At 46.2% G+C, this 72089-nt stretch overlaps 1 long non-coding RNA gene across 1 annotated transcript; it reads left to right on the top strand.

The window, feature by feature from the left end:
* Window positions 1–21127: 21127 nt before the first annotated feature.
* LOC139259401 (uncharacterized) lies at window positions 21128–58908 on the top strand. The gene is made up of 3 exons (XR_011592563.1): window positions 21128–21187; window positions 21384–21506; window positions 58610–58908. It is a non-coding gene; the product is annotated as an uncharacterized lncRNA (long non-coding RNA).
* The last annotated feature ends 13181 nt before the right edge of the window (window positions 58909–72089 follow it).

The following is a 72089-nucleotide window of genomic DNA, read 5'->3' as shown; positions in this document are numbered from 1 at the left end:
GAAGGTTGTTGGTGTCCTCCTTAGTGAATACCGAACCAAAGTACTTGTTCAATTGGTCTGCCATTTCTTTGTTCCCCGTTATGACTTCCCCTGATTCTGACTGCAGGGGACCTACGTTTGTCTTTACTAACCTTTTTCTCTTTACATACCTATAGAAACTTTTGCAATCCACCTTAATGTACCCTGCAAGCTTCTTCTCGTACTCCATTTTCTCTGCCCCAATCAAACCCTTTGTCCTCCTCTGCTGAGTTCTAAATTTCTCCCAGTCCCCAGGTTCGCTGCTATTTCTGGCCAATTTGTATGCCACTTCCTTGGCTTTAATACTATCCCTGAATTCCCTAGATAGCCACGGTTGAGCCACCTTCCCTTTTTTATTTTTACGCCAGACAGGAATGTACAATTGTTGTAATTCATCCATGCGGTCTCTAAATGTCTGCCATTACCCATCCACAGTCAACCCCCTAAGTATCATTCGCCAATCTATCCTAGCCAATTCACGCCTCACACCTTCAAAGTTACCCTTCTTTAAGTTCTGGACCATGGTCTCTGAATTTATTGTTTCATTCTCCATCCTAATGCAGAATTCCACCATATTATGGTCACTCTTCCCCAAGGGGCCTCGCACAATGAGATTGCTAATTAATCCTCTCTCATTACACAACACCCAGTCTAAGATGGCCTCCCCCCTAGTTGGTTCCTCAACATATTGGTCTAGAAAACCATCCCTTATGCACTCCAGGAAATCCTCCTCCACCGTATTGCTTCCAGTTTGGCTAGCCCAATCTATGTGCATATTAAAGTCACCCATTATAACTGCTACACCTTTATTGCATGCACCCCTAATTTCCTGTTTGATGCCCTCCCCAACACCCCTATTACTGTTTGGAGGTCTGTACACAACTCCTACTAAGTAGTAGTTTTTCTTTTTCTTTTCTTTATCAGTAAGTAAACTTTAGCATTGTTGTTGCCAAATTAAGTTCATCTAAGGATTAATTCATGGCAGGAGAGCTTGGACACATGTTATGCTCCTCCTGTACTATGTGGGAAGTCAGGGATGCTTCTGGTGTCCCTAACGACTATGTGTGCGGGAAGTGCATCAGCCTGCAGCTCCTGATGGACCGCATTGCAGCACTGGAGCTGCGGGTGGATGTACTCTGGAGCATCCACGATGCTGAGAATGACGTAAATAGCACGTTTAGTAAGTTGGCCACACCACAGGTAAAGGGTACACAGCCAGATAGGGGATGGGTGACCGACAGGAAGAGCAGTGCAAGGAAGGTAGTGCAGGGGTCCCCTGCGGTCATCCCCCTGCAAAATAGATACACCGCTTTGGGTACTGTTGAGGGGGATGACTCATCAGGGGAGGGCAGCAGCAGCCAAGTTCATGGCACTGTGACGGGCTCTGTTGCACAGGAGGGCAGGAAAAAGAGTGGGAGAGCGATAGTGATAGGGGATTCAATTGTAACGGGAATAGATGGACGTTTCTGCGGCCGCAACCGAGACTCCAGGATGTTATGTTGCCTCCCTGGTGCAAGGGTCAAGGATGTCTCGGAGCGGGTGCAGGCATTCTGAAAATGGAGGGTGAACAGCCAGTTGTCGTGGTGCATATATGTACCAATGATATAGGTAAAAAATGGGATGAGGTCCTACAAGATGAATTTAGGGAGCTAGGAGCTAAATTAAAAAGTAGGACCTCAAAAGTAGTGTTCTCAGGATTTCTACCAGTGCCACATGCTAGTCAGAGTAGGAATCACAGGATAGCTCAGATGAATAAGTGGCTTGAGGACTTGTGCAGAAGGGAGGGATTCAAATTCCTGGGACATTAGAACCAGTTCTGGGGGAGGTGGGACCAGTACAAACTGGACGAACTGTACCTGGGCAGGACCAGTACCAATGTCCGAGGGGGAGTGTTTGCTAGTGCTGTTGGGGAGGAGCTAAACTAATATGGCAGGGGGATGGAAACCCATGCAGGGAGACAGAGGGAAGTACAATGCGGGCAGAAGCAAAAGCTAGAAAGAAGAAAAGTAAAAGTGGAGGGCAGAGAAACCTAAGGCCAGAAAAAGCAGCAAACCTGAGGACTGGGAGAAATTTAGTCATCAGCAGAGGAGGACAAAGGGTTTAATTAAGAGGGGGAAAATAGAGTCCTTGAAGAAGCTTGCCAGGAGCATAAAAACTGACTGCAAAAGTTTCTATAGATATGTGAAGAGAAAAAGATTAGTGAAGACAAATGTAGGTCCCTTGCAGTCAGATTCAGGTGAATTTATAATGGGGAACAAAGAAATGGCAGACCAATTGAACAAATATTTTGGTTCTGTCTTCATGAAGGAAGACACAAATAACCTTCCGGAAGTACTAGTTCCGAGGGTCTAGTGAGAAGGAGGAACTGAAGGACATTCTTATTAGGCGGGAAATTGTGTCAGGGAAATTGATGGGATTGAAGGCCGATAAATCCCCAGGGCCTGATAGTCTGCATCCCAGAGTACTTAAGGAAGTAGCCCTAGAAATAGTGGATGCATTGGTGATCATTTTTCAACAGCCTATCAACTCTGGATTAGTTCCTATGGACTGGAGGTTAGCTAATGTAACACCATTTTTAAAAAAGGGTGGGAGAGAGAAAACGGGTAATTATAGACTGGTAAGCCTGACATCAGTCGTGGGGAAAATGTTGGAATCAATTATTAAAGATGAAATAGCAGCTCATTTGGAAAGCAGTGACAGGATCGGTCCAAGTCAGCATGGATTTATGAAGGGGAAATCATGCTTGACAAATCTTTTGGAAATTTTTGAGGATGTACCTAATAGAGTGGACAAGGGAGAACCAGTGGATGTGGTGTATTTGGACTTTGAAAAGGCTTTTGACAAGGTCCCACATAAGAGATTGGTGTGCAAAATCAAAGCACATGGTATTGGGGGTAATATACTGACGTGGATAGAGAACTGGTTGGCAGACAGGAAGTAGAGAGTCGGGATAAATGAGTCCTTTTCAGAATGGCAGTGACTAGTGGAGTGCCGCAAGGCTCAGTGCTGGGATCCCAGCTCTTTACAATATACATCAATAATTTGGATGAAGGAATTGAGTGTAATATCTCCAAGTTTGCAGATGACACTAAACTGGGTGGCAGTGTGAGCTGTGAAGGGGAGCTAAGAGGCTGCAGGGTGACTTAGACAGGTTAGGTGAGTGGGCAAATGCATGGCAGATGCAGTATAATGTGGATAAATGTGAGGTTATCTACTTTGGGGGCAAAAACGCAAAGACAGAATATTATCTGAATGGTGCCAGATTAGGAAAAGTGGAGGTACAACGAGACCTGTGTGTCATGGTTCATCAGTCATTGAAAGTTGGCATACAGGTACAGCAGGCGATAAAGAAGGCAAATGGTATGTTGGCCTTCATAGCTCGGGGATTTGAGTATAGGAGCAGGGAGGTCTTACTGCAGTTGTACAGGGCCTTGGTGAGGCCTCACCTGGAATATTGTGTTCAGTTTTGGTCTCCTAATCTGAGGAAGGACATTCTTGCTATTGAGGGAGTGCAGCGAAGGTTCACCAGACTGATTCCCAGGATGGCTGGACTGACATATGAGGAGAGATTGGATCAACTGGGACTTTATACACTAGAGTTTAGAAGAATGAGAGGGGATCTCATAGAAGCATATAAGATTCTGACGGGACGGGACAGGTTAGATGCGGGTAGATTGTTCCCGATGTTGGAGAAGTCCTGAACCAGGGGATAAGGATAAGGGCTAAGCCATTTAGGACTGAGATGGGTAGAAACTTCTTCACTCAGATCGTTGTTAACCTGTGTAATTCCCTACCGTAGAGAGTTGTTGATGCCAGCTCATTGGATATATTCAAGAGGGAGTTAGATATGGCCCTTACCACTAAAGGGATCAAGGGGTATGGAGAAAAAGCAGGAAAGGGGTACTGAGGGAATGATCAGCCATGATCTTATCGAATGGTGGTGCAGGCTCGAAGGGCCGAATGGCCTACTCCTGCACCTATTGTCTATGTTTCTATGTTTCTATGATCATGGACTCAGCTTCACTTCCCTGCCTGCTCCTCATAACCCCTTATCCCCTTATCGTTTAAGAAATTGTCTATTTCTGTCTCAAATGTATTCAATGTCCCGGCTTCCACTGCTCTCTGAGGCAGCGAATTCCACAGATTAACAACCCTCTGAGAGAAGAAATTTCTCCTCATCTCTGTTTTAAATGGGCAGCCCCTTATTCTAAGATCATTCCCTCTAGTTCCAGTCTCCCCCATCAGTGGAAACATCCTCTCTGCGCCCACCTTGTCAAGCCTCCTCATAATCTTCCACGTTTCGATAAGATCTCCTCTCATTCTTCTGAATTCCAATGAGTAGAGGCCCAATCTACTCAACCTTTCCTCATAAGTCAACACCCTCATCCCCAGAATCCTTCTCTGCACACCTTCGAAAGCAAGTATATCCTTTCGTAAATATAGAAACCGAAACTGCACGCAGTATTCCAGGTGTGGCCTTAAATAGCTGTAGCAAGACTTCCCTGCTTTTATACTCCATCCACTTTACAATAAAGGCCAAGATTCCATTGGTGTTCCTGATCACTTGCTGTTCCTGCATACTATCCTTTTGTGTTTCATGCATAAGTACCCCCAGGTCCCACTGTACTGCGGCACTTTGCAATCTTTCTCCATTTAAATAATAACTTGGTCTTTGATTTTTTTTCTGCTCAAGTGCATGACCTCACTCTTTCCAACATTATACTCCATCTGTCAAATTTTTTCCCACTCACTTAGTCTGTCTAAGTCCTTTTGCAGATTTTTTGTGTCCTCCTCACACATTGCTTTTCCTCCCATCTTTGTATCGTCAGCAAACTTGGCTATGTTATATTCAGTTCCTTCTTCCAACTCGTTTATATAGATTGTAATTAGTTGGTGTCCCAGCACTGATCCCTGCTGCACCCAACTAGTTACTGGTTGCCAACCAGAGAATGAACCATTTATCCCGACTCTCTGTTCTCTGTTAGTTAGCCAATCTTCTATCCATGCTAATATATTACCCCAACCCTGTGAATTTTTATCTTGTGCAGTTACCTTTTATGTGGCACCTTGTCAAATGCCTTCTGGAAGTTCAAATACACAACATCCACTGGTTCCCCTTTATCCACCCTGTTCGTTACATCCTCAAAGAACTCCGGCAAATTTGTCAAACATGACTTCCCCTTCATAAATCCATGCTGACTCTGCCTGACCGAATTTTGCTTTTCCAAATGTCCAGCTACTGCTTCTTTAATACTGGACTCCAACATTTTCCGAACCACAGATGTTAGGCTAACTGTCTATAGTTTCCTGCTTTTTGTCTGCCTCCTTTTTTAAATAGGGGCATTACATTTGCAATTTTCCAATCTGCTAGGACCTCCCCAGAATCCAGGGAATTTTGGTAAATTACAGCCAATGCAGCCACAATCCTTGCTGCTACTTCTCTTAAGATCCTAGGATGCTAGCCATCAGGTCCAGGGGATTTACCTGTCTTTAGTCCCATTATCTTATTGAGTACCACCTCCTTAGTGATTGTGATTGTGTTAAGTTCCTCCCCCCTAGCCCCTTGACTACCCACTGTCAGAATATTGTGAGTGTCCTCTGCCATAAAGACTGATACAAAATATTTGTTCAGAGTTTCTGCCATCTCCATGTTCCCCATTACTAATTCCTTGGTCTTGTCCTCTAAGGGACCAACATTTACTTTAGCCACCCTTTTCCTTTTTATATACCTATAGAAGCTCTTACTATCTGTTTTTAGATTTTGTGCTAGTTTACTTTCATAGTTTATCTTCTCTTTCTTAATAATTTTTTTGTCGTTCTTTGCTGGCTTTTAAAAGCTTCCCAGTGTTCTGTCCTCCCACTAGTTTTGCCCACTTTGTATGCCCTTGTTTTTAATTGGATACCGTCTTTTATTTTTTCAGTTAGCCACGGATGGCTATCTTTTCTCTTACACCCTTTCTTCCGCACTGGAATATATCTCACCTCAAAGTGTTTCACAGGCGATCAAAAGCGTGACCCAATGAACTTCTCATGTTCTCACGACATGTCAAAGTCCTTTGCAATTAATTCATTACTTTTGAACTGCAGTCATTGTTATTTTAGGCAAAAGCAGCAGCCAGAACATGAGATATAACCAGCAAACAATAAATGACATGGAATCAGTTTATCTCTTTTGGTGGTGATTGTTGAGGGATGAATGATGGTCAAGACTCCAAGAAAACTGCCTTCTCTGCTTTGTAAAAGGGCCATGGGAAATTTTACATCCACCTGTTCAAGGAGTCAGGGCCTAGGCTTAACATCTCATATGAAATATAGCACATCTGACAATGGAGCACTCTCTCAGTACTGCACTAAACAATCAGCCTAGATTATGTGCTGGAGTGGAACAACTTGTGTGGAGCCTAATCTGCTTGGAATCATTCCATAGAATCTCCTTTTTCTTCTTTAGATCCTAGATAGAGGTATCTCTATTGGGATGTTATATTCTCAATCATGGGGAGGCAATACCTTTTTTAAGAATAATTGGCAGAAAGATCTGAGAGAACCTAAGTACCAGTAGAAACTAAAATAAAATCAATATCAGCCAAGAAATGATCAAAAACCAATTTCCCTCACATTACTGTGCCCATTCGATAAAGTCCCTCATAAGGGGCTGTTAGCTCAAGTTGAAGCTCATGGAAATGAAGAAATATTAAGAAATTAAGTGAATGGGCAAAACTGTGCAAAGTGGATTTCAATATAGGCAAGAATGAGGTAATTCACTTTGAACCTATAAAGGATCTATCAGAGTACTTTCTAAATGGTGAAAAGCTAGAAGCAATGGAGATCCAAAGAGCCTTAGGGGTCCATGTATATAGATCATTAAAATGCCATTGACAGGTACAAAAAAATAATCAAAAAGTTAATGGAACGCTGGTCTTCATATCTAGATGACTAGAATACAAATGCTACAGCCACACAAAGCCCTGGTAAGACCACACCTGGTCTGGGCTCCACACCTTAGGAAGAATATATTGTTTTTTGAGGGAGTGTAGCGTAGATTTACTAGAATGATACCCGGACTCCAAGGGTTACATTACGAAGAGAGATTACACAAATCAGGGTTGCATTACTTGGAATGTAGATGATTAAGGAGTGATTTGATCAAAGTTTTCAAGATAATCAGGGGAACTGATAGGGTAGATAGAGAGAAAATATATCCGCTGGTTTGGTAATCTAGGACTAGGGGACATAGCCTAAAAAATTAGAGCCAGGCCTTACAGGAGTGAAGTTAGGAAGCACTTTTAGATGCAAAGGGCACAAAATGTCATTTTTGAGAATAGGTGCCAGAAAGGTCTGAGCGAAACTAATTGCCGGTAAGAAAAAAATGGATTGCAAGATGTTCTCCCCTTTTCAGCTCAATATTCCTGCTTGCTCTTGATTGAAGCTTCCACCACCTGCTCTGAGCCTCATCGCGAGCACGAATGGCATGTAAAATGGCCAGAGATCAGACATTTCCAGGGCCATAATGGAGACTATGTTAAGCCCTATTGACTCTAAGAGACAGAGTGCCAAAATCATGTCTGTTATGTATGCATGCTTGTATTGTTATATGATGTCTGTAACACTGAATGTGCCTTCACCCTGTATACACCTTATCTGTACACCAGAGGGTGCTGCTGCTGGAGATCTAAGGGTTACCTGCACACTGCAGGTAACCCAGTATAAAAGGGAGCTCACAGCTTGGTGTCCTCACTCGAGGAGCTGCAAATAAAGGACTACAGTCCTCACAGTTTAAGTACCATACCCTGCCTCTTGGTGTCATTAACAAGGTGCCTACATACACAATAACTGGTGACGAGGTTACGAACTACATGCACAACATGTCGAATCTCAGCAACTTTCAACAATTTACTGATGGGGAAGATTGGGATGCTTTCGTGGAAAGATTGGAATATTTCTTTACAGCCAACGACCTGGATGGGGACACATCGGCTACACTACTGAACAAGCACAGGGCCATCCTGCTTAGCAGTTGTGGGCCCACTATCCATTGTCTTGTCAGGGACTTGCTAGCCCCAGAGAAGACAACAACTAAAAGCTATGAGGAACTCGTAACACTAATACAGGAGCAACTAAAACCAAAAGAAAGCATCCTCACAGCCAGGCACCGGTTCTACACTCACCGGCAACCCGAAGGCCAAGAAATTGCTAAGTATGCTGCACATTTAAGAAGATTGGCTGCACTGTGTGATTTTGGCGACCACCTTAATGAAGCACTAAGGGACATATTTGGTATTGGAATCGGCCACGAGGGCCTCCTCCACAAATTGCTCTCTGCGAACATCACAGTCACTCTGTAGAAGGCAATTAAAGTGAGTCAGGCCTACATGATTTTGGTCGGCGACTCCAAGTGAATATTGACCCAGGACTCGAAACCGATGAATGCAGTGCACCGAATGGTTACTTCTAAAGGCAGAAATGCTGCCCCGAGTCCTGCAACCCTGAGTCGCCACATGGGGCAAACCGGCTGGCCCCGTGCTGGCGCTGTGGAGGAAACCACAGGGCCCACCAGTGCCACTAAAAAAACTATATCTGCAAAGGCTGCAAAGAGAAAGGGCACCTTCAGAGAATGTGCAGAAAAAGCTTTACTCACCGCGTCTCTGAAGAGTTGGCTGATCACCGGGGCTCCGACACAGATGAAGATGAAGCTGCTCAACCCCTGGAAGGAGAGTATGGAATTTATATCTGCTCCACCGAAAGTTCTCCATGGAAGATGGAAGTAGACATTGACGGAGTTTCAGTTTTGATGGAGATCGACACAGGGGCGAGCCAGTCTTTGATGAGCCAGACGACCTTTGAAAAACTTTGGATAAATCCCGCCAATCGACCAAAACTGTCTCCTGTCCAAGTGAAGCTGCTCACCTACACCAAAGGTAAAATCTCAGTCGTTGGCGGCGTGATGAACAAACTCCCCCTGTGGATTGTTGCCGGTGATGGTCCAACGCTGCTGGGAAGAAGTTGGATGAAGCCGGTCCAAGTCGGTTGAAGTGACGACAGCCTCCAGGCTCCAGCAATCGACAGCCAATGCAGCCCCAAACATGGATCCATCGCGGCACCTAGAGATCCCTATTGTGTTCCTAACACAGATGAGACTGCACACAGGGAGTTGAAAGTAACAGTGACCTCAGTCTTTATTAAGACACTCCAGAGTAAGGAACAGGCTTATATACAGTGCTCCCAAGGGATGCTGGGATCCCTTGGGACTTCAGGGGATGCGCTCCCTGGTGGGTGGCGGAACATGGGAGTGCATGCTTTGCAGATACACAACATCACTCCCCTCACCAAAGTCAAAGTGAAAATTATTTACAAGGTGAAGCGGTCGGGAGCCTTTCTTTCCCTGGTGGACCACCTCAGTACAAATATCTGTTCTGGTGTGTTGGCTGTGCCCTCGCTGGGCTGGCGTGTTGTTGGCCCTGCAGGGCTGCTGGGTGAGCCTGGTCTTGCTGGGCTGTTGGGCGTGATGGGTTCGATTTCCTGGTCCGGGATGGTGTTGTTGATCCTTTGGGTGTGTGTTGTGGGCTCGAAAAAGGTGGTGTCTGCTGTGGGTTGTTCAGGACAGTCTGTGAACCGCAGCCTCGTTTGGTCCAGGTGCTTTCTGCAAATTTGTCCATTATCTAGTTTGACTACAAACACCTTACTCCCTTCTTTAGCTATCACCGTGCCCGCGATCCACTTGGGACCATGTCCATAGTTTAACACATACACAGGGTCATTCAGATCAATTTCCCGTGACACAGTGGCGCGACCATCGTTTACATTTTGTTGCTGCCGCCTGCTCTTGACCTGATCATGCAAATTGGGGTGAACCAGCAAGAGTCTGGTTTTAAATGTCCTTTTCATGAGTAGCTCAGCCGGGGGCACCCCTGTGAGCGAGTGGGGTCTCGTGCGGTAGCTGAGCAGTACTCGGGACAGGCGGGTTTGGAGTGAGCCTTCTGTGACTCGTTTAAGGCTCTGTTTGATGGTTTGTACTGCCCCCTCTGCCTGCCCATTGGAGGCTGGTTTAACCGGGGCTGAGGTGACATGTTTGATCCCATTGCGGGTCATGAATTCTTTAAATTTAGCACTGGTGAAACATGGCCCGTTGTCACTGACCAGTATGTCAGGCAGGCCGTGGGTGGCAAACACAGCCCTCAGGCTTTCAATGGTGGCGATGCTGGTGCTTCCTGACATTATTTCACATTCAATCCATTTAGAAAAAGCATCCACCACCACCAGGAACATTTTACCGAGAAACGGGCCCGCATAGTTGACATGGATCCTCGACCATGGTCTGGAGGGCCAGAACCACAAACTTAGTCGTGCCTCTCTGGCGCATTGCTCAACTGAGCACATACGCGGCATTGCCGTACACAGGACTCGAAGTCAGAGTCGATACCGGGCCACCACACGTGGGATCTGGCTATCGCTTTCAGCATTACTATACCCGGGTGTGTGCTGTAGAGATCCGAGATGAATGTCTCCCTGCCCTTTTTGGGTAGCACTACGCGGTTACCCCACAACAGGCAGTCTGCCTGATTGGACAGCTCATCCTTTCGCCGCTGGAACGGCTTGATTGGCTCCTGCATTTCAACGGGGATGCTGGCCCAGCTCCCATGCAGTACACAGTTTTTTAGTAGGGACAGCAGAGGACCTTGGCTGGTCCAAGTCCTAATCTGGCGAGCCGTGACAGGTGATTTATCATTTTCAAACTCTTCCATGACCATCAACAAGTCTACGGGCTGTGCCACCATCAACAAGTTTGCAGCCTGCGCCATTTCCACCCCCGTGGTGGACAATGGTAGCCGACTGAGAGCATCCGCACAGTTCTCGGTGCCTGACCTGTGGTGGATGGTATAGTTATACACTGATAGTGTGAGTGCCCACCTTTGTATGCGGGCTGAAGAATTAGTATTTATCCCCTTGTTTTCAGTGAACAGGGATATGAGGGGCTTGTGATCGGTTTCCAGATCAAATTTGAGGCTAAACAGATATTGATGCATTTTCTTTACCCCGAACACACACGCTAATGCCTCTTTCTCAATCATGCTGTCGGCCCTCTCGGCCTTAGACAAGCTCCTGGAAGCATAGGTGACAGGTTGCAACTTCCCCGCAACGTTAGCTTGTTATAATACACACCCGACTCCGTACGACGACGCATCATGTGCTAGCACAAGTCTTTTACACGGGTTATACAATACAGCAGCTTGTTGGAGCATAAAATGTTTCTGGCTTTCTCAAAAGCTAATTACTTGTTTTTTTTCCCATACCCAGTTCTCACCTTTTCGCAATAACACAAGTAGGGGCTCTAAGAGGGTGCTTAACCCCGGGAGGAAATTACAAAAATAGTTGAAGAGTCCCAGAAATGACCGCAGCTCTGTGACATTCTATGGCCTGGGCACGTTCCTAATAGCTTCTGTCTTGGCGTCTGTGGGCCGAATGCCATCCGCCGCGATCTTTCCCCCCAAAAACTCCGCTTCTGTTGCCATGAAGACGCATTTCGACCCCTTCAGCTGCAGCCCTACGCAATCCAGTCTCTGGAGGACATCCTCCAGGTTTTGTAGGTGCTCAACGGTGTCCCGACCTATGACCAATATGTCATCCTGAAAAACCACCGTGCATGGTACCGACTTGAGTAGGCTCTCCATGTTTCTCTGGAAGATCGCTGCAGCTGACCGATTTCCAAACGGGCATCTGTTGTAGATGAACAGTCCCTTGTGTGTGTTGATGCAGGTGAGGCCCTTCGAAGACTCCTCCAGCTCCTGCGTCATGTAGGCCGAAGTCAGGTCAAGCTTGGCGAACATCTTACCTCCTGCCAGGGTCGCAAATAGGTCATCTGCCTTAGGTAGCGGGTATTGGTTCTGTAGCGAGAAACGATTAATAGTTACTTTATAATCGCCGCAAATCCTGACCGCGCCATCACTTTTGAGTACTGGAACAATCGGGCTGGCCTACTCGCTTAATTCCACTGGGGAGATGATGCCCTCGCGTTGCAGCCTGTCCAGCTCAATTTCCACTCTCTCCCTCATCATGTGAGGTACCGCTCGCGCCTTGTGGTGAATGGGTCGTGCCTCTGGGGCCAAGTGGATCTGCACCTTCGCCCCGGAAAAGTTTCCAATGCCTGGCACAAAAAGGAAGGAAATTTGTTAAGAATCTGGGTACATGAGGACTCATCGACATGTGATAGTGCTCGAATGTCATCCCAGTTCCAGCGGATTTTGCCCAGCCCCTTCCAAGCAGTGTGGGGCCATCGCCTGGGACAATCCAGAGTGGCAGTTCGAGCACCATGCCCTCATAGGTGACCTTGACCATGATGCTGCCCAGGACAGTGATGAGTTCTTTGGTGTACGTTCTCGGTTTTGTGTGGATGGGGCTCAGGGCTGGTCTGAGTGCCTTATTGCACTACAGTCTCTCAAACATCTTTTTACTCATGGTGGATTGGCTAGCACCAGTATCCAATTCCATGGCTATGGGTAAGCCATTCAAATTTATATTTAGCAATATAGGTGGACATTTCGTCGAAACTGTGTGCACCCTGTGTACTTCAGCATCTGCCTCCTCCCTCTGAGGCTCAAAATTGCTTTGATCCACCATGGACCGATCTTCCTCTGTCACGTGGTGGTTAGCAGGTTTTGCAGAGCTTGCAGCTCATTTTCAAGCTCGTTGGTGGTGCCCCATTGTTCCACAGCTCTTGCAAACATACCCTTTGAAGCGGCATGAATAGGCTGAATGGAAGCCTCCACAACGCCAACAAGGTGTGAATTGCCTTGCATTCATCCTTAGTTGCGGATTCTGAGTCATCTGGGTCATCTGAGGCCTGCTGGCAGTTGCAGACTCGTGGTTTCTGCCCTGTACATTTCTACTCGTAAACACAGTTCCAGTTTATTTATGAACATTGCGAGCACTTGTGTGCTGAGAGATTTGTTTGGTGTTATCACTGGTGGACATAAACGCATGTGCTATCGCAATGGCCTTACTGAGGGTCGGTGCAGTCAAAAGTTTTCATAGGTTGGTCTCGTAGCCAATGCCCAGTACAAAAAAGTCTCTGAGCAACTGCTCCAAGTAGCCATCAAACTCACATTGTCCTACAAGTCGCCTTAGCTCAGCGACGTAGCTCGCCACTTCCTGACCTTCAGATCGTTGGCACGTGTAGAACCGATACCTCGCCATCAGCATGCTCTCTCTCGGGTTAAGATGCTCCCGAACCAGTATACACAGCTCCTCATAAAACTTATCTCCGGAGCCAGAAGATTCTTCATGAGGCTGTAGGTCGGTGCCCCGCAGACTGTGAGGAGGACTGCTCTCCTTTTTGTAGCACTTCCTTCTCCGTCCAGCTCGTTGGCTACAAAGTGCTGGTCTAGCCGTTCAACATAGGCTTCCCAGTCCTCACCCTCCGAGAACTTCTCCAGGATGCCCACAGTTTGCTGTATCTTTGCGTTGGATTCGTCTACTCATCGCCAGTTATTGTGTTCCTAACACAAATGAGACTGCATACAGGAAGGTTAAAGTATCAGTGACCTCAGTCTTTATTAAGACACTCCAGAGTGAGCAAAAGGCCTTAGGGGCTGGCTTATATACAGTGCTCCCAAAGGCTGCTGGGATCCCTTGGGACTTCAGGGGATGTGCACCCTGGTGGCGGAATATGGGAGTGCATGCTTTACAGATACACAACAATCCCACCATCCAGCTCGACTGCGTGGCGACGACTTCACTACACCGTGGCGAGATCTCCGGGACTGAAAATCCAAACTTCACCCTCCGGGCCATGGCAGGACTCCAAGAGACGAATACCATTGAGAAAAGTGGATCCCCGACGTCCATGGCCGAACCTGAGGTGGAAAAGATCACCACAGCCTACCAGAAGGAGAGTGAGAAGATGGTGACTGCACCGCGAGGCGAAGAACCAAAAATCAAACTGGCCGCGACCAGACCATAAGGGGCAGCATTGGAGGAGCGACCGGATTGGATGGCCCCTTTAAAAGAGACCGGTAACCCAAAGAATTTAAATGCATAGTCACAATTTAAAGATGACAAGGACTTTAAATTAAAAATGCAGTTAGCAAATGCAAGTATGCTAATGTAACGTGGAATTGTGGTGCCGGAGTAATTGATGAGAGAAATTAAATGAATACTTGTGTAAGTAAGTGCAAGAACAAATTTGTAATGTCTGATGATTATGATAGAAAGTTCAAAATGACTAATGTAACCATGTATGGAGAGACTATGATACAAGAACAAGTTTTTAATGTCTGATGATTATGATAGAAAGTTCAAAATGACTAATGTAACCATGTATGGAGAGACGATGATACAAGGAAGTGATGTAAATGCTGTAATTAACAATGTGAAGGTAGTTAATAATGTAGACTCGACTATGTATGACCAGAACCAATGTGTCATGTACACAGGTAGGAGGCTGTTAAAGGACACTGGGTTCTACAGGGACAATGTAAATGTTAGAGGAACCCCCCCGTGGGAGACCCCCAGGTCCAGCAGGCTACCTGACCATGTAGCCTGGACTTCTGGAATAAATGTGATGCCCCAGGAAGGGCTCACACACATCCAATGGGAGCAGACCCACTGCAGGGACAGTGGTCAATGGACAGCACAGCCACCACCATTGGCAACCTGCCCCATTCCGGCCCTACACCCCCTGGCCACCAGTGCCAACACCAGGAGCAAGAGACCAGTATCCTCCAGCTTTCCTGGAAAACCCTGGGATGACCAGACTCTCATCCCAAATGGAGGACAAAGTGCCCACACAGTCCTGTGGCCCTGCCCACCACCACACACGTATCCACAACACAGAGCATGTACGCTACCCACTGCTGCTCTGGCTACCCTACTGAGGGATCCCACAAGTGTGTGAGGGGGAAGGTGGGGGGGGGGGGCAGAATGTATGAGGCCAGCCTCAAGTACAGGGATCACACCTGGCATCCACACAACCCTCACCACAACCTCCCACAACCCACTACTGATCACCTTCCCAGGTCATGGCAATAAGAACTTTAAAAATGCTTAAGGGGGGGAGTGTTGTTATGTATGCATGCTTGTATTGTTATATGATATCTGTAACACTGAATGTACTTTCACTCTGTACAGACCTTACCTGTACACAAGAGGGTGCTGCTGCTGGAGACCTAAGGGTTGTCTGCACACTGCAGGTAACCCAGTATAAAAAGGAACTCACAGCTTGATGTCCTCACTCGAGGAGCTGCAAGTAAAGGACTACAGTCTTCACAGTTTAAGTACCATACCCCTGCCTCATGGCATCATTAACAAGGTGCCTACATACAAAATAAGGTCCATGGGCAGAATTTCTGTGCTATTTCTACATTATTGTGTCAGTGGTTTTCATTGTAACGGTCAAAACCAAATTCCGTTAAGATTCTTGAAGACAGGGAAGTGAAGAGGCAGAGGAATTTAGGGAGGGAATTCCAGGGAGTGGGACCTGGCTGTCTGAAGATGTTGCTGCCAATGGTGAAGTGAAGGGAGCGGGGACGGTTGTAAGTTACAGCAGACAAGCAGCTAACAGATTATAGGATTATGGTTGAGCTTGATACCAGGATAGGAATCAGAGCTGTAACAGTACTTTTGTTGCATACTGTAATGCCAAGTGACCTAACAGTGATAAATAAATTCTATGGGCTGGTTTCATTTTCCAGTCGCTCCGAGGCCGGCTATTTAGCTTGGGATTTTCACTTACTCAGCCAGCCGAGTGCCCTAAAAGAGGTGTGCAACACTTCCCTTAACGCTCCGCTCCAAACTCAGGGGCCAGCTGATGAATTTTGCGGCGGCAGACGCAAACCATTTTCCGGCGCAAAATTTACTGCTCCGCCTGGATTAGAGCCACAACAGAGGCGCGACCGAATTTCCAACCCATTGTCTCTGACTTTATTCACTTAATTTGAAAACTCACCACTTTTTCTTCCATTGCAGTTCATCATAATTAATTTGCAAGATTACCAAAATAATTAGCAGCCTGGAATGTATTGATTATGAAACTGGAAATTGGTACACATCACACCTTACAAAACATATTGCAACAGCCAATGATATTTTTGGATGACCTGGTAAGAGTTTGCAGGACAGTAAAGGAGCGGAGTCAGTGCAATGATTGTGGTCAGATTGCATAATTGTTCTATCATTTGCGCTATGCTTTGCCTGACCTGAAGTATATAAACATTGAATAGACGCAGACAACAGACAGAGAGAAGAACAAAACTGAAGTGTCCATACATCCATACAGACAAAATGAAAATCATTATCTTCATTTTTGCTGCTGTCCAGATCCTCTACTGTTCTGGTAAGTATTGAAGTGAGCTTTATTGATTAGAGTATGAATTGTGGTTCTGATGATCAGTTGGTGTTATCCTTAATGTCGTTTAGTCAATAATGTATTGATCTTAAACCTCTTTGCTTTTTGATTCAGGAAGACCATGTGTAAATTCTACCTTGGCACAGATTAGTAAAATACTAAATGCTACAATTAACAAGGTGAATGAAGATTCCACAATTAATAACCTCTTCACTATGACGAGCTGTGAAGTACTAAATGTAAGTGACCTCAAATCCAACTGATTTATTTTTGTCTCGAGTAATGAATTTCATTAACATGAATTTCTTCTGTTGAGCTTGCAAGGATTTACTGTGAGAAATTATACTATGTCGAAAGACAGAAAATAATAATGTGTAACATTTTAGAAAAGTGCTGTTTATAATGGAACAATTAGCTATCTATATCTAACTAAAAACTAATGTTTGATTGCAATTTCTGTCCAATTAACTACTTACTGTAGTCACAATTTTCTTCTCATGCTTTTATGTTTAGGTTATGCTTTTAACCTTCAAATTTCCTTTGTAAACATATTAAATGGGATTTCTCTCTGCAAAAACCTGCAGTGAGACTAGTTCCAATCTAGAAGGCAGTAGTGACAGGCTCAGGCCACTAGATGCCGCTGTGGAACCATTATTAATTTGCAGAAATAAAAACAGAAAATACTGGAAATACTCAGCAGGTCAGGCAGCATCTGTGGAGAGAGGAACAGGATTAATGTTTCAGATCGATGACCTTTCGTCAGAACCAGAAAAGCAAGCTGGTGGAGAGAAAGATCATCGAATTGTTAATCCTATTTCTCGCTCTACAGATGCTGCCTGACCTACTGAGTGTTTCCAGTATTTTATGTTTTTTTCAGATATCCAGCATCTGCAATATTTTGATTTATTTTAATTTGCAGAAGTCCAACTCTCTCTGCAATCTCAACAAAAGCAAAATACTGCACATTATTCATCATCATCGTCATAGGCAGTCCCTCGGAATCGAGGAAGACTTGCTTCCACTCCTGAAGTGAGCTCTTTGGTGGCTGAACAGTCCAATACGAGAGCCACAGACTCTGTCACAGGTTGGATAGATAGTCGTTGAGGGAAGGGGTGGGTGGGAGTGGTTTGTCGCACGCTCTTTCCGCTGACTGAGCTTGATTTCTGCATGCTCTCGGCGTTGAGACTCGAGGTGTTCAGTGCCCTCCCGGATGCACTTCCTCCACTTAGGGCGGTCTTTGGCCAGGGACTCCCAGGTGTCAGTGGGGATGTCGCACTTTATCAGGGAGGCTTTGAGGGTGTCCTTGTAACATTTCCACTCCCACCTTTGGCTCGTTTGCCGTGAAGGAGCTCCGCGTAGAGCACTTGCTTTGGGAGTCTCGTGTCTGGCACTATGTGGCTGGCTTTTACACTCCTGTGAAAGGAGGCATACTGTACTTTGATTGTAGACTCAGAAAAAATTGTTGGGATTTCCAGTGGGTTATTCATCTCACCAGTCCAACTCTGACTGTGTCATGATGTAGGGGATGGGCAGGCAGAAGGGACAAATACACAGTAATCAGTGGTTTCCGCTCCTCAATTTGTTAATTAACTTGTGCTGTCTGAGTTATGCTGTGACGTTGATGTCTGTGAGTCAACAATCTTGTGGTTTGTGCTGGTTTCTGTGGGTTCAGTTCTCCTGTTGCAATAGTACGGTATGAAAAACAACAACATATTTTGTTCTGATTGAAGGCCTCCATTTTATTGTGGTATTCTTTGATCTTTGTGTTCTGGTGGTCACATCTGTTTTATGCTGTATTGTCAACAAGAACATAAAAACATAAGAAATAGGAGCAGGAGCAGGACATTTGGCCCCTTGAGCCTGCTCTGCCATTCAATAAGACCATGGCTGATCTGATCTTGACCACAACTCTTCTTCCCTGCCCGCTCCTCATAACCCTTAACTCCCCTATAGTTCAAGAATCTGTCTATCCAAGCCTTGAATATATTCAATGACCCAGCCTCCTTTGGGGTAGAGAATTCCAAAGATTCACGACACTCTGAGAGAAGAAATTCCTCTTCATCTCCGTCTTAAATGAGAGACCTCTTATTCTGAAACTGTGCCCCCTCATTCTAGATTCCCCCATAAGGGGAAACATCCTCTCAGCATTTACCCTGTCAAGCCCCTTCAGAAGCTTGTATGTTTCAATAAGATCACCTCTTATTCTTTTAAACTCCAGTAAATACAGGCACAACCTGCTCAACCTTTACTCATAAGACAACCCCTTCATCCCAGGAATCAACCTAGTGAACCTTTTCTGAACTACCTCCAATGCAAGTATATCCCTCCTTAAATAAGGAGACCAAAACTGTATGCAGTACTCTACGTGTGGTCTCACCAACGCCCTGTACAGTTGTAGCAGGACTTCCCTACTTTTATACTCCATCCCCCTTGTAATAAATTCCATTTGCCTTCCTAATTACTTGCTGGACCTGCACGCTAACTTTTTGTGTTTCATGTATGAGGACCCCCAGATCCCTCTGTACTGCAGCATTGTGTAGTCTCTCTGCATTTAAATAATATTTTGTTTCTCTATTCTTCCTATCAAAGTGGATAACCTCACATATTTCCACATTATACTCCATCTACCAAATTTTTGCCCACTCACTTAACCTATCTATATCCCTTTGCATAGTCTTATTGGGGATGAAATTGCCCCGCGTCCCATTTGGAGGCGATAACCTTCCGGGGCCGGGACATTTATCATCCGGCCTGGAAGGTTCCAACTCCAGTGCAAAATTCGGCCCTTCCGCCCCTCAACGGAGGCAGAGCACTATTGGAGGTGCTCGGTGTCTGTTGAGGGGCGTACCTGGGGTGGTAGAGTGGCGCTGAGTCCAGCGCTACGCTCTGGATGCCAGCATCCGACCGGCAACGTTAGCGCTACACGGGATACTCCACGTAGCACTGAGGCGGCATAACGCCCCTCCCCTTCAATTAAAGGGGAGGGCCGTTGCGTGCTCCGCAGTCCTTTTGGCGGCTGCCACTGGGCTGGCAGTGACGCCCTCGACTGGGCCAACAGCCTGGCACCCAAAACGGAGTGTCGGGCTGCAGGATGCTGACCCGGTCAAGGCGAGAGCTGCCATTGTTGGGCTTCCATTGCCGTGTGTGCGTCTGCCCGGGGTGCAAATCGTGGGGCATGAAGCTAAAAGCACAACATGCCCCAACCCTCCCCGGAGGCACTATCCTTCCCCCAGGCGATAACCTCGTTGTGCCCCATTATCACCTCCTGCCCCCCTGGAGGCTCTAATGGGGCTATATGTAAGGGCAATTTCACCCCCTTTGTGTACTCCTCACAACTTGCATTCCCACCTTTCTTTGTATCGTCAGCAAATTTGGCTACAATACACTTGGTCCCTTCATCCAAGTCATTAATATAGATTGTAAATAATTGAGGCACCATCACTGATCCCCATGGCACCCAACTAGTTACAGATAGCCAACCTGAAAATGACCCATTTATCCTGACTCTCTGTTTTCTGTTAGTTATCCATGCTAATATATTACCTCTAACACCATGAGCTCTTATGTAATAACCTTTTATGTGGCACCTATCAAATTTCTTTTGGAAATTCAAATACACAACATCTACTGGTTCCCCTTTATCCACCCTGCTCGTTACATTCTCAAAGAACGCTAATAAATTTGTCGAACATGATTTCCCTTTCATAAAACAATGTTGACTCTGCCTTATTGGATTATGATTTTCCAAATGTCCTGCTACTACCTCCTTAATAATGGATTCCAGCATTTTCCCAATGACAGATGTTAGGCTAAGTGGCCTATAGTTTCTTGCTTTCTGTCTCCATCCGTTCTTGAATAGGGGTGTTACATTTGCGGTTTTCCAATCCGCTTGGACCTTTCCAGAAAACAGGCGCACCAACATCAGCGTCCTCATTCAGGCTAACATCCCCAGCATTGAAGCACTGACCACACTTGATCAACTCCGCTCGGCAGGCCACATAGTCCACATGCCAGACATGAGACTCCCAAAGCAAGTGCTCTTCTCGGAGCTCCTTCATGGCAAACGAGTCAAAGGTGGGCAGCGGAAACGCTACAAGGACACCCTCAAAGCCTCCCTGATAAAGTGCAACATCGCCACGGACACCTGGGAGTCCCTGGCCCAACACTGCCCTAAGTGGAGGAAGTGCATCCGAGAAGGCACTGAGCACCTTGAGTTTCATCGCCGAGAGCATGCAGAAATCGAGCGCAGGCAGCGGAAAGAGTGTGTGGCAAACCAGTCCCACCCACCCCTTCCCTCAACGACTATCTGTCCCACCTGTGACAGAGACTGTGGCTCTCATATTGGACTATTCAGCCACCAAATAACTCACTTCAGGAATGGAAGCAAGTCTTCCTCGATTCCGAGGGACTGCCTATGATGATGATGATGATGATGACAACCAATGCATCCACTATCTTTGCAGCCACTTCTTTTAAGACCCTCGGATGCAGGCCATCAGGTCCAGGGGACTTGTCAGCCTTTAGTCCCATTCATTTTCCTAGTACTTTTTCTCCAGTGATCATGATTATTTTAATTTCGTCCCTCCCTTTTGCATCTTGATTTTTTATTATTATTGGGATGCTTTTAATGTCTTACACTGTGAAGACAGATACAAAATATTTGTTCTTGGGTCTTTGGGAACAACAAGATAAAAGATTTCAACACAGTACAGGCCTTGAATCCCTGTGGGCAATGCCAGGAAAGATCAACTAGTGTTACTGCCCTTGTAAATATGTGCATCTCTCTGCTCAGTGTATAACTTACATAAGTCAAATGATGACCACAATAACTTGGTACATGCTTCTATTAGCTGACCACAATACAACCTACATTTATATAATACCTTTAACATAGTGAAATGTCCCAAGGCAGTTCACAGGAGCGTAATACTGTGCAGGAAATTCATATTATTTATCTGACACTGTATCATTATTTATATATATTATCTCAAACACAATTCATTAAGTGTAACATTATTCTTTTGGTTAGATTACCAATTTAGGAGAACGTGTCACTCGGGTGGATTTAGTTATTGATGTCCAGGAAACTGTGTGTCCCAAAGGTTCCGGATTGGATCCCACACAATGTACACTGAAACCTTTCCCGGATGCTGTGAGTATTCTAAAGTTTGCTGTTTGCTTCTCTGTTGTAACTAATCCTCAGACTAGAGGCTTCTTTGTGATGGCAAAATGTCACAATGTGCTACCATGGAGCATCTGAAGTTTAGTCCTCTGTTGGTTGATATTTCTCACTGACCCCAACACAGCAGAAAACAATAAAGCAGTCACCTGTGTCTCAGCATTATAGGGACAATTTTGCAAGGCTGTGCTGTCAACATAGGGCATCAGTAAACACATGCTTGGATCAGAGAAAGGTCAATTATACTATAACACTGATTTTGACACAGTAGATCTCCCCAATGACTCTCCTCCATTTTCTAGCTGAGTGGGGCTGCCTTCGATTAGTTCCTTTCTTACTTATCCAAAAGCAGCCAGTACATCTCCATCAATTGCTTCTCTTCCCGCCTCCGCACAGTTACCTATGGAATGTATCCTTGGTCTCCTACTCTTCTCCATCTACGTGCTGCTCATTGGCGACATCATCTGAAGACATAGTGTCAGGTTCAAACATGTATGCTGATGACATCCAGTCCAAACTCTCCACACTGCTATTGACCCTTCCACTACTTCTGTATTACCAGCCTGCTTGTCCAACATCCTGTCCTGGATAAGCTTCAATTTCCTTCAATTAAACATTGCGAAGACTGACGCCATTGCCTTCATCCACCCCACTCCTCAAATTCTGCACCCTTGCCAATGATTCAAACCCTCTTCCCACCTACTGACTCAGCTGTACCAGACTGTTCATGTTGTCAGAGGCCTATTTGACCCCAAGCTGAAATTCAGCTCATTTGAAACTCTGCTGCCTGTGTCCTATTTTGCACAAATTTCACCCATCAGCCCTTTACTTAATGACCTGCATTGGCTCCTGATCCCACAACTCCTTGATTTTAAACTTCTCATCCTCATGTTCAAATCCCTTCATGGTCTCACCCCTTCCTCTCTCTGTAACCTTCTCCAACCCTACAACCCTCTTAGAGCTCAGTGCTCCTCCATTTCTTGCCTCTTATGCATAACCTACTCTCCTGGATTTGGTACGTTTCTCTTTCACTGCAGTAACGCTTCCGGACACCTATATGTATATGAAAGTGTTCTATAGAGAGTGGGATATACATTTAGTTGGGGGGGCGGGGGAGGGAGGGTGGCGGTTGAGGGAGGGGGCTCCATGTTGTGAACTCAGTGGGGTAGAAATTGCCCCTGCCCGAAATGGGGCGCTCCCACCCCATTTGCATGGCTTTTACCGCAGTTGTGGTTCAGGTTGCCTCTGGAGCAACATTCAGCTCTTTGTTGTTTTTTCTTCCTTGTCCGGAAGTCGCTCGTAATGGGGGCCGTGATAACACCTGAGGGGTGGAAGTTGGGGGCGGTGCGGAGTGACCACCACAATGACGTCATCACAGCAGCTCTCCACTTCACTTAAAGGGGAGAGCCTCGGCGATTTTAAAACTTCGCCCCACTGGGCCACCAGGGAGGGTTTTGGCCAGGCCAGTGGTCTTGCACCCAAGAGGGCATGTCAGGCTGCCTGTTGGTGGCCCGGCCAAACCCAGGGGCATAATTGTCAGGCTAACATGCCAGTCGACCGACAAAAAAAAAACATGGCGGCTGCGGCAGTGCATCCTCCCCTTATAAGGAAGCCGCACTGCTATTGCAGAAGCCACAGCCTCACTGGACCACCGGGAAAAAACAAGTTTTGGTACCGTCAGGTGGGCCGAAGATTTTCAGAGTGAAATGTCGTCACCAGAGGGGTAGATCGTTGGTGCGCACGGTGATGACGCACATACCACGGATCGGCAGCAGTGGAGTGGTGGCGTGGGGGGGAGGGGGGGGGGATTGGGGCACCTACAAGAAACCTTGGAAGGGCAATTGGGCTATCAGTTGCCATTGCACGAAAAATCGGCAGCCATTCCACTCCGTAACGTGACCGTCAATTTGTGGTAGTCACAGGCCTTAAAGAGAAGGGGCAATTTCGGCTTTGATGTCTCTTTAACGCAGTTTTTCTTTCAATGATGTTTGGTGGCTCTTTCTCCCTCTCTAATAATGGTCTTTCTGCCTTCCTGTGCTGAAACCCGTAGCCTACAATTCTTGTGCCATGTGGGAACCTCTGGATGCTTCATGTATCCTGGAGGTCCATGTTTGCAGGAAGTGCCTCCAGCTGCTCGAACTCACACTGAGGGTGCCTGAGCTTGGGGGGCAGCTGGATTCACTGCAGGGCATACAGGTAGCTGAATGTTTACTGGATAGCAGACTCCAGGAGGTGTTCACCCCACAGCCAGATAGAGTTCAGAATTGCAAGTGGATGGCCACCGAGAGGGGTAGGAAGAGACAGGCAGTGCAGGAATCCATGCAGGAGTGTGGCACTCTCAAACCGATACTCAGCACTGAATACTGGTGAGGGTGATGACACCTCGAAGGAGAGCAGTCCCAAGCCTGGCTCCATGAGGCAAAGGACTGCACAGCAGGGTACAGCAAAGTGTAGGAATACAGTAGTAATTGGGGATTTGATAGTCAGGGGGACAGACAGGCAGTTCTGCTCCAATCGACGTGAGACTCATAGGTAGGTTGCCTCCCTGGTACCAAGGTAAGGGACATCACCAAAAGGGTCCGAATATTCTGTGGAGGGGAAGGTGAAGAGACAGAAGTCGTGGTCCATGTCGGAACCAATGATAGGGAGGAAGAGGATTGAAGTTCTGCAGTCAAAGCTTAAGGAGCTAGGGAGGAAGTTAAAAAGCAGGACCTCAAAGGTAGTAATCTTTGGATTACTCCCAGTGCTATGCACTCGTGAGTGTAGAAATAAGAAATTATGGCAGGTTAATGCATGGCTAGAGGCATGATGCAGGAGGGAGGGCTTCTGATTTCTGGGACATTGGGTTCAGTTCTGTGGCAGGAGGAACCTGTTCAAGATGGACGGGTTGCACCTGAACAGAGCTGGCACCAATATCCTCGCGGGCAGGTTCCCTGCGGGTGGGTTTAAACTAATTCACCAGAGGGCTTGGTCATCAGGATGTAATATTACAAAATAGAAACAAGAGCCTAGAAATTGGATAAAGCCACAAAACATCCAATTTTAAGAACAAACAATGTTAAGCTGCCCCCACCTCAAAATGATCTAGGTAGCACTCAAAATTCATGTTCACTCCTCATTAACATGATTATAGTCATGATTTCAGCACTAAAACTGCTGCACATTGGCTTAACGTTCAATAGGTGGACCAATATCGGGGCCAGTCTAACTCTGTCATATGTGGCACAGGCTTTTCCCACTACTTAAAGAGGAAGTGCATTATTGCAGAAGTAGAAGCAAGAGTTGTAGATCGAAAGCTATGGTAGGTCATCATAACAGGGAGAAAGCCAGGAGGGTCTCCGATGAAGCTCTGGAGACACTCTTTGTAGGCGTGGAGAGGAGGCGGGCTGTACTCTACTCCCAAGTGGCAAAAAGCTCTCGCTGTACACTTCCCGTACCATGTGGTGGGAGCTAACTGACTATGTAACGGTGAATACTGTAGTGCCGAGGTCTTCCATCGGGTGCAGGACGAAGTTTAAGGAAGAAGTTCACGTCTGGTCAAGGATGAGTATAGTCTTCAGCAAATGCCATATACCACCATCTGCACCAGAAGCCTCACGCACTGCTCAATGCACCACATACCCAGACCTCACCTACCAACAATCTCTGACTTACCACTCACACCCACATCTCACACCTTGCACACATTGACAGCTATTCAACCATGACAGACACCTCACCCAAACACATTGCACCACACTCACTCACACAATTTTTTTCCTCTTGCAGGCCAAGCTGGCACATAATTGGATGGAGCAGCAGCAGACAGGTGGGGGACAGGCTGAAATGCAGGACTCCAACCAGCTTGAGGAGGGCGTTCTCCAGCTGATTGGGCAACATTTGGTAGAGGCCGTGGCAACCGACGAGGTTGAATCCCTTAGGGACAACAACGGTATGTTCATTCCTAATTCTTCTTTTCATATCCCACTTACCACTCATTCCACAATATCTTTTCACTTTCAAGCTGGCTTCCCCCCTCCCCCCCTCACCATAACCTGACTATTGTGCCTTTGAGATAATCAACAAGGAACCTAGCAGCCTTTCCCTGAGATCATGCAAGAGAGCAAGAGGGCAGAAGAAGAGGAGGAAGAAGACACAGTGTCACTGCATCGATCATTCACAGACACCAGCTCAGAAACTGGCACTACCCATACTTTAGAGGCTGATGTAGAAGCGGGATCTGCACAGGGTGAGGATCTGGGCATGAGTGAGCTGCAGCAAGGCCAGGAGAAAGGGTAGTTCAGAGACCAGCTCCCTGGAGGGTAAGTTCACGTGCGTGTTCTGCTGCACAGGACTCAGATGAGCAACTTGAGGGCGTGGCCTTCAGAAGAAAGTTGACGGGCATGCACATCGTATTGATATGTGCTATGGCAAGCCTGCCAGATGTCTCGGCAATGTCAAGGAACATGAGTAGACCGCCTCTAACATTGCAAGGGACTCTGCACAGAGCATGGAGTCCAGGATTTCCAGGCTGGAAATGATGGTACACGACCAGCAAGACCAAGTCGACCCATACGTGATGGAGCGCATGATGGCCGATGTTGCAGCTTCCATTGTAGCACAGGTGAGAGCGACCCAACATCTTAGTGCTGCAGCAGAAGCTCGGACTGCTCTCATGCAGTCTCTGCTTGAAGCCACCCAAGCTTATGAGTGTCAACTGGTGCTTACAGGGTGTCACAGTAGGCCAGCAATCTGCTCTCTCAGGATGACAGCATTCCTGTTCCCACCACTGCCACTCCGCTATTGCCCTTGCCACTGCCTGTCAGTCAGCCAGCCCACACTGCTGAATCCCATACCAAGGTGGTGCACTCTACAGCTGGGCCTTCTAGGGTCAGAGCTGTTTGAGGTTGTCCTGCATGGAAACTCAGCAGCCTTCCACCAGCTGTGCTGCAGCCACTGAGGCACATGAACAACAGACAATAAGGGATTGCACAAGGGTGATTAGTTAATATTTTTACTGTAACTATATGTGTTCACTGATTTGATAAATGTATTCATTTTGTTTGGAACCTTTTGTAGTACCTCTCATTTCAGCTTTGTGCCCAGGAGGACTCTGTGATATACTGTGACACAGGGATCGTATGATGGGGATGTTGGGAGCAATGGGGATTTGGAATTTCATTCATTAGAATCGGAGATGTTCACAGACAGCTCATCTGGAAAGGCGATTGGCTGCCTGCCTCCTCCCTTCCTCATCCTCCTCCTCCTTTTCCTCATTTTCCTCCTGAGGTGGTGCCACAATCCTGGTGGCAAGGGCTGTGCCCTCATGATGGACAAGGTGTGAAGCATGCAGCAGACCTCCACAAAAAGGGACACCCGCTCTGCTGAGAACTGGAGGGCTCCTCCTGAGCGATCACGGCAGCAGAACCGTTGTTCAGTAGCCCATTGGTCTGCTCAATGATGTTCCTGGTGGAAGCATGGCTCTCATTATATGGGTTGTGGAGGGGAGTCATGAGCCAGGTGGATAGTGGATAACCTTTGTCTTTGAGAAGCCAGCCTAGAGTTTGTTGTGGTGGCTGGAAAATTGCTCGCACACCGGAGTGACACAAGATAAAGGCATCATGGCTGCTGCCAAGATAGCAGTCATTGACATTGAGGAATCGCTGGGCGTGGTTGCACACATCTGCACATTAAGTGAGTGATAGCCTTTCCGGCTACAGAAGATCTCAGGATTGTTATACGGTGCCCCCAAAGCCACTTGTGTGCAGTCACTGGCGTCTTGCCCCATGGGGAAACCCAATATCCTGGCAAAGCCACATGCGCGCTCGTCCTGCTTCTCTCTGCTCAGAGAGAAGACAACGTTGTACCTTCTCCTAGAAGAGAGCCTCAGTGATGCAGTGATGGACGGCGAACTGTGAGATGTTAGCTATGTCTCCTGCTGCAGACTGGAAGGATCTGCTGGCAAAGAAATTGAGGGCCAGGGTGACTTGACTGCCACTGGGAGAGCCATGTTCGCCCTGCTCTCAGGCTGCAAGTCTGATTGCAGGAGGTAGAGTTCTGTATCCACTTCCTTGGTGAAGGGTAGCCTCCTAACACACTGCTCCTCGCTTAAGTGGAGATATTAGAAGATCTTAGGTGGGTAAGATCTCCTGCTCCCTCCTCCTCCCTCTGCGCGCATCTTCTCATCTTCTAAGCTGCCTCCGCTCCCTCTGCCAAGGATTCTGGAGTGCGAGGTCAAGTGCAAGTACAGCTGCCATGACTGTGAGCAAGTGTTGTGAGCAGAAACATTTAAATGAAGGCATTCTGCACTTAGAACCTTGAAATAAGTTAATGGGGGTAACATTCCAATCGGAGGCTTCCTTCAGATGCACGCCTCCGAGCCAAAATTTTTAAATGAAAATACCTGGTCCCAGAGGTGCCTTCGATTCCGTTCGGAGGCCTTCATTCCATGCGTAGTGTACAGGGAGATGAACTCCCTGAACTCCCTGTTCGTACAAAAAAGCCGGAGTCACGTGAGCCTCGACCACCAATCACTCTGCAGTATTCTCATTGATAATAATGGGAACTCCGATTTGGGTTCCCATTATTATCAATGAGAATAAACCCCTAAAATAAGAAACACAACATAATAAATTAAAAAAACACCTCACATATTTAAAATTAATTGAAATTAAAGTTAATTAAATGTTTTAGAAAAAAAAATATTTTTGGGGATTTTTTTTTAATGTGTTTTAATAAGGTTTAAAATAAACTTACCTTAATGGACAGGGTATTTACTATAAAAATGTGAATTTAAATTGAATTTTTATATGTTTTAAACTTTTACACAGGTAAAAGTAGACTATATGCCTGCTTTTACCAGGCATAAGAGTTTGAAGGGCATTGGCTGGGCAAGAGATAGGCAAACAGCTCAATCTCTCCCGCGCGAATGTCCTTCTCTCGGGGATGCGGAGGATCTGTCAAGAGAAATCTTGACTGATCGGAAAAGCCGGTTTTTGGCGCATGCACATCATGCCCCGAAATCCAGCTTTTGCAAGACCTCGCTGGGTCTGTGCGCACTTTGTACGGAGCTAGCGAGGCTGGAATTTCAGGCCCATTAAGTCTGGTGGAATTGCAAAAAGTAATGTAGCTGTACTAGAAGAGCTTGGCTAGAAGTATGGCTAGTTCTGGGGTGCTCGGGGCCGAAATTAGTGAAACACAAGTTCCACCCGTTTTTCGGCGGTCCCCGGACAGTGCGTCATTTTTTACCGCCTGGTACCGTTGGGGGACTGAGTGGGCTGGAGTTTCATCCCACTTTTCTCGGCCGTAACCGGAGCGAAGTATAGCGGGTGGTGTACGGTGGTTTGACTCGAGAATCTTCGTCTCCCGAGTTATGCATATGCGCTTGCGGCTGTCAATCTCCACCCCCCAAGAGGCACTGACCAGAGGCCAGAGACTGCCATCCTGAGATCGCTGTGAGGTGTGGGGGAAGAGATCGCTGTGGTGGAGGGGGGGGGGGGTGGGGGGAGACTGGGGGTTGAGAAAGAGAGAGAGGGACTCAGGGGTGAGAGAGACTAATAAATTGTTTGTTGTAGTTCATAAATAAAGAAGTAAATAAGGCTTTATTAGACCATTTAATTATTGCCTAGCACTAGAAAATACTACAATCCATTAAAAAATACATCAAACTGTGGAGAACTATAAAGATCTGTGTATATCAAACAAAACTGTCAGTTCTGTGTACACACCATCCACCTAAGATCCACTTAAAAGCACCTTTTCCAGGATGCTATATCAGCAGTGTGTCATGAAACTTGCACCTTTGGGTGGTATGTCGGTGGTCTGCATGAGTGGGTGGTATGCATACTGCCCGGTGGTATGTCACTGATAAAAATTCCACCGGGAGGTATGTACCTGTTTTTTGTTTTTGGAAACTTATGTTTTTGGGCAGTAAACAGGTGGTAAGTGGACGGTAGTGGGCGGTATGTCGATGAATTTCGGGCCCCTAGTGGTTGGGGTAAAAAGAAGACTTTTCTTCCTCAAGGTGGACTCCCTGATATAAGAAATCGACACCTGCCCGTATTGTATAGCGACCACGGAATCACGCAGACTAAACCTCGGTTAACCGGTTTATTCGAACATGCTCGGGAAATGTTCCGATGAACACTTCAAAGTAGAAGAGTTCTCCAAACACAATTATATGATTTTTCGATTTGTGTGACCCTCCTACAAAACCACCAATTGGCCTACTGCTCAGACTGGCTCTGAGTGGTTCTCCCCCACTTGTCCATCTCCCCATCACATGTCACCCTCCCCGAATGTGTTCAACTTTGCCTCAGTTCCTCATGACGTGTGAATCGTCTTTGCTTCCCAGGGTTTGCTATCAGATTCAGATACTGTTTACAATCTATGTTCTCAAACATTTGTGTCCTTGTTCTCTGTACTGAATGAGTGTTCTAAGGTTAATCCAACGGATGGTTCATTACCCATCAGTGTTGTGGAGTATTACAAAGATATTCAACACAGGTCTGTTTCGGAGAAAAGAATCATTTATTATAAAGTACTCGATCGAGGGAGAGACAGCTTCTACACGAGTTCAGTAACTCGGTGGCCCAAACCAGCCGTTCTCTCCAAGCAGTTTCGGGGCTGCTATTTTTATACTTTCAAAATACAAACAAAATCATGAAGCTTCCGTGCGCCTCTTATCTGATTAGTTACGTGCTGCATCATTATTTTTTAAAGAACTTGTTTCCAGATCTATGTGTCCTTGATTAATGACAGACAAACTGGAGTGTTTCAATCCTCCTCTGTATTATTATCTCGTATCATGCTGTGTGAACCACCCATTCCCACAGCTTGCCTCTCCACCATAAGCCTGCTTTCCCATCACACACTACACTCCTGAGAATTACAAGCTTAGCTACAATACTTTTAGAAATACTAATTATTTTCTCCCCTTCAATCCCACCTTTGGTCATATGGTTAATCTAACCCAATGTGACCAATTATTCACCTTGTCTGATTCACGTGTACTCAGCCCCGGTCTTGGTGATCAGGCGATAGGTTGGGAGCACCCACAAATCATATCAGGTATTCATTCTGCAACAATTTGACCTGTTCCCTAGCTTGTAGCTTTGCTTGGGTATACCTGTTCTCGTTTATTATACTTATTACATAACATCACCAACCAACTCAAGGCTATCTGTACTGCCACTAGTGTATATGAAAGGATCCTTACCCATGGATGTGTTTCAGCGTTCATTATTCCATAATCTCAAGTACCAAAGTGGGTTTTTCAGGTTATCCTTTATTTCACTGTCTAATTCTTTGCCTTTAACCTTCAGCTCATAATATCTTTTAATGTTATTTCTTAATGGTCCTTTGAGCTCGGTTAAATCTTCAGGTAACAGGTGAATTGGTGGTGCTTGCTCTTCCATGTAATTTTCAATGTTTTGCTTAATCTCATCGCTTATATTTAATGTCATTGTCTTCCTGGCGTGTATACCACCACCACCGACACTCTGGGAATAAAGCAAAAGTTAGGCATTGTAATGTTACAAGTCAAGCCTCCATAATCGTAAGTTCCTAGGCTAGTTCTCCACACAATATTCTCCTCGCCCTTGATACGCGTAATGTGTGGGTTTGGTTCGGGCAGGGCTTATTTCAATGACACATCCTTCCGTAGTATTGTCAAACCCACAACTATCTTTGCTCCCGTCTCCCACTGGGTGAGGGCATATAGTTAGGCTTCCTTCCCTCCGGCACCCGGATAAAGATACTCCCCTCATCTTTCCATTCTTTTTGATCGCATACTGGTCCATCGGGTAATGGCGGATGTACTTTTCCCCTCGTATTATTCCTATGCTTTCAACTTCATATTGAGGATACGGGTATGAGCCTTGGTTTATTACGGGGATCACTAGTATTATCCTTACCATAGGAGTTTGTTTCCCCTTACATCCTCCTGTAACCGCATACACCCTCGTCATTTCTTTCAGGGTGCAGGCGTCTAATGGCCCAGTGTGCTGTGCCATTTCTTTCAACTGGGTGCCATTTATTTCAGTTGTCCGTTGGCTAACTCCAGCAGACAACTGGCCATTCCTAATGCCTGCCCCTAACCAAGCCTTGGGCCACCAACCATAAAGGGCGCTACTCAGCACCGAGCTTGTGGCCAAATCACGCCGTAGGCAATTAGACTCATACAGCAGTGCCTGGTCTCCAGTCATCTTAGACTCCCTTGCCACTGGATCAAGACCTCGTTCAGCTAAGCCCGGTGTGCAACTGCCACCCCATGTTAAAAGAACTCACGCACAGGCATGTTCCACTCTGTTAACATGAAGTTCGGGACCTGGAACGTTAGGACCCTCATGGACAACTCCAACAGCAACAGGCCGGAACGCCGCACAGCCATAGATGCCCGGGAACTTAGATGCTTTGACATCGACATCGCCACCCGAAGCAAGACCCGACGGGCAGAGGAAGGCCAGCTCAAGGAACAAGGTGGAGGTTACACCTTTTTCTGGAAAGGAAAACCAGAGGCGGAACGCCGCCTTCACGGAGTTGGCTTCGCCATCAAAAATGAGCTGGTCGGCTGCCTCAGAGACTCCTCCTGCGGGGTTAACGAACGCCTCATGACTCTTCGACTCACCCTATCCCAGAACCAATGCACCACAGTCATCAGTGCATACGCTTCAACACTCGATGCAACGGATGAGACTAAAGAGGGTTTTTATTCCAACTTCGAAACATCCCTGTCCCACGTCCCCGCGGGCGACAAACTGATCCTCCCAGATGACTTCAACGCCAGGGTCGGCAAAGACACAGCCCTCTGGGGAGGTGTGATTGGCAGAGAGAGGGTAGGGAAAGCCAACTCCAGCGGTACACTACTCCTGACAAAAATTCTAGAACATAAACTCCTCATCACCAACACCCTGTTCCACCAGAGGGACAACTAGAAGGCATCGTGGCAACACCCTCGCTCCAAACACTGACACCTGCTCGACTATGTCATCTTCCGAGCCAGGGATCGCAAGGATGTGCGCATCACCCATGCCATGACAGGAGCTGACGACTGCCGGACAGAACACCGCCTAATCCAATCCATCATCGACATTAACATAGCCCCAAAGCGGAGGGTGCAGCAATGCCGCAAAAAAGTCAATGCCAGGGCACTTAGAGACCCAGCTAAGAGAGCCCTAAACAGCCAGTGCCTCACAGCTAACCTGGCGTGCCTTGATGACCCTGAGATGCAGAATGTCCAGAGCGCTTGGTCTGCCCTCCAGGCCTCCATAACCAGTGCCTGTAAAGGGACGCTTGGTCACTCAACCAGAAAACAACAGGACTGGTTTGATGAGAATGATCCGGAGATCCAAGAACTAATAGATTGCAAGTGCAGAGCATTTCTGAGCCTCAAGCAACAATCCAACTCGGGAGCAGCAAAGCAACATTGCAGACGGCGAAAGGCTGAGGTCCAACAAAAAAATCGGAACCTAAAGAACAGGTGGTGGATAGAGAAAGCACAGGAGATACAACAAATGGCCAACAGCCATGATGTGCGAGGATTCTTCATCGCAGTCAAGGCCACCTATGGTCCAAACTCCCAAGGCCTCACCCCACTGCTGGCCAAGAACAGGGAAACACTCATCAAGGACACCGAGGCAGTTAGGTGCACTGGAAGGAGCACTTCGAAGATCTCCTCAATCGAGACTCTGCCTTTGACTTCTCGACTCCATCCTGCAGCATGCGACCCACTACCACCTCAGTGAAACCCAAACGTTGCACGAGGTAGGAAAAGCCATAAGACAGCTCAAGAACAACAAGGCTACGGGAGCGGATGGAATCCCTGCGGAGGCGTTAAAATATGGCGGAGAGGCGCTGCTGGCGCGAATACATGACCTCATCTCTCTCATCTGGAGGGAGGAGAGCATGCTGGGAGATCTCAGGGATGCAGTGATCATGACCATCTTTAAAAAAGGGGACAAGTCCGACTGCGGCAACTACAGGGGAATCTCCCTGCAATCAGCCACTGGGAAAGTTGTTGCTAGAGTTCTCCTCAACCGTCTTCTCCCTGTGGCCGAGGAGCTCCTCCCGAAGTCACAATGTGGATTTTGTCCCCTACGGGGTACAACGGACATGATCTTTGCAACGCGACATCTGCAGGAAAAATGCAGGGAGCAGCGCCAGCCCTTATACTTGGCCTTTTTTGACCTTACAAAGGCCTTTGACACTATCAACCGTGAGGGTCGATGAAGCATCCTCCTCCGTTTCGGATGCCCCCAAAAGTTTGTCAACATCCTTCACCTGCTCCACGATGACATGCAGACTGTGATCCTTACCAACGGATCGATTACAGACCCAATCCAAGTCCGGACCGTGGTCAAACAGGGCTGCATCATTGCTCCAACACTCTTCTCAATCTTCCTCGCTGCCATGCTCTATCTGACAGTCAATAAGCTCCCCGCTGGAATGGAACTAAAGTACAGAACCAGTGGGAAGCTGTTTAACATTCGCCGCCTCCAGGCCAGGTCCAAGATCACCCCAACCTCTGTCGTTAAGCTACAGTATGCGGACAACGCCTGCATCTGCGCACATTCTGAGGCTGAACTCCAGGATATAGTCGATGTATTTACTGAGGCATATGAAGGCATGGGCCTTACGCTAAACATCCGTAAGACAAAGGTCCTCCATCAGCCTGTCCTCGCCGCACAGCACTGCCCCCAGTCATCAAGGTGTACGGTGCAGCCCTCGACAACTTGGACCATTTCCCATACCTTGAGAGCCTCTTATCAACAAAAGCAGATATTGGTGAGGAGATTCAACACCCCCTCCAGTGCGCCAGTGCAGCCTTCAACCACCTGAAGGAGAGAATGTTCAAAGACCAGGTCCTCAAATCTACCACCAAACTCATGGTCTGCAGGGCTGTAGTTATACCTGCCCTCCTGTATGGCTCAGGCGTGGGCCATGTACAGAAGACAACTCAAGTCGCTGGAAATATATCACCAACGATGTCGCCACAAGATCCTACAAATCCCCTGGGAGGATAGGCACACCAACATCAGCGTCTTTGTCCAGGCTAGCATTCCCATCATTGAAGCACTGACCATACTCGATCAGCTTTGCTGGGCAAGCCACATAGTTTGCAGGCCAGACATGAGACTCCCAAAGCAAGTGCTCTATGCGGAGCTCCTTCATGGTAAACGAGCCAAAGGTGGGCAGCGGAAACGTTACAAGGACAACCTTAAAGCCTCCCTGATAAAGTGCGACATCCCCACTGACACCTGGGAATCCCTGGCCAAAAACCTCCCTAAGTGGAGAAAGTGCATCCAGGAGTTCGCTGAGCACCTCGAGTCTCAACGCCGAGAGCATGCAGAAATCGAGCGCAGGCAGCGGAAAGAGTGTGTGGCAAACCAGTCCCACCCACCCCTTCCCTCAACGACTAACTGTCCCACCTGTGACAGAGTCTGTGGCTCTCGTATTGGACTGTTCAGCCACCAAAGAACTCACTTCAGGAGTGGAAGCAAGTCTTCCTCAGTTCTGAGGGATTGCCTATGATTTATCCAATCTGGAACTTGCCCAGTTTGTATCTGATCCATATTGTATCTCACCTGACCAATCGTCCATCTCCCATAGGCATGACATGTGACTCTTTTTATGTCCAAGGCATCGTCCTCTCGTTCCTGCTTATTTAGCTCGTTAATTGTTCGTGCATGGCCTTCCAATACAGATATACCCTCTAGCAGTATTTTGGATGTTTTAGATTCCAACTCTGAAGGTTCTATCCCTATCCTGGCCTGTTTCCTCATTAGGACCTCCATACTTTCCCTTAAACTATTTACTCCTGCTTGGATCGCCTGTATTTACTAGAGAGGTCCTGTATTTACTCCAGTTAGTACGTCATTCACTATAGATCTCCTCTGTCTTCCTTCTTTGTGTCTCAGCTGCTTGTGATACTCCCTTGCTCCTGATGTGTCACTAGCTTTTCTCAGGATTGTGTCTAGCAACCGTGTGTATGCTTTAGTCTTGGGGCTAAACTTTTCTGGCAGCTATAGGTCTGTTAAATTTATGATCACAGTTAACATTTCATAGAAACATAGAAACATAGAAAATAGGTGCAGGAGTAGGCCATTCAGCCCTTCGAGCCTGCACCACCATTCAATAAGATCATGGCTGATCATTCACCTCAGTACCCCTTTCCTGCTTTCTCTCCATACCCCTGATCCCTTTAGCTGTCAGGGCCATATCTAACTTCCTCTTTAATATATCTAACGAACTGGCATCAACAACTCTGCGGTAGAGAATTCCACACGTTAACAACTCTCTGAGTGAAGAAGTTTCTCCTTATCTGGGTCCTAAATGACTTACCCCTTATTCTAAGATTGTGACTCCTGGTTCTGGACTTCCCCAACATCGGGAACATTCTTTGTGCATCTAACCTGTCCAATCCCATCAGAATTTTATATGTTTCTCTAAGATCCCCTCTCATTCTTCTAAACTCCAGTGAATACAGGCCCAGTCAATCCAGTCTCTCCTCATATGTCAGTCCCGTCATCCCGGGAATCACTCTGGTGAACCTTTGCTGCATCACTAAATAGCAAGAATGTCCATCCTCAGATTAGGAGACCAAAACTGAACACAATATTCCAGGTGAAGCCTCACCAAGGCCCTGTAAGACCTCCCTGCTCCTATACTCAAATCCCCTCGCTATGAAAGCCAACATGCCATTTGCCTTTTTCACCGCTTGCTGTACCTGCCTGCCAACTTTCAATGCCTGATGTCCCATGACACCCAGGTCTCGTTGCACCTCACCTTTTCCTAATCTGCCGCCATTCAGATAATATTCTGCCTTCGTGTTTTTGCCCCCAAAGTGGATAACCTCACTACACATAGCTTCCTAAGATGGCAGGCTGCTCTCTCGGAACTCTCCGGAAAGCTGCCTGTTGTTTACTGATTAACTATGCAGCAGCAGTACACAATACGTCCACATCCACAGTGTGGAGCTACAAACATTACAAGCTTACAGACATTACACTTCTCCCTCCTTAATGAAAAAACCATCATAACAAACATCATAAATAACTTTCATTTTTATACATATTTACAAATTTAACTTGACCACTTGTTTTCTGTTTCGAAGAGGATACCTTCGCAATCGAACAGAATCTTCCAAACATGGTGTTGATTTCACACTCATTTGAGTCTCATCCTGAGGAACATTTTCCTCCACGGAATTTCCTTGATTTTCATTTGCACTCACTCTAACTTCAGGCTCTTTGATTCCCTGACTCGGACTCAGACTTTCATTCTGATTCTCTCCTGGATTTGTTTCCAGTACATTGGATTTAGGATTTGCTACTGGTCTGTCAAAACTATCTGAAAAGTCAGAAATAATTGAATCAGTCCCATCTTCAACTCCTTCCATGTCTGTAGGTAAAATATGATCAATATGGACAAACCTAACCTGTCCATTATCAAACATCTTTACCAAATCTGTGCGAGGACCACATATCTTCACCACTCTTCCGGGTAAACACTTTAACCATTTATGGTGATGGTTCTTCACTCTCACCTTCTGGTTTAATTTCACACTTCTCTCTTTTACTCTCCCTTTATCACGATTCTCTTTTTGTCTTAATTGTGTCTCTTCTACGGACTGTGCCAAATTTGGCTTTAACAACGAGAATCTGGTTCGTGGCTGTCGTTTGAGAAACAACTCTGCTGGTGTTCTACCAGTAGTTGTATGAGGAGTATTTCGATATGTAATCAAAAAATTATCCAATGACAACTGTCGTTTTCTTGGATTTGGATCTAACATTTGTTTTATGAGGGCACGTTTGACAATTTGTAGAGTGCGTTGTGCTGCACCATTCGAAGTAGGGTGGTATGGTGGAACCTTGGTATGTTTCACACCATTTTGCTCGTGAATTGTGCAAATTCTTCTGAACGAAATTGTGGTCCATTATCAGAAACAATTTCTTCAGGGAGGCCAAATACAGAAAATAATTTTCGTAAAATGTTCAATGTTTTACTTGTTGTTATTTTCCACATTGGAAATCTCAACCCACTTTGAATGGCTATCAATTACAATGACCAATTGTTGTCCATCCAACTCAGCAAAATCAAAATGTAGCCTTTGCCACACCCTGGGAGGCCATTTCCATGGCTGTAATGGTACTGGTGGTGGTTGCTTGCTTACCGATTGATATGTCGTACACTAACTCACGATGTGCTCTATATCTTTATCAAGACCTGGCCACCATAAATAACTGCATGCAAAACTCTTGGTCAAGCACATTCCCAGGTGCTGGTCATGGAGGTCTCCTAATAATTTGGACCTGAATTTATTTGGTATAACCATTCTTGCACCCCACATGATACAATCTTTATCGACTGAAAATTCATTCCTATGAATGAAGAATGCATGTGTATCTTTGTCTGTTACCTGGTTTGGCCATCCATTTGCAATATATTCATACACCTTTGACATCACTGGGTCACGTTTGGTTGCTCTATCAATCTCTTCAGCTGTGACTGGCAGTTCATCAATATATAAAAAATAATATACTTCTTCCGTATTGGGTGTAACTTGTGATGGGGAAGGCAATCTAGACATTGCATCAGCATTACTGTGATCAGCTGATCGTCTGTATTCAATATCATATGTATATGCTGACAAAATCAAAGCCCATCTCTGCATTCGGGCTGCAGCTAATGTTGGAACTGGGGACTTTGAATGGAGGATTGCTGTTCGGGGCTTATGGTCCGTAACGATGGTAAGTTTACGACCATACAAGTATTTATGAAACTTCTTGACCCCAAAAATTAATGCCAAAACTTCCCTTTCAATTTGCGCATAATTTCTCTCACTGGCACTGAGAGTGCGTGAAGCAAAAGCAATTGGTCTCTCCTCCCCACTACTTAATACATGAGAGATTACTGCCCTAACTCCATACGGAGAGGCATCGCATGCTAGTTTAATCTCCTTAGATATGTCATAGTGAACTAAAATGGTACTCTCTACCAGTTTGTTTTTACACTCCTTGAATGCTGTTTCGCATTCTTTTGACCACTTCCACTGGACCTGTCTTTTCAAAAGTTCATTCAGTGGATGTAATACTGTAGCCAAATTTGGTAGGAACTTTCCATAATAGTTCAAAAGACCCAAGAATGAACGAAGTTCAGTGACATTCCTGGGAGTGGGTGCATTTCTAATTGCATCCAATTTTTCCATGGTTGGATGTAAACCATCTTTGTCTACTCTGTACCCTAAGTACTCTACTGAGTTTTTAAATAACTTACACTTGCGAGCAGACACTCGTACTCTGTGCTTCTCTAGCCGTTTGAGGACTTCATTCAAAACGTTATTATGAATTTGCCGATTTGGTGCTGAAATTAGTATGTCATCCAAATAACATACTACCCCTTCAATACCTTGCAAAATCTGGTTCATCACCCCTTGGAATATGGCAGGGGCGGAAGACACTCCAAAAGGCAGCCTATCAAACTGATATAGGCCTAGATGAGTATTTATAGTCAAACATGACTTGGTCTCCTCATCAAGTTCAAGCTGTGAGTAGGCATTCGTAAGATCCAGTTTTGAGAAGATCTGACCATCTGTCAGTGTTGTGAACAAATCTTCTATATTCCGCAATGTATTGGGGACATTACCCTCGAGAACCTGGTTTATGGTTACCTTATAATCACCACACTATCTTACTTTACCATCAGACTTATGTACAACAACAATGGGTGTAGCCCAATTACATCGATCTATCTTACAAATAATGTTCTCAGTCTCTAGTCTTTTGAGTTCTTGCTCAACTTTCTCCTACAGTGCATATGGTATGGAACGTGGCTTGTAGTAAACCGATCTAGCGTCCTTCTGTACCCTGACACTCGCCTTGAAGCCTTGGATCGGACTGCCCGTTTCACAGAACACCTTCGGATACTGTTTGATAACCTCTTCCATTGATGAAAATCTCGCTTCCACACAGAAAATCTTACTCCAATCCAGCTTCAGTGAGCTCAACCAATTTCTTCCTAGTAAAGCAGTCTTGTCTCCTTTCACTACTATTAGAGGCAAGTTCTGAAATTGATCTTTATATTTCACCGGTACGGTGATATGGCCTAATACAGGAATCTTCTCTATCATGCCTCGCAGCTCTATCTTGGATTTCTCCAGTTGAAAATCACGCAATTTGTCGCGATATAGCAACTCCGGTACTACACTCACGGAGGCACCCGTGTCAGTTTCCATTGGTATTTTGAATCCCGCAACATCTATGTGGATTTTGATGCTTTCCGAATCGCTGTCCATTAACCTCGTGCTCCTGATGACGTGTAACTCTAACATCTCCTCGTCCTGTTGTTGTTTTTCCATGCTATGAAGTCTCTTTGGATTTCTATTCATAGCTTTGAACGCTGGACTTATCGCTTTAAAAACTGGTTTACCCTTCAGTCAGCATGCCTTTGCAAGATGCCCAGTCTTTCTGCAGAAGAAACACTCTGCCTTCACGTATGAACAACTTTGAGCAATGTGTTGTCCCAGGCACATATAGCATGACTTCGACGCTCTGGTAGAATTTCCAGTTTCTGAGACTTTCGGCCATGGCCGTCTTTTACTTTGAACCTGCAGGTTATTTACCTCGGTTGACTGATGACCGTAATCATTATTTAATTCTCGGGAATATTGTTCAGCCATGCTCATCGACCTCGCTGTCTGACAAGCAATCTCAAAAGTTAAGTCATCTGTCGTCAATAACTTCCTTCTGATCGCATCATTTTTCACCCCACAAACCAAAACGATCCTGTAATGTTCGGTTTTGAAAGATTCCAAAATTACAGTGCATCGATAGCTTTTTTAATGCTATGATGTAATCAGCGATACTTTCATCCGCCTTTTGATTCCAAATCCCGAAATGATAGCTTTCAGCAATTTCTAACGGTTTGGGGTTATAGTGCTGCTCCAGCTTTGTTAAAATCTCTTTAAGTGTTGTGTCCTTTGGCTCGTCAGGCACAACAGATTTACAAGGGTTTCGTATAATGCCGGACCTGCCACTGATAAGAAGATCGCTTTCTTACGTTCCATCACAGCCTGGTTCTGGACTGCATTGTCTAGAACTTCGATTATGTTATTTGCAGTGAAAAACATTTCTAGCTGATCTACATATGCTTTAAAACGTTCCCGGTCATGTCTATATTCACCCAAATATCCGATTACACCTGCCATTTTTAATCTCTAGCTGTTCACGCCGTGTGCTGTTTTTTACCTCGGATTTTGTAGCTTTTTTTTCAAAGACAGAAACTTCCAAAGTCTTCTGTCGGCTGGCTGAATCCTGCACCAACAAAATGTAACCTTTAAACATCTGAAAAATGTCATCCTCGGTCGCCAAATGTGATATCTTCACAGAGCACAAGCACACACAGCTTCCTAAGATGGCAGGCTGCTCTCTCGGAACTCTCCGGAAAGCCTGCCTGTTGTTTAATGATTAACTATGCAGCTGCAGTACACAATACGTCCATATCCACAGTGTGGAGCTACAAGCATTACAAGCTTACAGACATTACAGCAATGGTGTAAGCTTTACTCATGTGGCATCACTTCAGGGTCTGCAGATGCATCCGTGGCTGTCTGGGGATAGTTCCCCACAAGTGCTAGCACTCGTTCCTCCATCTCTGTGATGTCGCTGGGGACTGGTGCCCCTCCCCCCCGCCAACCTGTTCGCCTCTGCACCGACCTCATCGTCGATAGCTTCTTCTGTAAAAGATGACAGGAAGTCATGACATGAGATCATTGTGTGATATCATTGCTAGGTACTGTCACAGAGACTGATACAACACATAACCGACAGATGTAATCATGATTAATATGATTATTATCATTCTTTACCTAAAGACGTATACCATGACTGCAGGCTTTTAGTAAAACATTCCCGGTAAAAGTGCAAGACCTCACATCTGCTGATAGTCACTCATGACTGTTACAAATCAAATTATATAAGTACATAAGTACATGTAAATCAATGTAATACTTACTCTTGCAGATCCCACAAGGTCGTTCCATCCTTTGCGGCATTAATTGCCCTCACGTACCTCGTTGGTCGCCGACGAGACCACCTCTGCTACCTCGGTCCATATCCTCTGGTATACCTTTGGGATGGGCTTCCTGTGCCCTCCCTGTCTCAAATCACCCCAGCGTGACTCGACCTCCTGCAGGAGGGAGGCAGTTGTCTCGTCCGAGAACCTCCTGACTCTTTTGCGGCTTCCAATGTGCTCCTCTCCCACCTCACTGCTCCTTCCAGCATCAGTCTCCACAGCGTGCTGTGATGCCTTCTCCTCTCCCTCCATTATAGGGAAAATTCTGTCAAATATGTGGCTGATAACAGTTACTTTTTGTTTGCCTACTTGCTGTGAAGCTCTAAAGTCTCCCTCCTACCTTCCAAAGCAGCCACACCACACCCAGCCACGCCTTCAGTCCTCTGAGCTCCCTCTCTCTCTGTCTCCTCTTCTGCGCAAGTCATGGTGACCCTTGACCTCCAGAATCATGGGAATCGAGCGTTGCCATGCCATTGCTAAGGTCAGCCACACTTTACGGCAGAAGTTCAGTGAAATTCAATGCTACTGCCCATTTGATATCGCTCACGGTAACGCCCATTTTCAAAAATGTAAACTAGGTGTTTTGAGAATGGGCGAGAAGCCGGCGATCTGAAAACACTTTTTTACCGCCCACGCCGGTAATAACGCCCATTTTTGGGCGATAAGCACAAAAGTGGAGGTTCTAGCCTTATATGTTTTTGCCAATAAATCATCACTGCTGAATCTGAACACTTTCTCTCTTCCTGACATATGACCCATTCTATCGCTTTTAATGAGGACGGCTCTAAGACCCTGTCCCTATCTGGGTCCGGACATGTACTATTACTTCTGTTCCAGGTTTAACTACCACGCACTTTTCCGAGGTTAATTCCCCTGGTTTACAATATTCAGGTAACATTTTGTTACCCATTCATCTTGTGGCTTCAAGATAAACACTCCTGACACTCGGATGCCGCCCCCTAGGGGCTGCTTTACGTAGTTGTTGTACCCTCCGGTATGGGTATATGCTTCTGGGCCCCCTGGGGCAGCCTTGTAGCTTGACCTTCCAGAATCATAAGGACGGTAGTGATCACATTTATATACATTCTGTTGATAAAACATATCCTGGATATTCCAGGTTTTTAGTTAGATTCTTTTTACTACTCCTACCGGATCATTTGCACCATTTCTCTGGACATGTGACCTTTCCCAGATTGATTTCATTATGGCAAGTACCCATAGTATTTCAAATATTAATTGTAGTCCCCCGAAAAGTCCATCTATCAATGCATCCCTCCACTCCTTATACTCTAAGATGTATTTTAAGGAGTAGATTACCGGGAGTATCTTAGATTCCGCCATCAGCTGTACTTTTATATTCTTTCAGCTGGGACCAATGTTTCCATCGGCCCCCACCTTTCATATTTATACACGCACATGTGTCACCATTGATTAATACTTCATATGGTCCGCTCCATCGTGGGGCAAATCCAGGTTTTCCTGGCAATTCTCTAACCATTACCTTTGCTCCAACCTCCGGCACTACGGTCGAGGGTTTTGTCCCTTTATCTTCATCCTTGTTTCTTTGTCTATCTCTTACTTCCTGCCGCATCTCTTTCAGCTGTTTACTCAATCTGGTAATAGTCCTAATTCTGCCCCTCCTGTAACTATCCCCTCGGGTAACTTCATTGCTCATCTAGTCATTAGTTCATAGGGGGTTAATCCTGTCGTTCGATTTGGTGTGGCACGTAACCTCATTCTTGCCAGGATTGTCCGGTTTCTTGTATTTCAAGAACAAATGATAGTTTATAAACTATCTTAACCTGCTCGCAATTCAAGTTCTCGCAAATCATTTCCAAGATTACTTCCATATATTATCTCATCTCCCCCAAATGACATTTCTGTCTCTCATCAGAGAAAATGGCATTTTTAGATAGTTTCCAAACTTTTTAGTATTTTTTTCCCAAACTGTTTAGTATTATTTCATTTAAAAATGTTTCCAAACCCAAGATTTTCCAATACATCCAAAATGTTTATCAAGGAGAATCACCTAAAATATCTCAAAATTCCAATTCAAATACTGTATGGCCATCTCTTTTACTGAACTAAAAGCTTTCAAGTCATTTAATATAAGATTCTACACAAAAGAAAATGAGGACGATGCTTTCCCCAGCCTGTAGCCTCGAGAAACCCACACAGGCCTTTCTTTACCTCATTTGTAGACTACATTTTTATCTTTCAACCCAATGTAATCAATGATTACATGTTGTTTTTTAACAAGTAATTGGGCGTCTCGGCGTGCAATAACTAAATTGAAAAGACAGCACTTTGTTACGATTCTAATTGATTTAAAATGAGACCACACATTTTTAATTTAAATTATATAAGACAATTGCATTTTTTACTGTAATCCACATCTGGGTTTCTAACTTAAAATGTCATTCAATTTCTTAAAACTTCCCACATCAAGGACAACACTACAAAGGGTTAAAAACTTTCAGCTCTCTGCCCGAAAAACCTCGGCACAAGAGCTGAAGCTTCTGTGTCGGTTTTATATTTTTCTTAGATCTTCCCACTCTATTTCCTACTCTTAATTTGCACAATTGTGGCCTGTCCATGGTCGTATACTGTAAACACTGACTAACCACCATCAATCCTGCCTTGGCTGCTTTCTTGTGTTTTTGTTTTTCCCACCATTCTTTTTGTTTAGTGGGATCTTCTTTGGGATCCCATCCGTCACTTAACATAGTCACTATCAGTTTCTTATGGTCGTCCGAAAAATATCTCCTAAGGGAGCCGTCCGGCCCCCAGTCTAGCATATCCTTAAACGCCATACTCAGCTCGGTATGTCTACCCCTATATCGGTTTCACTGTATTCTCAGATACCAACCATCCCTCTACTCGGTTTTACTTAAACCCAGAGTCTACGGTTCGCTATTCCCCTCTTATGTAAGCGAGTATATGAGTGTGCTTTACATACATAAGCGGGTTATACATAATCGGTCAATACCGTAAGACAGAGGAACTCCCGATTCCTCAGAACCTCCTAATTCCCTTATGCTTCTTACTCATGTATTTTTTACTCCCTTACACTAGTCTTTCGCACGACAGCTGGGATGTTGTTGGGGCACATCTCATGATATCATGTGGAATGAATCGAATTGGCTGAAGACTGGCTTCTGCGATGGTGAGGATGTCAGAAGGAGATCGATATGGATCATCCACTCGGCACTTCTGGCTGAAAATAGTTGCAAGTGCTTCAGCCTTGACTTTTGCACTCACTTGCTGGGCTCCGCTATCATTGAGGATGGGGATATTCATGGAGCCTCCTCCTCCTGTTACTTGTTTAATTGTCCACCATGCTGCTTTCACTGTTTAGCATGCATGCTATCCTGTGTTGCAGCTTCCCAGGTTGCCACCTCATTTATAAGTATGCCTGGTACTGCTCCTGGCATGCTCTTCTGCACTCCTCATTGAAGCAGGGTTTGTCCCCTAGCTTGATGGTAATGGTAGAGTGAGAGATATGCCAGGCCATGAGGTTACAGGTTGTGTTGGAATACAATTCTGCTGCTGATGGCTACAGTATCTCATGGATGCCCAGTTTTGAGCTGCTAAACCTGTTCTGAAACTATCCTATTTAGCACGATGCTAGTGCCACACAACATGATGGAGGGTTTCCTCAGTGTGAAGTTGGGTCTTCGTCTCCACAATGACTGTGTGGTGGTCACAGCTACCAATGCTATCATGGACAGGAACATCAGCGACAGGTATATTGGTGAGGATGAGATCAAGTAGGTTTATCCCTTGTGCTGGTTCTCTCACTACCTGCCATAGGCCTAGTCTGGCAGCTATGTCCTTGAACTCGGCCAGCTTGGTCAGTAGTGGTTCTCAGGGCCACTCCTGATGATGAATATTGAAGTCCCCCACCCAGAGTACTTCCTGTTCCCTTGCTACCCTCAGTGCTTTTTTCAAGTGGTGTTCAACATGGAGAAGTATTGATTCATGAGATGGTGGGTAGGTGGTAATCAGCAGGCGGTTTCCTTGCCAATGACCTGAAGCCATGAGACTTCATGGAATCTGGCAACAATATTGAAGACTCCCAGGGCCACTCACTCCTGACTGTATACCATTGTGCCACCACCCCTAGTGGGTCTGTCCTGCCGTTGGGACAGGAGATACCCAGGAATGGTGATAGAAGTATCTGGGACATTTGGCTGAAAGGTATGATTCTGTGAGTATGACAATGTCAAGCTGTTGCTTGACTAGTCTGTGACAGTTCTCTCAAGTTTGCCACAGGTCCCCAGATGTTAGTGTGTAGGACTTTTCAGGGTCGACTGGGCTGGGTGTGCCGTTGTCTTGTCCGAAATTGGTGCTGAGGTCGACGCCGGGCGGTCCGTCTGCTTTTATTCTTACTCTTATTTTCTGTAGTGGTTTGTTATGAGTCATTGCTGTGGGTCTGGAGTTACGTATAGGCCAGACCAGGTAAGGATGGCAGATTTCCATCCCTAAAGAACATTAGTGAACCAAATGGATTTTTATGGCAATCCGATAGTTTCATGGTCATCATTACTGATACTAGTCTTTTATACTAGATTTATTTAATTAACTGAACTTAAATTCTCCAGGTACCATGGTGAGATTTGAATTCATGCACCTTGGATCATTACATAGGATTACAGAGGATTACGGCACAGAAACAGGCCATTCGGCCCAACCAGTGCATGACGGCGTTTATACTCCACTTGATCCTCCTTCCCTCTTTCCTCATCTAACTCTATCAGCATAAACCTCTATTCCCTTCTCCCTCATATGTTTATTTAGCCTCCCCTTCAATGCATCTATACTATTCGCTTCAACCACTCCCTGTGGTAACGAGTTCCACATTCTCATCACTCTTTGTACAGAAGTTTCTTCTGAATTCCCTATTTGATTTCTTGGTGACTATCTTATATTGATGGCCTCTAGTTATGCTCTTCCCCACAAGTGGAAACACTCTCTCCATATCTACTCTATCAAAACATTTCATAAATTTAAAGACCTCTATTAGGTCACCCCTCAGCCTTCTTTTTTCAGCCAAAAAGAGACCCAGCCTGTTCATCCTTGACTGATAAGTATATCCTCGCATTTCTGGTATCATCTTTGTAAATCTTCTCTGCACCTTCTCCAGTGCCTCTATATTCTTTTTATAATATGGCGACCAGAATTGTACTCAGTGTAATCTAACTAAGGTTCAATACAAGTTTAACATATGTTCACTACTTATCAATTCTATCTGCTTTTTTAATGGCCTTGCTAACCTGTGTCACAACTTTTAACGATTTATGTATTTGTACTCCAAGATTCCTTTGTTCCTTTACTCCACCCAGACTCGCATCCTCCAAGTAATAAGTGACCTCCCTATTCTTCCTCCCAAAATGTGTTGAAATTCATCTGTGTTGAAATTCATTTGCCAATTATATGCCCATTCTGCAAGAATACCTAGCGTCTGACCTGCTCTTGTAGCACAGTATTTATGTGGCTGGTCCAATTAAGTTTCTGGTCAGTGGTGACTCCCAGGATGTTGATGGAGGGGGATTTGGTGATGGAAATGCCACTGAGATTGCCATTGTTAGACTCTCTCTTATTGGAAATGATCATTGCCTGGCACTTGTGTGGCGTGAATGTTACTTGCCACTTATCAGCCCAAGCCTGAATGTTTTCCAGGTTTTGCTGCATGCAGGCATGGACTGATTCATTATTTGAGTCATTTCTAATGGAACTGAACACCGTTGATAATTTCACAAACAACTCCACTGCTGACCTCATGATAGAGGAAAGGTAATTGATGAAGCAGCTGCAGATGGTTGGGCCTTGGTCAAAGCCCCGAGGAACTCCTGCAGCAAATTTCTTCTCTCAGAGGGTCGTGAATCTTTGGAATTCTCGACCCAGAGAGCTGTGGACGCTGGGTCATTGAATATATTTAAGGTGGAGATAGACAGATTTTTGAACGATAATGGAGTCAAGGGTTATGGGGAGTGGGCAGGGAAGTGGAGTTGAGGCTAAGATCCGATCAGCCATGATCTTATTGAATGGCAGAGCAGGCTCGAGGGGCCAAATGGCCTACTCCTGATTCTATTTCTTATGGTCTTACATTCTTATGTCTCCAGATTATTAGTCCAAGCCTCTGGATTACTAGTCCTGTAACGTAACCACTATGCTACCATTCCACTGGAATAAAAAGCTAGTATCAGTAATGGTGATCATGAAACTACCGATTTGCATAAAAACCCATCTGGTTCACTAATGTCCTTTAGGGAAGGAAATCTGCCATCCTTACCTGATCTGGCCTATATGTCTCCAGGCCCACAGCAATGTGTTTTGCTCTTAACTGTCCTCTTAAATGGCCTAGCAAACCTCTCAGGTATACCAAACCACTACAAAAAAACAGTAATAAGAATGAAACCGTTCGGACCACCCAGCATTGACCTAGGCACTGGCTTCGGATGCGACAAAGGCACATCCAGGTTAGACAAACCTGAAAAGTCCTCCTCTCTAACATCTGGAATTTTGGGAGAGCTGCCCTATAGACTCCGAGGCTTCTTCGATAGCACCTCCCAAACCTGCAACGTCTACTACCTAGAAGGATAAGGGCAGCAGCGCATGGGAAGACCATCACCTCCAAGTCACGCACCATCCTGACTTGGAAATATATCACTATTCCATCATAGTCCCCAAGTCAAAATCCTGGATCTCCCTCCCTAACAGCAATGTGCGAGTACCTTCACCAAAGGGACTGCAGCGGTTCAAGAAGGCGGCTCATCACCATCTTCTCACGGGCAATTATAGATGGGCAATAAATGCTGACCTTGCCAGCGATACCCACATCCCATGAATAAATAAAAAAAATCAGTTCAATGATCAGTTTCATTATTGTAATAATAATAACTTGTATTTATATAGAGACTTTAACATAGTAAAACATCCCAAGGTGCTTCACAGCTGTGTTACAAGACAAAACAGATAAATTTGACACCGAGCCACAAAAGAAGAAATTAAGGCAGATGACCAAAAGCTTGTTTAAAGAGAAAGATTTTAAAGAGCATCTTAAAGGAGCAAAGAGAGGTAGAGAGGTGGAGAGGTTTAGGGAGGGAGTTCCAAAGCTTAGTGCCCAGGCAGCTGAAGGAACGGCCACCGACACTTGAGCAGTTATAATGAGGGATGTTCAAGAGGCCAGAATTTGAGGAGCGCAGACATATTGTGGGATTGTGAGGCTGAAAACGATTACAAAGATAGGGAGGATCAAGGCCATCGAGTGATTTGTAAACAAGGATGAGAATTTTGAAATCAAGGCATTGTTTAACCGGGAGCCAATGTAGGTCAGAAAGCACAGGGGTGATGGGTGATCGTGACTTGGTGCGAGTTAGTATATGGGCTGCTGAGTTTTGGATGATCTCAAGTTTACGTAGTGTAGAATGTGGGAGGCCGGCCAGGAGTGAGTTGGAGTAGTCAAGTCTAGAGGTAACAAAGGCATGAATGAGGGTTTCAGCAGCAGAAGAGCTGAGGCAGGGGCGGAGACGGGCAATGGGACCAAAGATAATGGCTTCGGTCTTCCCAATATTTAATTGGAGAGAATTTCTGCTCATCCAGTATTGGATGTTGGACAAGCAATCTGACAATTTAGATACCAAGCAGGGGTTGAGAGAAGTGGTAGGGAGGTAGAGCTGGGAGTCGTCAGTGTACATGTGGAAACTGACTCCGTGTTTTCAGATGATATCGCCAAGGGGCAGCATATAGATGAAAAATAAGAGAGGGCCAAGGACAGATCCTTGGGGGATACCAAAAGTAACGATGCGGGAATGTGAAGAGAAGCCATTGCAGGAGATTTTCTGTCTACGATTAGATAGATAAGAATGGAACCAGGCGAGTGCAGTCTCACCTAGCTGAATGTTGGTGGAGAGGTGTTGGAGGAGGATGGAGTGGTCAACCGTGTCAAAGGCTGCAGACAGGTTCAGAAGGATGAGGAGGGATAGGTTGCCTTTGTCACAGTCACAAAGAATGTAATTTGTGACTTTGATGAGAGCTGTTTCGGTACTGTGGCCGGGGCAAAAACCAGATTGAAGTGATTTAAACATTGAATTCATGGAAAGATGGTCACGGATTTGTTAGGCGACAACACGTTCAAGTACTTTGGACAGGAAAGGGAGTTTGGAGATGGGGTGAGAGCTAGTAAGCAAGGTGGGGTCGAGGGTTGTTTTTTTGAGGAGAGGGGCGATGACGGCAGATTTGAAGGAGATAGAACAGTACCTAAGGAGAGAGAACCATTAAAAATGTCGGCTAACATGGGAGCCAAAAAAGGAAGTTGGGTGGTCAGCAGTTTAGTGGGAATAGGGTCAAGAGAGCAGGAAGTGGGTCTCATGGACAAGATGAGCGTGGAGAGATCAAGTGGTGAGATCAAAGAGAAACTAGAGAAAGATATGAGTTTAGGACTAGGGCAGGTGGGAGCCTCAGATGAAGTTTGGCTCTGTGGGCTAGGTGAAGGAATGGAACTCACAGAGGCAGCTGATCGGATGGTCTCAATCTTTGAGATAAAGAAGTCCATGAGCTCCTCACACTTGTTGGAGGTGAGTGTGGTAGAGACAGGGGAGAGGCCTTTAAGAAGACGGTTAACAGTAGAGAGTAGTAGCAGGTGGTTATTTTTGCAATCCAGAATGATCCTGGAGTAGTGAGCAGTTTTTGTAGACAAGAGTAGGAACCGATAATATTTTATGTGTTCGAGCCAGATCTGGCGGTGAATGGCTAAACTAGTTGTCCACCACATCTGTTCAAGTCTGCGACCTTTTGACTTGAGGGAGCGAAGATGGGGGCCGTACCAGGGGGAACAGCCAGCATGGGAGAGGCTAATCTTTTTAAAAGGGACGAGGGCGTCAAAGGTTATGGTGAGAGTATGGTTGAGCAGATCAGTGGTTGCAGAAATGTCATTGTTAAAAGAGGGTCAAAGGTTGGACAGTTTTTAGTTGATGAGTGCAGTTGTAAGAGAGATTGAAGAGAGTTTTTTCCAGGGCGGATACAGAAGGAAGTAGGTTTGGATTGGGGAAGGGGGATGCAAGTCGAGAGCGATACAAGGAAATGGTTAGAAATGGCTTTATCTTTAATTGATATGGTTGGAATAGCAAGGCCATGAGCGATTCCAAGATCAAGGAGATGGCCATGAATATGGGTTGAGGAATTTAAGGATGGATAGGAGGGTAGTGAACTCAGAGGAGAGAGAGCATGATGAATTGAAATGGAGGTTGAAATTATCGAGGATGAGAAGTCGCTTGGTGCATAGGCTGAGAGAGGAAATCAGTGAGGATATATCCGTGATAATGTTTTTATCACATTTGGGTGGGCGGTAGAGAACGAGAATTTTGAATGAGAGGTGAGAGGAGTGGAATAAGGTGAGGTGTGCAAAAGATGAGAAAGTGCTGGAGGAGAAGGGGGACAGACCAAGGTATAATTTAGTGATGAGAGCTATACCGCCACCATGCCGGTCTGGGCGGGGCAATTGGTGGAAGGAACAAGAACATAAGAATATAAGAAATAAGAGCAGGAGTAGGCCACCTGGCCCCTCGAGCCTGTTTCACCATTCAATAAGATCATGGCTGATCTGAACATGGATTCAGCTTTATTTCCCTGCCCGCTCCCCATAACCCTTTATTCCATTATTGTTCAAAAATCTGTCTATCTCCGCCTTAAATATATTCAATGACCCAATCTCCACAGCTCTCTGGGGCAGAGAATTCTATAGATTTACAACCTTCTGAGAGAAGAAATTCCTCCTCATCTCAGTTTTAAATGGATAGCCCCTTATTCTGAGACTATGGACTAGAACCTTGAGCATATCGCCCAAAAATTGGCGTTATTTCCGGCATGGGCGTTTAAAAAGGGTTTTCAGATCACCGGCTTCTCGCCCATTCTCAAAACACCTAGTTTACATTATTGAAATGGGTGTTACTGCGAGCGATATCAAATGAGCGTTAGCGTAAAATTTTTCTGACCTTCTGCCGTAAAGTGTGGCCATCCTTAGCAACGGCATGGCAACGCTCGATTCCCGCGATTCAGGAGGTCAAGGGTCATCATGACATGCGCAGAAGAGGAGACAGAGAGAGAGGGAGCTCAGAGGCACTGAAAGCGTGTGTGGCTGAGGTGTGTGCTTGTCTGGCTGTTGTGGGAAGAACGACGGAGATTCAACAGCAGCAAAAAGTCCACTAAGCACCAAGAACATAGTTGGCACCGTGTTTTTGTCCAACAAATAACATATAAAATGGAAGGGATGGAGGAGGCCCTGGAGCTGGTAGCCAGTAACACTGGTGGCAGAGGGCTCCCAATGGTCCCGGAGCGCCGCACTGCACCCCAAGATGACGCACCCCCATTGCCAACCACACATGAGAGCCAGCAGCAACATCTTGCTTATGGCTCGGAGTGCGCTCCCACCTCGGGACCGTCCTCTCCCGTATCCGGCCAAGTGGCGCTTCGGCCGTCACCCCCTCTCCCCCTATGAAGCATCGCCTGAGGACCTCCTCGGCCAGGCGGCTTGGAGTCAGGAGGGGAAAGTGTAGCGGTGGGAAGAGAAGCGGGGAGTGGGGGGGGAGGGGGGGAAGCGGGGGGGGGGAGGGGTTGGTTTGTACAGAAATACTGATGATTTTAGACTAATGTTCGGTTTAAATGTTTTTTATTGAACAAAACCTTGCAGCACATCAAAGAGTATAATCACACTTAACTTCAATCAACGTAAACTTTAACTGTCACCAAGGTGATGCTCACCATTGATGTATGACCTGCACACCCAGCAGTGTGGCAGCCTTGGAAATAACACCAATGTTCTTTCAGGCAAAGCGATCATTGATGAGCTCCGACGTAAGGCTCTTGCAGCTATTATGCCACCATGGGCCCTTTCATGTGGTCTACAGGGGGGCGGGGGCATGGCTTCAGCATCAGCCTGATTGTCTGGCCCGATGTCAGCATCTGCCCCCTTATCCTCCTTTTTCTCTCTCTGGTGAGGTGGATTATCAGACTCATCAAGTAATTCTTGTCCCCTCCTGATAGCCAAGTTGTGTAGCATGGAGCAGACCCACCATGAATTGAGCTATCTGCTCAGGGTGATATTGGAGCTCGCCTCCTGAGTGGTCAGGCATCTAAAGCATTGCTCAACACTCCAATGGTTTTCTCCACGATATTGCGAGTTGCTCTGTGGCTGTCGTTGTATCGCCTCTCGGCCTCGGTATGGATGTTGTGCAGGAGATTCATCAGCCAGGTGGCGAGGCCATATCCTTTGTCCCCAAGTGTCTAGCATTGACCTTGTGGCTCATTGTTCAACAAGTCAGATACAGTGCTCTCACGCAGGGTGTGCGCATCATGGACGCTGCCCGGAAATTGAGCATTCACTGCCAGTATAATTTGCTGGTGGTCGATAACCAGCTGGACATTAAGGGAATGGAATGGAATCGCTTGTGGTTCCTGAAAACCTCAGCATCCTGAAAAGGTGCCCGCATCGCGATTTGCGCACAGTCTATTGCCCTGCACCTTGGGGAAGTTTGCAATTCTGGAAAAACCTAGAGCCCAATCACTCTGTGCCTCCCTGGTCATAGGGAAGCTGATCAAGTCCCTGAGTACGTACAGGGCTTCAATGACCTGTCCAATGCAGTGATATGTGGCATGCTGAGAAAGTCCGCAAATGTCGCCAGCTGTGGCCTGAAAAGAACCCGAGGTGTAGAACGACAGTGCCGCGGTGACTTTGACCTCGATGGACAGTGCAGTACTAATGGTGCTGGCAGGCTGCAGGTCTGCCCTTATCAGCTGGCATACCTCAGTGATAACCTCTTTGTGGAAGCGCAGTCTCCGAAGGTAGGTGGTGTCGGGCAAGTCGAGGTAAGAATGCTTCTCCTTGTACTTGTGGCGGGTGTAACATCTGGTCCTCCTCATCTGTCTGTCACCTCGTACATTGGGCACATGATGTAGTGCAGTGTTCCTTCGGCGATGTCGAGTCTGCTGCATGTATTTGGTCACCAAGAGAGGGTGAGAAAGGACAGGCCCATTGAGGTAGCTCTCTGTTTGCCACTGATTGTATGCAAACAAGGAATGTCCAAATGAGCACACCTCTTCAATTCCAATCGGTCACAGTGTGGTCAAGATGTTTTTACAGATGTTCACATCAACTCTAATGACCTTCAGAGTACATCCGAACTCCGCCAAGGTTGAAGCACAGCAGCTTTTTAAAGGAAACGACATGCGATCTACAACATGGCGTCCATAACGCTGTAATTCGTTCCGGTTAGTTCCACTTTTTGTGGGTGTTTTTTTGAGCGAGCGATATTGTAGGCGAAATGTGTGCGAGGTGGTGAAATTGACGATGGGTGATCTCCGTGGTCGCTGTTTGGACAAATATCCTCTTTACGACAAAAAACAGTCGCTGGGCATTAATATTGAATCTCGGCATTAATTCCGTGCGGAAAGTAACACTGGGCGATTTTATGGGCATTAAATTCACACATCCTGCAGATTCCGCCCAAAATAATGGCCGGGCGGTAATATTTTTCCCTGACCTTAAGCACATGGGGAAAGTAACGCTCGGCGATATGTTTCCGAAAAATGCCTGCCAGTTTCCATTTTGTGCCAAAGTGGGCGATATATGGGAGTTATATGTCATTTCAGTGGTAAAATGGGCATTTAGTAGGCATTAAGCAGGCAAAAAAAGTAGAAGTTCTAGCCCTATGTCCCCTAGTTTTAGTTTCCCCTTTGAGAGGAAATATCCTCTCTGCATCCATGTTGTCGAGCCCCCTTCTGAACTCCACTGAGTATAGTCCTAACCTACTCAACCTATCTTCATAAGTCAACCCCCTCCTCTCTGGAATCAACCGAGTGAACCTTCTCTGAACAGCCTCCAATGCAAGTATATCCTTCCTTAAATACGGAAACCAAAACTGTACTCAGTACTCTAGGTGTGGCCTCACCAATACCCTGTACAGTTGTAGCAGGACTTCCCTGCTTTTATACTCTATCCCCTTTGCAATAAAGGCCAACATTCCATTTGCCTTCCTGTTTACTTGCTGTACCTGCATACTAACCTTTTGAGTTTCATGCACAAGGACCCCCAGGTCCCTCTGTACTGCAGCACTTTGCAATTTTTCTCCACTTAAATAATAATTTGCTTTTCTATTTTTTCTTCCAAAGTATAGCCAGGACGAGAGACTTCAATTAAAGGTAGTGTGTCATTATCCCTCAGCCAAGTTTCCGTTATTGCTGTAAGGCGGGGTGGTCTCTATGAGGGGGCAGGTTCCCTTCTGACCAACTTGAACGGTTCGAATCGCTCCCACTCCCTTGGGTTCTGTACTCTGGATTTATTTGCGGGGTGTGACAAAAGAGCAATGGACACTGGTTTGATGCAAAAGAACTCTGGTTTTATTACAGTCAGGGAAATACAGGCTTAATACTCTAGTAAGAAAATACAAGGCCACACTTACAATCACTCTAATAAAGGACAATATAAGGAAAGGTACAAGGTTAAACTTATAACCACTCTAATAAAGAACCATACACTACACATTCAAAGGGGGTTACAGTAAAATTATACCTCCCACCTCCCAATACCTAATTCGAGCTAGGTTAGACTCCAGGGCAGGGACTATGCTTACCAATCCTTTTGATAGTTTTTCCCTTGCTACCACATTGACTGTGGTCGGTCGCTGCTGCGATGGTGATGTTCTTCCTTCCTTCAGGACTTCAGGACTTCGAGGCTGGAGAAGTTAGTTTACAACTGTCGCGTTGGTTTCTCTCCTTGTCTTGATGACATACTCGCAGTATAGCACCTGGTGTAGTATGGCATCTAAGGTAGTAGCAGCCTTGTAGCTGCCTAGCAACCACCTAACCTCTGTTGAAAACAGGGGTCAGTTATATGATTTCAGTGTTCTAATCTTGCCGCCAAATCTGTTCAAAATTCTTTGTATAATTTTGGCGGGCTTGGTTCTTCTTTATATTTTGTCGGGCTCATTAAAAGTTGATATGTCTTGGGTGGATTGTTGTTCGAAAACTGTTTCCTGATGGAAATATTAGTTTGGTAATTGCAATGTCCTTTTGTGCTTAATCTTTCGCATACAGGCTGGATTGGGCCTCTTTGTGATATATATGCTGAAATGGTTGTCTAGACCCATGTTGATGGGTAGCTACCTCTGGGTGATTTTGTGATGTTAATGTCTCTTGTGGGGAAAGGATTTTTGAATACTCATTCTTCCTGACAGGTTAACTCAGTCCTCACACCCAGGTAGCTTTACTTAATTAGGCTGTCTCTTGCTAGTTCTGTAGGTCCGCCCACAGCCTTGAGTTTGTCTTTTAAAATCCAAAATTCTAATAAAGTCTGTAGTTTCTTCCATAAGCACTTTAGAGTTCCAAACCTTTTGGTAGATAGTCCCAAATTAAATTTCCTTTCGAATGAGCCCAAACATGGGGGGGGTGTTTCTTGTGAATTTTGCATTCCTTCAGTGCCATGATATCAATGCAGTCATCCACGATAAGGTCATGGATGTCAAGGGCCTTGTTTGAAATTGAACGGACATTCTGCAAGGAGATTTTGCGATCATCCGTGATGGTTGATCCACTGCCAGAATACACACGATCATTGCTTACATAAGAACATAAGAACATAAGAATTAGGAACAGGAGTAGGCCATCTAGCCCCTCGAGCCTGCTCCACCATTCAACAAGATCATGGCTGATCTGGCCGTGGACTCAGCTCCACTCACCCGCCCGCTCCCCGTAACCCTTAATTCCCTTATTGGTTAAAAATCTATCTATCTGTGATTTGAATACATTCAATGAGCTAGCCTCAACTGCTTCCTTGGGCAGAGAATTCCACAGATTCACAGCCCTCTAGGAGAATAAATTCCTTCTCAACACGGTTTTAAATTGGCTCCCCCATCTTTTGAGGCTGTGCCCCCTAGTTCTAGTCTCCCCGACCAGTGGAAAAAACTTCTCTGCCTCGATCTTGTCTATCCCTTTCATTATTTTAAATGTTTCTATAAGATCACCCCTCATCCTTCTGAACTCCAACGAGTAAAGCCCCAGTCTACTCAATCTATCATCATAAGGTAACCCTCTCATCTCCGGAATCAGCCTAGTGAATCGTCTCTGTACCTCCTCCAAAGCTAGTATATCCTTCCTTAAGTAAGGTGACCAAAACTGCACGCAGTACTCCAGGTGCGGCCTCACTAATACCCTGTACAGTTGCAGCAGGACCTCCCTGCTTTTCTACTCCATCCCTCTCGCAATGAAGGCCAACATTCCATTCGCCTTCCTGATTACCTGCTGCACCTGCACACTAACTTTTTGGGATTCATGCACAAGGACCCCCAGGTCCCTCTGCACTGCAGCATGTTGTAATTTCTCCCCATTCAAATAATATTCCCTTTTATTGTTTTTTTTTTCCCAAGGTGGATGACCTCACATTTTCAGACATTGTATTCCATCTGCCAAACCTTAGCCCATTCGCTTAACCTATCTAAATCTCTTTGCAGCCTCTCTGTGTCCTCTACACAACCCGTTTTCCCACTAATCTTTGTGTCATCTGCAAATTTTGTTACACTACACTCTGTCCCCTCTTCCAGGTCATCTATGTATATTGTAAACAGTTGTGATCCCAGCACCGATTCCTGTGGCACATCACTAACCACCGATTTCCAACCCGAAAAGGACCCATTTATCTCGACTCTCTGCTTTCTGTTAGCCAGCCAATTCTCTATCCATGCTGATACATTTCCTCTGACTCCGCGTACCTTTATCTTCTGCAGTAACCTTTTGTGTGGCACCTGATCGAATGCCTTTTGGAAATCTAAATACACTACATCCATTGGTACACCTCTATCCACCATGCTCGTTATATCCTCAAAGAATTCCAGTAAATTAATTAAACATGATTTCCCCTTCATGAATCCATGTTGCGTCTGCTTGATTGCACTATTCCTATCTAGATGTCATGCTATTTCTTCCTTAATGATAGCTTAAAGCATTTTCCCCACTACAGATGTTAAACTAACTGGCCTATAGTTACCTGCCTTTTGTCTGTCCCCTTTTTTAAACAGAGGCGTTACATTAGCTGTTTTCCAATCCGCTGGTACCTCCCCAGAGTCCAGAGAATTTTGGTAGATTATAACGAATGCATCTGCTATAACTTCCGCCATCTCTTTTAATACCCTGGGATGCATTTCATCCGGACCAGGGGACTTGTCTACCTTGAGTCCCATTAGCCTATCCAGCACTACCCCCCTAGTGATAGTGATTATCTCAAGGTCCTCCCTTCCCACATTCCCGTGACCAGCAATTTTTGGAGGGATGAGTTGGGCAGGGAGGAGATTTGCAAGTTTAGCCCTCTCAGGGCAAGCTGGATAGTAAGGTCGGTGAGAGATTAAGATGGGACAATTGGGGTTGCTGCTTATGATGAGATAACGACGAGTGTCACGTTGGGCCCTTCAGAGAATGTCAAGAGAGGCACAGATGAAAGCTGCAGGCTTGCCTAAGAGGGAGTCAAGTCTGGGATGGCGACACGAGAGTAGGAAGGCAGCTTTTTCAAGTTTCACCCACCCCCTTCCACTGCTTTAGCAATGCTGGATATCAGAATACAACAGTATTTCTGGCCCCCCATGTAGTTAAGGCGTTAACAATGGGAAATATGGCAGGTGACAGGGTCCCATCTCTCATCTACACTTTCTCTTTGGGTAGTCCTGCCATCGTTCCCGATGGAAAATCCCAGATGTGACAGTGGAGCTTAGGAAGCTGAAAAGGAATAATGTGAATTTGGTCTCCCACACTGATAACCTTCAAAGGTCTCCCTCACAATGCAACATTAATGTGCAATGCAACAGTTACCCTGATAATAAAATAATGTCCCGGTTAATAACACCCCTTGATGGTTACAGTATCCTGGCTCTCAGGCATGTAACCATTAGTTCAATATTCCACTGTCGATGTCCACTCACTATTATTACATCCGTTCTGTTTTAGAACACTGTTTCTGAATTACAATACCACCTTTATGTCTGTAGGTAACTGCTACTTGCATGAGCCGGGTCACATTTGAAGGTGACGTTATCCAGAGTGTTGAACTACAATGCATGAACACAAACTTGACGACACCCACATCGCCGGTAACCAGTGAACCAACAACGCCAACTCCAACACCAACATCAACGGCAACTCCAACACCAACATCAACGGCAACTCCAACACCAACATCAACACCAATACCAAAATCAACATCAAAGCCACGACGACCATCTTCATCCTCATCTTCATCATCATCTTCATCATCATCTTCATCGGAAAGCAACGAATCATTAGAGGAATGCCGTAGAAAGGTAAATGTCAGATTTATTTTCAATTTATTGCAAAATGAAATAATGGCTTGCAATGTCCTTAACATCTGTGCTGAAACAACAGTGCAAGCATGGCATAATGCTTCTTTTCAGCACAAAAGATCATGGAAATGACTTACGCCTTTTATTGCATTATGTCTACATTGCATAATCTTTTGCAACGATTCTGTGAGAGCTCAACTGAAACCCTCTGCTGCTCATGAACATAAGAACATAAGAACATAAGAAATAGGATCAGGAGTAGACCATACAGCCCCTTGGGCCTGGTCTGCCATTCAGTCAGATCGTGGCTGAACTTCACTTCCACTTCCCCACATCAACTCCACTTTCCCACCCTATTCCCATATTCCTTGATTTCCTTAGAGCCCAATAATCTATCGATCCAAGTCGTGAATATACCCGTCTGAACATCCACAGCCCTCTGGGACAGAGAATTCCAAAGATTGACACCAAATCATAGAATCATAGAGATTTACAGAACAGCAGGAGATCATTCCGCCCATCATGTCTGTGCTGGCCAAAAAAGAGCTATCCAGCCTAACCCGAATTTTCAACTCTTGTTCGGTAGCCCTGTAGTGCATATCTTCAACTGTATATCCAAGCAATTTTTAAATGCGATGAGGGTTTCTGCCTCTACCATGCTTTCAGACACTGAGTTCCAGACCCCCACCACCCTCTGGGTTAAAACATTTCTTATTGTCTTCTCATATAAGAAGAATAAAACCGAACGGACCACCCAGCATCGACCTCGGCACAGGCTAAGGACACGACAATGGCACACCCAGCCCAGTCGACCCTCCTCACCAACTTCCGGGGACTTGTGCCAAAATTGGGAGAGCTGTCCCACAGCCTAGTCAAGCAACAGCCTGGCATAGTCATACTCACATTATCTTTCAGCTAATGTCCCAGACTCCTCCAAGATCATCCCTGGATATGTCCTGTCCCATCGGCAGGCATATCTACCAAGCGTGGCGGCACCGTGGTATACAGTCGGGAGGGAGTGGCCCTGGGAGTCCTCAACATCGACTCCATACCCCATGAAGTCTCATGGCTTCACGTCAAACATAGGGAAGGAAACCTCTTGGCTGATTACCACCTACCCTCCTCCATCAGCTGATGAATCAGTACACCACCATATTGAACACCACTTGGAAGAAGCACTGAGAGTAGCAAGGCACAGAATGCACTCCGGAGGAGAGACTTCAACATCCATCACCAAGACTGGCTCGGTAGCACCACTACTGACTGAGCTGGCCGAATCCTCAAGGACATAACTACCAGACTGGGCCTGCGACATGTGGTTAGAGAACCGACACAAGGGAAAAACCTACTTGACCTTGTCCTCGCCAAGCTACCTGTCGCTGATGCATCTGTCCATGACAGTATTGGAAGCAGTGACCACCGTACAGTCCTGGTAGAGATGAAGTTCTGTCTTCACATCGAGGACACCATCCATCATGTTTGTGGCACGACCACCGTGCTAAATGGGATAGATTCAGAACCAATCTAGCAGCTCAAAACTGGACATCTATGAGGCACTGTGGGCCATCAGCAGCAGCAGAATTGTATTCCACAACAATCTGCAACCTCAAGGCCTGGCATATCCCTCACTCTACCATTACCATTAAGCCAGGGGACTAACTCTGGTTCAATGAGGAATGTAGAAGAGCATGCCAGGAGCAGCACCAGGCATACCTAAAAATGAGGTGCCAACCTGAGGAACCTACATGCATGCTAACAAGTGAAAGCAGCATGCTATAGACAAGGCTAAGCGCTCCCACAATCAATGGATCAGATCAAAGCTCGGCAGTCCTGACACCAGTTAACAACTAACTGGAGGAGGTGGTTCCATGAATATCCCCATCTTCAATGATGATGGAGCCCAGCACATGAGTGCAAAAGACAAGGTTGAAGCGTTTGCAACTACCTTGAGGCAAAAAGGCCGAGTGTCTGATCCATATCGATCTCCTCCTGAGGTCCCTACCATCACCGAAGCCAATCTTCCAACCAACTCGATTCACTCCACATGATATCAAGAAACGGCTGAACGCACTGGATACAGCAAAGGCTATGGGCCCCGACAACATCCCAGCTGTCATGTTGAAAGCTTGTGCTCCAGAACTAGCTGCGCCTCTACCTAGGCTTTTCCAGTACAGCTACAACAATGGCATCTATCCGACAATGTGGAAATCTGCTCAGGTCTGTCCGATCCACAAAAAGCCTGACAAATCCAATCCGGCCAATTACCGCCCCATCAGTCATCAGTCATCAATCATCAGCAAAGTGATGGAAGGTGTCATCGACAGTGCTATCAAGTGGCACTTGCTCACCGATGCCCAGTTTGGGTTCCAGGGCCACTTGACTCCAGACCTCATTATAGCCTTGGTGCAAACATGGACAAAAGAGCTAAATTCCAGAGGTGAGGTGAGAGTGAATGTCCTTGACATCAAGTCAGCATTTGACCGAGTGTAGCATCAAGAGCCCTAGTAAAACTGGAGTCAATGAGAATCAGGGGGAAAACTCTCCACTGGCTGGAGTCATACCTAGCACAAAGGAAAATGGTTGTGGTGGTTGGAGGTCAATCATCACAGCCCCAGCAGGAATTCCTCAGAGCAGAGTACAAGGCCCAAACATCTACAGCTGCTTCATCAATGACCTTCCCTTCAACATAAGGTCAGAAGTGTCCCTGATGACTGCACAGTGTTCAGTGCCATTCGCAACTCCTCAGATAATGAAGCAGTCCATGCCCGCATGCAGTAAGACCTGGACGACATTCAGGCTTGGGATAATAGGTGGCACGTAACATTCACACTACTCAAGTGCCTGGCAATGACTATCTCCTGTGAGCAAATCTAACCACCGCACCTTTGACATTCAATGCCATTCCCATCGCTGAATCCCCCACCATCAACATCCTAGGAGTCATCATTGACCAGAAACCTAACTGTACCAGACACATAAATACTGTGGCAACAAGAGCAAGTCAGAGGCTAGGTATTTTGCAGTGAGTGTCTCACCACCTGATTCCTTAAAGCCTTTCCACTATCTAAAAGGCACAAGTCAGGAGTGTGATGGAATACTCTTCATTTGCCTGGATGTGTGCAGCTCCAATAACATTCAAGGAGCTTGACACCATTTGGGAGAAAGCAGCCCGCTTGATTGGCACCCGATCCACCACCTTAAACATTCACTCCCTCCACCACCAGTGCACCGTGGCTGCAGTGTGGACCATTTATAAGATGCACTGCAGTAACTTGCCAAGGCATCTTCGGCAGCACCTCCCAAACCTACGACCTCTACCACCTAGAAGGACCAGGCCAGCAGACATATGGGAACACCACCACTTCCAAGTTCCCTACCAAGTCACACAACATCCTGACTTGGAAGTATATTGTCCTTCTTTCATCGTTGCTGGGTCAAAATCATGGAACTCCCTTTCTAACAGTACTGTGGGAGTTCCATCACCACAAGGACTGCAGCAGTTCAAGAAGGCAGCTCACTACCACCTTCTCAAGGGCAATTAAGGATGGGCAATAAATGCTGGCCTAGTCAGTTGCTCATATCCCATGAACAAATTTAAAAAAATCAACTCTCCTCTAATTCTTCTACCATTTACTTTAAATCTATGCCCTTTGGTTATTGACTTCTTGTAGGGGGAAATTGGTCCTTCCACTCGAACTAAACCCCTCATAATTTAATACACCTCAATTAAATCTTCACTCAGCCTAACCGGCTTCAAATAAAACAACCCTAGGCTATCTAATCTTTCCTCATAGCTAGTATTCTCCAGTCTTGGTAACATCCTTGTAAATCTCCTCTGTACCCTCTCCAGTGCAATCACATCTGTCCTGTAATGTGGTGATCAGAACTGTACGCAGTACTCTAGCTGTGGCCTAACTAATGTTGCATACAATTCAAGCATAACCTTCCTTATATTCTCTTATATTCTCTCCCTCGTTTAATAAAGGAAAGTATCCAGAATGCCTTCTTGACCACTTTATGGCATTAGGCTGACCACCTTATGGGATTAGATTGGATAGCTCTTGGTCAGCCGGCGCGGACATGATAGGCCGAAATGGCTTCCTGCCGCGCTGTAAATTTCTATGATTATCTACCTGTGCTGCTACCTTCAGGGATCTGTGGACATGCACTCCAAGGTCCCTCTGTTCCTGTACACTTCTCAGTATCCAACCATTTTTTGTGTACTCCTTTGCCTTGATAGCGCTCCCCAAATGCATTTCACCACACTTCTCCGGATTGAATTCCATTTGCCACTTTTCTGCCTACCTGACCAGTCCACTGTTTTCTTCCTGCAGTCTACAGCTTTCTTCCTCACTATCAACCACATGGTCAATTTTTGTCTCATCTGCAAACTTCTTAATCATGACTACATTGAAGTATTGATACATATCAGAAAAAGCAACAGACCTAGTACTGAACCCTACGGAACCCCACTGGAAGCAACTTTCCATTCACAAAAACAGCCCATCGACCATTCCCCTTTGCTTCCTGCCACTGAGCCAATTTTGGATCCAACTTGCCAATTTCCCTTGGATTCCATGGGCTTTTACTTTTCTGACCAATCCTCTGAGTGAAGAGATTTCTTCTCATCTGGTCCTAAATCGTTAATCCCTTATCCCGAGACTATGAACCCTAGTTCTTGATTCTCTCACCAGGGGAATCAGCCTCTCAGCATCTACCCTGTCATGCTGTCTAAGAATGTTATACATTTCAATGAGATCACCTCTCATTCTTTTAAACTCCAGAGAATATGGGCCCATTCTACTCAATCTCTCCTCATAGGACTACCCTCTTGTTAAACTTTTAACTACCCAAGATGTTCAACATACATCTAAGGGAGGATTCGCTATTGGATCAAGTAATGGGGAATGAACCAGAGCAGATAAGAGAAATAAAAGTAGGGTAACATCTAGACAATAGTGACCAGAATATAATACACTTTAAGATGATATTAGAAAAGGTTATAGGTATGATGAAAACCAGTTTACTAGATTGGAGAAAAGCTGATTTTGAGGGGCTGAGAATAGAACTTGGGAAGATAAAATGGGCAACAATATTGGCAAACAATGATGTAGAACAACAATAGGAAACATTTAAAATGGTGTTCAATAGAGTGCAGGAAAAATATATTCTGCTAAAAGGAAAGAACAAACTAAACACTCATGAGACTCCATGGATGAATAAAGACATAATAGAACAAATGAGAGCAAGGGAAGAGGCATACATCTCCCGTCTTGCCGACCTCACAGGGCCTACCTATTCGCTGACCTCCTGACTCACCGACTTGCCAACCTCAGGGCCTTACCAACTCGTCGACCTCAGGGCTTTACCGACTCGCTGACCTCCCGGCTCACCGACCACAGAGCCTTATCAACTCGCTGACCTCAGGGCTTTACCAACTTGCTGACCTCCCGACTCACCCACCTCAGGGCCTTACCGACTCCCCAGGACAACACAGGAAACTACATCCAGCTGCTTTCGCCTCCGTAGATTGGGCCGCCGGGACACTGGGGTCGCTGTCGAGGCCGGCTCCGAGTTGGCTGAAGGGATTCCGTGGCCGGCGTTTAACCGGCCGCAGGGACTCTGGGACCCGCGTTTAACCGGCCGCAGGGACTCTGGGGCCAGCGTTTAACCGGCCGCAGGGACTCTGGGACCAGCGTTTAACCGGCCGCAGGGACTCTGGGACCAGCGTTTTAACCGGCCAAAGGGACTCTGGGACCAGTGTTTAACCGGCCAAAGGGACTATGGGACCAGCGTTTAACCGGCCAAAGGGACTCTGGGACCAGCGTTTAACTGGCCAAAGGGACTCTGGGACCAGCGTTTAACCGGCCAAAGGGACTCTGGGACCAGCGTTTAACCGACCGCAGGGACTCTGGGACCAGTGTTTAACCGACCGCAGGGACTCTGGGACCAGCGTTTAACCGACCAAAGGGACTCTGGGACCAGCGTTTAACCGACCAAAGGGACTCCGGTGTAGACCCAGGACAACAGAGGGCTGGCGGCGCCCATGGAGCAGTGCCAGGGGAGTAACCTAGTACGGACTTACATTTTAGACTTTTAATCAACTTTTAATCAACTTTTAATCAACTTTTAATCATCCTGAGTAACTTTTTAAACAATTTGGGAAAACTTTTAAACTTTTAAACAACTTGGAGAATTTTTCTTTTGAAAACTCTGGAGAAACTTTTCAATAACTTTGGAAAACTTTGGAAGAAATTTTAAAACATCCCTTGGAACTCCAGCGGACAGCTGACCTTCCTAATGCCTGCCCCCCAACCAAACCTCGGGCCACCTACCATCAAGGGCGCTACTCGGTGCCGAGCTTGCGGCCAACATCACGCCGTAGGCAAATAGGCTCATACAGCAGTGCCTGGTCTCCAGTCATCTTGGACCCCCTTGCCACTGGACCAAGACCTTGCTCAGCTAAGCCTGTTTGGTAGGCGGTGTGCAGCGGCCACCCCACGTTAAAAGAGCTCATACACAGGCATCTTCCACTTTGTTAACATGAAGTTCTGGACCTGAAACGTCAGGACCCTCATGGACAACTCCAACAGCAATGCCGCACTGCCATAGTTGCCTAGGAACTTAGACTCTTTGACATCGTCATCGCTGCCCTCAGCGAGACCCAGCAGGCAGGGGCAGGCCAGCTCAAGGAACAAGATGGAGATTACACCTTTTTCTGGAAAGGAAAACCAGAGGAAGAACGCCGCCTTCATGGAGTCAGCTTCGCCATCAAGAATGAGCTGGTCGACCGCCTCAAAGACTCCCCCTGCGGGGTTAACGAATGCCTCATGACTCTCCGACTCACCTATCCTGGAATCAATGTGCCACAGTCATCAATGCATATGCCCCAACACTCGATGCAATGGATGAGACTAAAGAGTGTTTTTATTCCAACCTCGAGACATCCCTGTCCCACGTCCCCATGGGCGACAAATTGATCCTCCTAGGTGACGTCAACGCCTGGGTCAGCAAAGACACAGCCCTCTGAGGAGGCGTGATTGGCAGAGAGGGGATAGGGAAAGCCAACTCCAGCAGTACCCTACTCCTGACAAAATGTCTAGAACATGAACTCCTCATCACCAACATACTGTTCCGCCAGAGGGAGAAATACAAGGCATCGTGGCAACACCTTCGCTCCAAACACTGGCACCTGCTCAACTATGTCATCGTCCGAGCCTTGGATCGCAAGGGTGTGCGCATCACCCGCACCATGACAGGAGCTGATGACTGCTGGATGGACCACCGCCTAATCCGATACATCATCGACATTAACATAGCCCCAAAGCAGAGGGGACAGCAGAAGCAATGCCGCAAAAAAGTCAATGCCGGGGCACTTAAAGACCCAGCGAAGAGAGCCCTATACTGCCAGCGCCTCACAGCCAACCTGGCGTGCCTCGATGCCCTCCAAAACAGATACACCACCTTGGGTACTGTTGGGGGAGATGACTCATCAGAGGAAGGCAGCAGCAGCCAAGTCCATGGCACCAGGGGTGACTCTGCTGCACAGGAGAGCAGGAAAAAGAGTAGCAAGCTATAGTAATAGAGGATTCTACTGTAAGAGGAATAGATAGGCGTTTCTGTGGCAGTAAACGAGACTCCAGGATGGTATGTTGCCTCCCTGGTGCAAGGGTCAAGGGTGTCTCGGAGCGGTTGCAGGGCATTCTGGAGGGGGAGGGCGAACAGCCAGCTGTCGTGGTACATATAGGTACCAACGATATAAGTAAAAAATGGGCTAAGGATTTAGGGAGCTAGGAGTTATATTAAAAAGTAGGACCTCAAAGATAGTAATTTCAGGATTGCTACTAGTGCCACGTGCTAGTCAGAGTAGGAATCGCAGGATAGTTCAGCTAAATATGTGGCTTAAGGAATGGTGCAAGAGGGAGGGATTCAAATTCCTGGGACATTGGAACCGGTTCTGGGGGAGGCGAGACCAGTACAAACCGGACGGTCTGCACCTGGGCAGGACCGGAACCAATGTCTTAGGCGGAGTGATTGCTAGTGCTGTTGGGGAGGGTTTAAACTAACAAGGAAGGGGGATGGGAATCTATGCAGGGAGGCAGCGGAAAGTAAAAAGGGGACAGAAGCAAAAGGTAGGAAGGAGAAAAGCAAGAGTGGAGGGCAGAGAAATCAAGGGCGAAAATCAAAAAGGGCCACATTACAACATAATTCTAAAAAGACAAAGAGTGTTAAAAAAAACAAGCCTGAAGGCTCCGAGTCTCAATGCGAGCAGCATTCGTAATAAGGTGTATGAATTGACTCACAGATAGCTGTTAACGGATATGATGTAATTGGGATTACAGAGATATGGCTCCAAGGTAGCCAAGGATGCGAACTCAATATCCAGGGGTATTCAATATTCAGGAAGGACAGACAGGAAGGAAAAGGAGGTGGTGTAGCGTTACTGGTTAAAGAGATTAACGCAATAGTAAGGAAGGACATTAGCGTGGATGATTTGGAATCTATATGGGTAGAGCTGCGAAACACCAAAGGGCAGAAAACATTAGTGGGAGTTGTGTACAGACCACCAAACAGTAGTAGGGAGGTTGGGGATGGCATCAAACAGGAAATTAGGGACGCGTGCAATAAGGGTACAGCAGTTATCATGGGTGACTTTAATCTGCATATTGATTGCTAACCAAACTGGTAGCAATACTATGGAGAAGGATTTCCTGGAATGTATAAGGGATGGTTTTCTAGACCAATATGTCGAGGAACCAACTAGAGAGCGGACCATCCTAGACTGGGTCTTGTGAAACGAGAGAGGATTAATTAGCAATCTGGTTGTGCGGGGCCAATATGGTAGAATTCTTCATTAAGATGGAGAGTGGCAATGTTAATTCAGAGACTAGGATCCTGAACATAAAGAAAGGAAACTTCGACGATATGAGATGTGAATTGGCTAGGATAGACTGGAGAATGATACTTAAAGGGTTGACGGTATATAGGCAATGGCAGACATTTAAATATCACATGGATGAACTACAACAATTGTCCATTTCTGTGTGGCATAATGGGGAACAAGGAAATGGCAGGCCAATTGAACAAATACTTTGGTTCTGTCTTCACTAAGGAAGACACGAATAACCTCCCGAAAATACTAGGGGACCGAGGATCTGGCGAGAAGGGGGAACTGAGGGAAATTATTATTAGTCAGGAAATGGTGTTAGAGAAATTGAAGGGACTGAAGGCCAATAAATCCCCAGGGCCTGATAGTCTGCATCCCAGAGTAGTTAAGGAAGTGGCCCTAGAAATAGTGGATGCATTGGTAGTCATTTTCCAACATTCTATAGACTCTGATTTAGTTCCTATGGATTGGAGGGTAGCTAATGTAACCTCACTTTTTAAAAAAAGGAGGGAGAGCGAAAACAGGGAATTATAGACCAGTTAGCCTGACATCGGTAGTGGGGAAAATGTTGGAATCAGGTATTAAAGATGTAATAGCAGCGCATTTAAAAAGCAGTGACAGGATCAGTCCAAGTCAGCATGGATTTATGAAAGGGAAATCATGCTTGACAAATCTTCTAGAATTTTTTGAGGATGTAACTAGTGGAGTGGACAAGGGAGAACCAGTGGATGTGGTGTATTTGGACTTTCAAAAGACTTTTGACAAGGTCCCGCACAAGAGATTAGTGTGCAAAATTAAGGCACATGGTATTGGGGGTAATGTATTGACGTGGATGGAGAACTGGTTGACAGACAGGAAGCAAAGAGTGGAATTAAATGGATCCTTTTCAGAATGGCAGGCAGTGACTAGTGGGATACCGCAGGGTTCAGTGCTGGGACCCCAGCTATTTACAATATACATTAATGATTTCGACGAAGGAATTGAATGTAATATCTCCAAATTTGCAGATGACATTAAGCTGAGTGGCAGTGTGAGCTGCGACGAGGATGCTAGCAGGCTGCAGGGGGACTTGGACAGGTTAGGTGAATGGGTAAATGTATGGCAGATGCAGTATAATGTGGATAAATGTGAGGTTATCCACTTTGGTTGCAAAAACAGGAAGGCAGATTATTATCTGTTATCTGAATGGTGACAGATTAATAAAAGGGGAGGTGCAATGAGACCTGGGTATCATGGTACATCAATCCTTGAAGGTAGGCATGCAGGTACAGCAGGCAGTAAAGAAGGCAAATGGCATGCTGGCCTTCATAGTGAGGGGATTTGAGTATAGGAACAGGGAGATCTTGCTGAAGTTGTAACAGGGCCTTGGTGAGACCACACCTTGAGTATTATGTGCAGAGAGTTGTTGATGCCAGTTCGTTAGATATATTCAATAGGGAGTTAGATGTGGCCCTTATGGCTAAAGGGATCAAGGGGTATGGAGAGAAAGTTGGAATGGGGTACTGAAGTTGCATGATCAACCATGATCATATTGAATGGTGGTGCAGGCTCGAAGGGCCTTATGGCCTACTCCTGCACCTACTTTCTATGTTTCTATGACCTTGAGATGCTGAATGCCCACAGGACTTGGTCTGCCCTCCAGGACTTCATAGCCAGTGCCTGTGAAGAGATACTTGGTCACTCAACCAGAAAACACCACGGCTGGTTTGATAAAAATGATGGAGATCCAAGAACTAATAGATCGCAAGCGCAGAGCATTTCTGAGCCTCAAGCAACAACCCAACTCGGGAGCAGCAAAGCAACATTACAGACAGCTCAAGGCTGAGGTCCAACAAAGAACCCGGGGCCTAAAGAACAGGTGGTGGATGGAGAAAGCACCGGAAATACAACAACTGGCCAACAGCCACGATATACGAGGATTCTTCATCGCAGTCAAGGCCCACTATGGTCCAAACTCCCAAGGACCCATCCCACTCCACTGCTGGCCAAGAACGGGGAAATACTCATCAAGGACACCGAGGCAGCCAGGGCCCGCTGGAAGGAGCACTTCGAAGATCTCCTCAACCGAGACTCTGCCTTTGATTCGAGTGTTCTCGACTCCATTCCACAGCATGCAACTCGCCACCATCTCAGTGAAACCCCAACATTGCACGAGATAGGAAAAGCCATAAAACAACTCAAGAATAACAAGACTACGGGAGCGGATGGAATCCCTGCTGAGGCGCCAAAGTATGATTGAGAGGCACTGTTTGCGCGGATACATGATCTCATCTCTCTCATCTGGAGGAAGGAGAGCATGCCGGGTGATCTCAGAGATGCAGTGTTTGTGACCATCTTTAAAAAGGGGGACAAGTCTGACTGCGACAACTACAGGGGAATCTCCCTGCTATCAGCCACTGGGAAAGTTGTCGCGAGAGTTCTCCTCAACCGTCTTCTGCCTGTGGCCGAGGAGCTCCTCCCGGAGTCACAGTGCGGATTTCGTCCCCTACGGGGCACAACAGATATTATCCTTGCAGCGCGACAGCTGTAGGAAAAATGCAGGGAGCAGTGCCAGCCCTTATACATGGCCTTTTTCGACCTTACGAAGGCCTTTGACACTGTCAACCGTGAGGGTTTATGGAGCATCCTCCTCCGTTTCGGATGCCCCCAAAAGTTTGTCAACATCGTTCGCCTGCTCCACGACGACATCCAGGCCGTGATCCTTACCAACGGATCCATTACAGACCCAATCCACGTCTGGACTGTGGTCAAACAGGGCTGTGTCATCGCTGCAACCCTCTTCTCAATCTTCCTCGCTGCCATGCTCCACCTCGCAGTCAACAAGCTCCTCGCTGGAGTGGAACTAAACTACAGAACCAATGGGAAGCTGTTTAACCTATGCCGTCTCCAGGCCAGGTCCAAGATCACCCCAACCTCTGTCGTTGAGCTCCAGTACGCGGAAAGTGCTTGCGTCTGGGCACATTCTGAGGCTGAACTCCTGGATATAGTCGATGTATTTACTGAGGCGTATGAAAGCATAGGCCTTACGCTAAACATTCGTAAGACAAAGGTCCTCCACCAGCCTGTCCTCGCCGCACAGCACTGTCCCCCAATCATCAAGATCCATGGCGCGACCCTCGACAGCTTGGACCATTTCCCATACCTCGAGAGCCTCTTATCAACAAAAGCAGACATTGATGCAGAGTTTCAACACTCCCTCCAGTGCGCCAGTGCAGCCTTCGGCCGCCCGAGGAAAAGAGTGTTCAAAGACCAGGCTCTCAATCTACCACCAAGCTCATGGTCTACAGGGCTGTAGTAATAACCGCCCTCCTATATAGCTCTGAGGCATGGACGATGTACAGAAGACACCTCAAGTTGCTGGAGATATATCACCAACGATGTCTCCACAAGATCCTGCAAATCCCCTGGAAGGACAGGTGCACCAACATCAGTGTCCTCGTCCAGGCTAGCATCCCCAGCATTGAAGCACTGACCACACTCGATCAGCTTCGCTAGGCAGGCCACATAGTTTGCATGCCAGACACGAGACTCCCAAAGCAAGTGCTCTATGCGGAGCTCCTTCATGGTAAATGAGCCAAAGGTGGGCAGCAGAATCGTTACAAGGACACCCTCAAAGCCTCCCTGATAATGTGCGACATCACCACTGACACCTGGGAGTCCCTGGCCAAAGACTGCCCTAAGTGGAGAAAGTGCATCCGGGAGGTTGTTGAGCACTTCGAGTTTCAACGCTGAGAGCATGCAGAAATCAAGCTCAGTCAGCGGAAAGAGCGTGCGACAAACCAGTCCTACCCACCCCTTCCCTCAACGACTATCTGTCCCACCTGTGACAGAGTCTGTGGTTCTCATATTGGACTGTTCAGCCACCAAAGAGCTCACTTCAGGAGTGGAAGCAAGTCTTCCTTTATTCCGAGGGACTACCTATGATGATGATGATGAGACAACAGAGGAGTGCATGATAAGATAGAATGTGAAGGGATTAGGGGAGAGGTCAAAAAAATAATTAGGAAGGCAAATTGATAATGAATTTAAATTATCAAGGAACATAAAACAAAATAGTAAAAATTAAAAGGAGGGTTGGGATGGGTCTCGGGCCATTAAGGGATAGACAGGACAATACAACAGGTAACGATAGGGAGATGGCAGAAATATTAAATAATTATTTTGCTTTGGTATTTACCAGGGAGACAGAACAGGTGGATCTGAGACTGGATGATGATATGAGTAATGAGATAAGTGCATTTAAAATAATAAAAGGTGGTATATTAAATAAACTAATCAAAT

This window comes from Pristiophorus japonicus, chromosome 3, assembly GCF_044704955.1.
Source record: "Pristiophorus japonicus isolate sPriJap1 chromosome 3, sPriJap1.hap1, whole genome shotgun sequence".
Lineage (NCBI taxonomy): Eukaryota > Metazoa > Chordata > Chondrichthyes > Pristiophoridae > Pristiophorus > Pristiophorus japonicus.
This window is presented reverse-complemented; position numbering and strand designations above follow the sequence as displayed.